General features: G+C 44.9%; 1 protein-coding gene and 2 pseudogenes across 1 annotated transcript; 2 read left to right on the top strand and 1 right to left on the bottom strand.

Annotated features, from left to right (window-relative positions):
• Positions 1-474: 474 nt before the first annotated feature.
• CBX6 (chromobox 6) lies at positions 475-10,596 on the bottom strand. The gene is made up of 5 exons (XM_049884455.1): positions 10,434-10,596; positions 10,214-10,257; positions 9,997-10,062; positions 9,820-9,886; positions 475-3,550 (listed from the first exon to the last, which is right to left on the bottom strand). Exons 1-5 carry the CDS (start codon positions 10,500-10,502, stop codon positions 2,549-2,551), a joined length of 1,248 nt encoding a protein of 415 aa, XP_049740412.1. The 5' UTR covers positions 10,503-10,596; the 3' UTR covers positions 475-2,548.
• A 35,641-nt stretch (positions 10,597-46,237) lies between these two features.
• On the top strand, positions 46,238-56,914 carry LOC126076492 (60S ribosomal protein L7a-like; annotated as a pseudogene).
• Positions 56,915-61,503: 4,589 nt separating this feature from the next.
• Positions 61,504-61,893, top strand: LOC126076493 (diphosphoinositol polyphosphate phosphohydrolase NUDT4B-like; annotated as a pseudogene).
• The last annotated feature ends 10,196 nt before the right edge of the window (positions 61,894-72,089 follow it).

Here is a 72,089-nt window from a genome sequence, read left to right on the forward strand (position 1 = left end):
TCAGGGGTGTCCTGGTCTTTGGGGTGATGCCCCCCATGGGTGGGAGTGGTAGGACCAGATGGCCCAACAGGCTGGAAAACCAATGTAGGGGAGCAAGAAACTGAAGCGTACCTAGCCACCGGCCTTCCTGGAACAAATTACCAACAGTGGGTCCTGGCAATGGCCCCCTGCTGGCCCCCACCCCATCCTGTCCCAAAGCTCAGTTCTCCTCAGCTTCCACTTACCCTTGCAGCTTCTGGCTAGTTCCCTTTGAGCAGGAAGGATGCGGAGTAGAGAAAGTCTGGGCCCAGGACAGCAGGGAGGGCTCCCCCAGCCTTGGGCCAGGGAAGGAGGGTGGCTGGCCATGGGGCTGTCCCCATAGCGCCTCTGGGGGACCCGCCAGCCAAGTCTAGCCCTCTACCCCCTTCCCTCACATTGCCACCTCACCTGTGCAATCACTGCGTTACTATTTTTTCTTTAAATATCTTTCTCCCCACCCCCCACCCCATAGGAATCCCACAATATTTTTTCTATTTCTTTTTTTCTATTTTTTTCTTTTTTTTTGCAAAACTAATTCTTTCACTTTCCTGTCATAAAATCACCTCTGAAAACACAACTTCTTTACAAAAAAAGTCACAAATGACACAGACCCTCAGGAAAACACATTTCTATGGTCTCTGGAAAACACCTGTAATTGGTACCCAGGTGGTCGCTCGCCTGGGGGAGGGGGGATCAGGGGGGAAATCACCTCCAAGGACGGAGAAGAAATACCAGCCCTTATTTGGGGGAAAAGCCAATTGGCACTTGGAGGGCCACAGAGCCAACACAAGGGGCAGGGCAGGGTCCAGGTGTGCTGGTCCCCTCCTGTGAGGGCCCCTGTTCAACAACCTGGGGGTGGGGTTAGGGGTGGGGGTAGGACAGGCTGTGCCGAAGTCCCTGGCAGGGAGACTCAGGAGAGAGTGTTCTCCCACGCTTAGGGACAAAGGGCATCCGTTGGCTGACTGGATTCCCTTTCTGCCTCCTTCCTGCCTTCGGCTACCTGCTACCAAATCGGAAGTACCAACTGTTGCACACACGGGGGAGCTATCTGGAGCCACGACAGGGTCATGACACCCAGGTCAAACTGAGACCCTGGTAGTGGTCAGGCCAGGCTGCCAGGCCCCTGGCCCTGCTCCTGAGACCAAATACCCTCACTCTCCTGGAGCACAGCCCCTCATTGCGGCCCTGCCCCTTTGGCCTGCCTATTCTCCCAACGCCTGGCCTCAAATTGGGGCTTTGGTCTCTGCCACTGGCATAGACGCCTCACTCCCTGGCAGCACACGGAAAACAGAGGCTGCCCAGGGCCTCAGAGGCCTCTGGCTGCTTCGAGCAGGCTGGGCTGCGAGAAAGCCTCAGCGTCAGAAGCAAAACAGAGGGGGTTGAGAGGAGCTGGGGAGACCCCTGGGGAAGGTTGCCAAGCTTCCCCCTTCCTCCCCAAATCCCCAGGAAGAAGGTGAAGCTTGGAGTGGGGGTCCCCCTCTCCACCTCAGTCCGCAACATGCCATGTCTGCAGTGAAGGCCTGACTGGTCAGGCTGACCACCCCTAAGGCAGAAGGCATATGCCCTCATCACACTGGGCTGGGAAGGCAGGCCGGGTGGCTTCTGCCACCATCTCCTAAGACCCGAGCTGACTGCGAGGGAAGGTTCAGGCCTTCAATGACCCTATTCGTTCTCAAGAACTGTAAGGGTGCCATCTGGAAACCTGGGGCCTAACGCCCAATGCACATACGGATACACGCACAAACACGCCAAGGGGTGGCGGACAAACACGCACAACCGCAGCTACCGCAGCAGGCTCTTATAGCACCTTTGGTCGAGAACTGAAGGGGTCTTTAGACGCCGGGAAGCTGTGGCAGGGTGAGCTCCCTGCTACAGCCTCCCGCCTTCAAGATGGGGGTTAGGATGCTGGAGAGTGGGGATCAGGGGGACTGCTTGGGCCTCATCCCAGGGTCAGCAGGGAAGACCCATGCCTCTGACCTCGCTTCTGGTGGGAAGGCAGCGGCCGAGCCTGGCCTCATCCCTGACCTCTGTCCTGGGCCTTGCCCAAAAGATAGGAACACATCTTTGCTCCTCTGCCCGGGCATCTGGAGAGGGAAAGGAACGTGCCCGCCCTAGGTGGGGGCTCTCCAAACGGCCCCCACAGCTGCCAGGTAGCACCGAGGAATCGGGCGCTGTACATCAGAGCAGGAAGCAAGCTGGGGGAACTGAGTGGGATGTGGAGGAGCAGGTGGACCCTAGGTTCTGGGGCTCCCCAGAAACCACCCAGCGGGATCCACTGTGTGTGAGACAGAGAGGGTGCCGGGAAGGAGCACTTCTCAGCGCTCTCAGCCTGTCCTGGCCCTAACCTCTCCCACAACCTCCCCCACCCACTGGGCTTCAGGGCTCCAACTGCCCAGTCCCATCCCAGGGTCAACACTGAGCCATTTGAACAAGCAAAGCACAGGCAGGTGAGGGTGAGGGTGGGGGTGCAACAAGAGGATGACTCTGGGCAGGAGGCCCCCCCCAAAGCCCTCTCCTTGGTGGAGCCCCCTCACTTGCTGGCCCCACTGCCACCACCTCCCCCGGTGGCACCTGCCACCCCAGCCGCCACCTTCTCGAAATCCTCAGGGTTGCAGAATTCCTTGATGGTGACCGTCAGGAGATTGCTGGTGACATCGGTGACAACCACGTTGGAGCAGGGGGACATCTCGGGGCGCCAGTCCCCGGCCTCAGGCTCGGAAGAGGCACCCGCCGGCACGGGGGCTGGGGGGAGCGCCTGGCTGGGGGCAGCAGTGACATCAGGGGGAGCCCGCTTGCTGGTGGCTGCCGACTCTGCTGGGAGGGACAGGTCAAGCACCTCCGACTCACGCCAGTCGGGGGCTGATGGGCTCAGGGTCTCGGGGAGCAGCTTGGGGGGCACGTCATCAGGGTCGGAGGATGACTGCGGTGCTGGTGAGGGGCAGCCGGAGGAGCTGGAGCTGCGGGCATCGTAGGGGGCGGTGGGAGCGGCCAGGAGCAGCCCGGGGCCCTGGGGGACAGCAGTGTCGGCCTTGCTGGCAGGTGGGGGCAACAGGGGGGTGGGTGGGGGCTTGTTGTAGAGCGCAAAGGCCCCGAACTTCATGTGGCGGATCTGGGTGCGCAGGATGCTGTCGCTGAACTTCTTGCTCTTGCCGATGACACGGTTCCGTGAGGGGACTTTGGGGCGGGCGAGGGCCCCGGCCCCCTGCCCCGCAGCCCCTCCGCCTGCGGCCTTGTCGATCACCTTCAGGTTCAGGATGATGCGGTTCCGCTTGGGCTCCCGAGGCTTCACCTTGCGATTGATGATGCGCACCGTCTCGGAGAAGGGTGAGATAGGGGGGCGCAGGCCGGGGCTGCCCCCCTGGGGGTCCGGGCGGGGCAGCGGGCGGCGGGACATGCGGTGGCAGCGGCGGATGTCTTTCTTGAGCCGATGCACGGCTGCGCTGGAGTGCAGCTTGGGGGAGGAAGCACTGGCGCTCGGCTTGACAGAGAAGTGAACATCGCTGATGCGGAGGGCCTCCGCCTGGGCCCGGGCCTGCGGGGAGAGGGAGAGGGAGAGCGAAGGGCTGGGGTGGGAGCCTGTGGGAGTGGGGAGGGGTGGGCGGGGCCTGAACCCGGGCCTGAGAGGAGAGGAGCTGAGGGCGGGGCCTGGACCCGGGCCTGAGAGCAGGGGTGGGCGGGGCCTGGACCCGGGCCTGCGGGGAGAGGGAGCTGAGGGCGGGGCTGGGAGCCCGGAACCGTGCCTGAAAGCGGGCGGGTGGGGGTGGGCGGGGCCCGGACCCGGGCCTGAGAGCAGGGGTGGGCGGGGCCCGGACCCGGGCCTGAGAGCAGGGGTGGGCGGGGCCCGGACCCGGGCCTGCGGGGAGAGGGAGCTGAGGGCGGGGCTGGGAGCCCGGAACCGTGCCTGAAAGCGGGCGGGTGGGGGTGGGCGGGGCCCGGACCCGGGCCTGAGAGGAGAGGGAGCTGAGGGCTGGGCAGGGAGCCTGCGGGGGCTGGGCCTGGCCTGGGAGCGGAGCAAGGGGCGGGGCCTACGGGGTAGGCGTGTTGGCGGGGGCCACGCCTGGGCTGCGGGGAGGGGGGAGCAAGGGGCTGGGCAAGGGGCCTGGGCAGTAAAGCAGGCGGCTGTGTGGGGTCTGAGCAAGGAGGTGGACAGGGCCTTCAGGGAGAGCAGGGGGCTGGGCAGTATTCTGCATGCAGGAGCAAGGTGCTGGACAGGAGGCCTGGGCCGGAGGGGGGGGGGGGTGGGTGAGGGGCCTGGGCCTACCGGGATGGGGAAAAGGAGGGGCTGGGTGAGACCAGGCCTGTGGGGGAGAGTGAGGGGCTGGGCTCAGCAGGGGCCTGGGCCTGTGCGTGGTAAGGAGGGGGCTGGATGGGGGTGCTCAGGACTCCCGCTGGCCTCCTCTGGATGCCTGGTGCCAGCGGTCCACAGGCAGTCTCTCACTACACCACCCTGAGAGCCTCAGGGAAGGAGTGGTGCTCATGCCCCATCTAAAGGTGAGGAGGCTGGGGCTCAACAAGGTGAAGCAACTTGCCAAAGGTCAGAGGGCAAATGAGGACCTCAGTCCAGGCCCAACTCCAAGACCTAACCTTTCCCTACCACCACGACCCCTGCTAGCTTTTCCCAGGATCCCTTCTCTACATGAGCCCCTGGTCAGAAGTGGCATACAACAACAATCAGGACAGGGTTTGTATGCACAGGACAGCAGCCCTTTGCTCAGATGCCCCAGGTGCCCCCTGCTCTGGGAAGCATCCCAGCCGAGCCTGGTACTCCTTGGTGGAAATCTGGCAACAGACAGGAGGGCGGAAGTTCACCCTGCTCCACCCCATGCCTGAGCCCTACTGGGCTTGAGTCCCAATGCCCTGAGCTTTCGCTTGCCTTCAAATGGGCTGCACCTGTGACCTGGGGTACCTCTGGAACAGTGCCTCGCCCCCTCGACTGAGGTGGGGCCCATCTTCTAGGCTCTCAACCACTGCACTTCCCTGCCTGGGTCTGACTCATTTGTCTGCCCCATGCGGCCCAGGGCCTGAACTAATCAGCACAAATGATAGCAAGGCCGGCTATAATCCAAACCAGTCAGAAACGGGTTTAGTGGGGGGATGGCCTAGATGTGGGACCACCGCTCTACTCTTTGAGCCAAGATGGCTTCGGGGCAAATGGCTGAGCAGAGGCTGTGGACAGCCAGGGATATTGTCCCGCGCTCCTGGGCCCAGCTGCACCTCCTTACCTGCCCCCCGACCACCAGGTGTGGGGTCCCTCTAAAGCCCAGAGCTCTACAGCAGCTCACACTCCACTTCACAGCAAGATGTGGGCTGTGGCAGGGCCCTCAGAAACCCATCTCCAGTCCAAACCACTCATTATTAGGTGACACTAAAAAGAGAGAAGAAGCCCTGTGCCATGGCTAAGTGCTTGGCTACTAACAGAAAGGTTGACCCAGTGCCTCTGCGGGAGAAAGATCTGGCGTTATTAATGTCTTTGAGTCGATTTCGACTCATAGAGACCCATGTGACGGGGTAGAACTGACCCATAGAGTTTTCTAGGCTGCAATCTTCACAGGAGCAAATTGCCACGTCTTTCTCCCACGGAGCCACTGGGTGCATTCAAACTGCCAACATTTTAGTTAGCAGCCGAGCACTTAACCATTGCGCCAAGAGAACTCTCTCTAGAAAACCCTATGAGGCAGTTGTACTCTGTCACATGGGGTCGCTACGGGTCAAAAATCAGCTCGACGGCACATAATAGAGGACAAGGGGCTTGCCAAGGACAAGGAAGCCCTCCTCTTCCGCCGCCAGTCTTCTGCCACAAAAGACAGGTTAACGAGTCAGCCAGCTGCTGGGGCTACAACTTCAAACAAATATGGCCTCCACCCCAGGGGCTGTGCTCTGTTACAGGGAAGACAAGTTACACATGGTCAAAACACAGAGTGAGCTGGTGTAATAAAGGAGGATCAGGAGCTGGGGGAGCACAGACGGGGCACCGACCAGGCTTGCAGGAGGTGACATCAAAGCTGGCCCTGAAGCATAAGTAGGAGAGAATCCTGGCCCCCTTATGAGCACTGACTGAGCCCCAGGCACAGATCTCAGGGCGAGGTGGGCTGTGGAAGGGCCCCTGCAAATAGACACAAATGCTGCAGGCAGACAGAACCCCACGGGTCAGGTCTCTGGGTGTGAGCGCTCAGAGGGATCAAGGAACTGAAAGCAATGGCAGGGACAGCCTGAGGGCAGGGACAATGGGGCACCACTGGATCTGTTTTACATGGCTCCTGGAGGAAATGACAGGTGAGGGCAGGGAGACTAGTCAGGCGTCTACTGCAGCCATCCAGGTGGGGAATGGAGAGGAAGCACACTCCCACGGTAAGTCTATGAGCTTCCTGAGTGGGACCTGTGGTTTGTGGTCGCCTAAGTTCCCCTCTCTACATCCCCATCCCAAGCCTAGCAGAGCACTGGACACCTAACCAGCACCCGGGAGGTAGCCTTATACTCCTGTCAAACAAGATTAGACTGTATTTTACTGCAATCCCCAGAAATGGTGTTTGCTGAATACGAGAGGATGGTTTATTTAGAATGTGGCCCTCACCCTCCAGGAAGACGCACATTTTAACATTAGCCAAGGGCCTCCTGGGGCTGAATCAGCGATAAATCCTCTGGCCACTAGGTGGTAGCACACAGGCTCAGGCTGCCCTGTGCCAGTGCTGCCACCTCCACCTGCCCAAGAGGCAGCTGAGCCACCCAGTCCTCATGTCAGCTCCCCAGGGACTGGGCCCCTCACACCCCTTCCCAGACAAAGGCAGGAAAAAGCCCAGGCTTCCTTGGCATGGCAAGCAGAGCCCCCCACTCCCCTGACCCCTTGGGGTGTTTACTCTCTCTGCACACTGCCCGGGCTCCCAGGTTTCTGTAATTAGGGGTTTGCCAGTCTGTGCGGGAGAGTGGCAGAGTGTGGGCAAACATTAGACCTGGGACGAAACCAGCTGTCTGTGCCTCACTTTCCCCATCTGCACTCTCATAACAGTACCTACTGCAGGCGGCTCCTGTGACTACCAAATAATATCTGTCACCTGCAGAGCACAGTGCCTGGCACACAGCAAGTACTCAGTAATTACGAAATAAATCCACAGGTGGTGGGTTTATGAGCAATAATGTTGTTCTAATGTATGGTTTTCAAATTGTCTATGAGGGACGTTTACTTTGATAATTTCTAAATAATATAAGAAACTGGTTTACTTGGCTCCCCAGACCCCTAAGGTTGAGAATTCTTTGAAGGCTGGACCTGGATCTTCTTCATTTCTGGGTCTTATGCATATGACTGTAGTTACTGCCTAAAAAACCCCGGCACTGTTGAGTCAATTACTGCCTAGTGAAGTGAAAATGGTAAGTGCAGCCAACACATTTCTTGAACTCTGGGTGACAGGCAAGGCTCTGAGGGCTTGGCAGGTACTAGAGCCCCTACAGAAGGTTAAGAGGCCTAGACTCTGCCACTGACTAGCTGTGTGACAGTGGGCAAGTTATTTAACACCCCTGGCCTCAGTTTCCCCACCTGAAAAATGAGGGTAGTGGAACATACTTAGTGGGCTCCTGTTCCCCTTGGAACAGCTCCTGCCACAAAGTAAGTGGTCTAATTGTCATCTGTTTACCACACCACACTGCCTCTCAGGTCAAAGAACCCACAGTACACTCGGTTCCAACCAAGCTGATTTCCACGGCCCCTTGTAAATAGCTGTATCACACTCATGCTTCCTGTTTTGAAAGGTCCAGCTGGAGGTCTTCTCCATCCCCTGCCCCACCAACCCCACAGCCCTCATGGTCTCCTGTGCATGTTCACCTTTCCCCCTTAACCTAACGCATACTCCTTGAGGGACAGGATAAAGAAAAGAAGCCAAGATGAAGTCAGGAAGTTGGGCAGTGGGACCACAGGTAAGCCACTTTCCCTCTGTGGGCCTTGATTTCCTCATCTGCCAAAATGGGTTAATAATTCCCACTTCACAGGGCTGTTGAGAGGACTAAAGGAAAGAATCCATGTGGGGGGCTCAGCACTGTGTTAGGCCCATAGTCAACTCAAGAACTAGAAAAAAATCAAAACCCATTATTGTAAAGTCGATTCAGACTCATAGAGGCCCTATAGAACAGAGTAGAACTGCCCCATAGGGTTTCCAAGGCTGTAAATATCTACAGGAGCAGACTGCCACATCTCTCTTCCGTGGAGCGACTTGTGGGTTCGAACTGCTGACCTTTTGGTGAGCAGCTAAGCACTTAACCACTGTGCCACCAGGGCTCCCCAAGACCTACCAAAAAACAAACAAAAAAAACCCATGTTGTGAATCAAAGCTGTCATTACTCGCTTCATCGCTAGAGGGGGCCCCCGGTGCGCTGAGAAGCTGTCACGCAGCTCATTAGCACGCCTGCTGCTCCGCCCATCTCTCCTAAGAAGCATCAAGGGTTAAGGTTGCTCCGTGGAACCCAGAAGATGTGTGTAGGTGGGTGGGGGAGGGCATTTAAATATGGAATCCTGAAAACCAACATTTTCTTCACTTCTCCTTTAAACCCAAAGCAAACCCTTACACATACAGAGTCCTTTCTGGGGCGGCGGGTGGATGCTCAACTCCCCAGGAGCCCTACTGCACCCTTGGTGGGCTTTGAACCTTTTGGGCAAAGTGGAGATTGCCACGTTCTCACAGTCTTCTCTGCAAAGAGGCCTCAAAGTCACAACCTGTTTGGGTGGGAAGGGGTTTGCCCAGACATCCCTAAGCACTAACCAGATTACTGAGGCCACCTGGGGAGTTCCGCCTGCAGCCTTGCCTGCCACGTCGGGTCACGCACCTTCCCTTCCCCAGACGCTGTTCTCCCTCACCAAAATACCCCCAAACCCAAGATGGCATCCCCTGGACCTCGGCTACCTCCCTTGCCATGGCTAATCTGCTTTGCGTTCAATGACCAAGGTTCTACTTTAGAAACAACCAGGGGTGGGGGAAACTGAGGCTCACAGCCGTGAAGCCAGCGGCCCAGTCTGGGTACTAAACTTAAAGTTAATTGATTTAAGGTCAAATTTAAGTTGAAACCCCATGCCAGGAAGAAGGAAGAGATGTGGCACACAAACCCTACTAGTGCTCTAAGAGGTGGAAAAGGGGAGGCATGCAGACCAAACCCTGAGAGGCAGACAGGCAATGGGGGTCGGGGAGGCAGGTGGCCCACAAATGCCTCCCCCTGTGCGGAGGCAAAGCAAGGGAGGCATTTGCCCCCAGGCGCAAGTCCAAGGGACGAGTCTGGCCAGCGAATCACTACCCCCCCTCCCCGGGATCGACAAGGCTGGCGGGTGGCGGGCGCAAACTTACAGACTGTCCCTGGGTGCTGTTACCCTGGCTATGGCTCTGCCCCTGTGTCCTGCCATGACGCCATGAGGGGGACTGCACTTAGCTTCTCCAAGGTTCTAACTCTGGGCAAAGGCGTAACAGCTCAAGGGTGGGGGAGTCGAGCAGAAGGTGGTCCCTCCTGGCCACCCCTCAGGTGGGCAGCCCCCACCTGCCTCATTCACCCCCTTTCCGAGCCCTGCCAGGCGCTGGTTTTCGTCAGCGAGAATTCTTCTCCCCCCGCCCCCCCCAACACCACTCTCAGGCCCCTCTTTCCGAAGCGGGAGCTGGCCAGGGCCTGCTGCCAAGGGCTTGTCGGGGGCTCACAGTCACCCTCCTGCCAGCTGGGGCCCCTCTGGAAAGGACCGCCCGCATGGGCGGCCGCGGATCCGTCCCTCCCTTCCAGGCCCCGTGCTGGGCCGGGGCTGGGGCCCGAGAGGGGGCTGCTGGGGTTGGGCCAGGTTACCTTCAGGAGGAAAGTTTTGGGCTTGGGTCCCCTCTTCTTAGGCCCATACAGCTCACGCTCCCTCTCTCTGCGTCAGAGAAACGCCAGTGGTTAAAAAGCGCCCCTTCCCCGGCCCCTCTCCGCGCCGCCCTCCCGGCCCTCTGCCTCCCCGCGCCCCGGCCAGCGTCCCAAACTCACTTCTGCTCGAAGGCTGCGATGAGCCGCGAGTCCAGGATGTTTTCCTCCGGCTCCCAAGTGCTGTACCTGCCGAGAGACCCGGGAACAAAATAAAAAACGAGAGCCAGACAGGCAAAGGCGCACGCCGAGCGAGCCAACGTGCGCACCAAAAAAATAAAAAAAGGCCGCGGCACCCACAGCCTCCCCCCACCCCGCCCCTGGCCCCCGCGACACTCACTTGATCGCCCACCCCTTCCATTTCACCAGGTACTCGATGCGCCCCTGAAAAACAGAACGAAAAAAGGGGGGAGTGGGGGGCGGGGAGGATGCGGGGACGCGAGGCGGCGGCAGCGCGGGGGTGGCGAGGGAGCCCGGCTAGCGGAACCGTAGCGCCCAGACCGCCGTGTACGCGGGCAAGGGCTGCGGAGAGAGGCGGCCAGCCCGGGGCGACGGCTCACCTTTCGGATCCGCCGCTTGATGATGGATTCGGCCGCGAAGACCCGCTCACCCACTGCAGACAGCTCCATCTTGCTCAGAGGCACCCACAGCCCATAATACTCCCTGCTCCCGCGGCCGGTGCTGCACCGCTCGCGCACGCGCCGCAGCGCACAGGCCCCGGCGGGCGGGCGCGCGGCGGGGCGCGCGCTCGCGCTCCAGCTGCGGACCGTCACGTGACTCTCCCGGCCGGCGCGCCGTTGCCAGGGCCTCCCCCTCCCCCGGGGCGGTTGCTAGGGAAAGTGAGCGCTCGCGGGGCGGGGGCGCGCGCTGGCTCTTAAAGGGGCACCGCCTGGCGGTGAGAGAGGCGCGCGGAGACTGGGGGACGTTCCGCTTGTGCGAAGCCCGCTCAGGCGCAGAGCTGTCTTACACGTTCTCCCCTCCTCGCCATCATCCCGGCCCCCGACAGCGGGCGCCTTCCCCCCGTCCTTTAACCCCGTGCGGGTCTCGCCAGGCCCCAGATGGGGAGGGCGACGGAGCTCTTAATTACGACTCTGCAGCCTCTGCGCATCCTCCCAGCACAAGTTTGCAAACAGTTAAATATGATACAGCAGAAATGCATTTGCTTCTGCCTTGCCAGGCCCTGCGGGGATTTTTAAAAAACACTGACCCCCCCCCCTTTTCATTATCCAATATTTATGCATTCGTGGGAGTGTGGTTTTGTAACTAGTTCAGATAAATTAAAACAAAAAACGCCACAGCAGAACAGGAGGGGTGCAGTGGATGGGGCCGAGGGAGGAAGGCCGAGGTGATCTTGTATAGCTGTCCTCTGACCGGGTCTTGGGCGGCGGCACCTGCCTTCACCCAGGAGGCCCGGTGAAGACCGCAGCGGGGACAATGTGGCAGTAATGGAAAGCAAGGGGGGCCGCACCCTGGATTGGGCCCCCACGCGGGTCATCCTTGGGTCACTCGGCAGAAACCGCCCTGGCGGTCATATCTATGTGTTTTCTGATTCCCAGGCCCCCTGGTCGCGTCACTCTCCTGCCGCCTGCAGCTTCTCCGTTGGTTCCGCCATTGCTCAGGAGGAGACCAGACCCCTGCTTCCATTCTGAGGAGGGGCTGGGAGATCTTGAGCTGTCCTGGAATAGACACAAAGTAGCCCTGCCCCACAAAATGCTGTCTTTCTTTCATTTTGAAATGATTTAAACTTCATTTTTCATTGCACCAGTAGTCTTGTTCTTTGTTAAAAAAAAAAAAAAAGAAGAAAGAAAATACAGATAAGGGGGGAAAACCCAACCGTTTATAATCTCCCTGAGAGAAAACCTTTAACATCCTGACGAATCTTTCCAGCCTCTGATTTAGGCCTGTATAAACACACACACACACACACACATACACACACACATTACATACATGTTCTTTTTTTTAAAAAAAAAAAACAAAATAGGATGGTACTATTCACTCCGTTCTGGAACCCACTTTTCTCTCTTAATGACATAAAGTGGACATCTTTCTGTGTCATTAGATACAGATCTCACGGTCATGTTAGTGACTGTGGTGGAGCCAAGACGGGGGTGGGGAGGAATCAGGGTGTGTTAAGGGTCAGAGTTGTCTCTTGCTGACATTACTCGTTTATTAGAAAAGAGGATTTTTACGTTTCTGTGCTACAACACCAATTCTTGTGGCTTCAAATCAACCCCGTCAAAATTTCAGCTTTTGGTTCCTGCATCCCTGCTGATTTGTCCAATTATTAAAAAATGGGAGAAATCCCTGCCCCCTCCTTAAAATCCCTACACTACCTGAGAAACAGCCATCTGCCCACCACCCCAAGGTGAGCTGGGGCGCACAAGTGGATGATGGAGAGCCGCCTTCCAAGAGATGGATGGGCAGGTGAGCCATACAGGTGTGTGTATGAGTGTGTGTGTGTTCAGCTGCAGGAGACAGGCAGCAGGATAGGCAGGTAAGCATTAATCCCTTTGTTAGTTCCTTCAACAAGCATTTGTGAGCTCTTGTGAAGAGTCAGGCTTTAGGGTAAACTGTCAGGAAACAAAGATGCCCCAGGCTTGAGGTCCTCAGTTATCAGGTGAGCAGACACCTGCCATATGGTGTGCCTAGTGCAAGAATAAAGGTGTATTAGGTTCCTATTGCTGCCGTAATAAATTACCACAAATTTAGTGGCTTAAAATGACATGAATGTATTATCTTACAGTTCTGGAGATCAGAAGTCCAAAATCATTGTCACTGGGCTAAAGTCAAGGTATTGGCAGGACTGTTCCCTTCTGTAGGCTCTCGGGGAGAATTCATTTCTTGCCTCTTCTAGCTTTTAGTGGCTGCTGGCATTCCTTGGCTCACAGCTGCACCACTCTGATGTCTGCTTCCGTTATCACATCAACTTCCTCTGAGTGTCGTCCTGCGTCCTTCTTATAAGGATCCTTGGGTTTACACTGGGTCCACTGGATACTCCAGGATAATCTTCCCATTTCAAGATCCTTAACCTAACTGTGTCTGTACAGTCTCCTTTACTATGTAAAATAACATATTCACAGGTTCCGGGGATTAGGACATGGACATCTTTGAGGGGCCTTTACTCCACTTGGGAGTATAAATAAGGGATTAGCCCACTGCCTGAAGGAGGACACACTGGAAGGGCTACTTAGAGGTGGGGACATCTAATTTGGCATTTGAAAGATGAGTAGGAATTTGCCTGCAAGTGAAGAATGAGAAGAGCATCCCAGGTAGGGGGATCAACTTGAGTGAAAATTTTACAGCATGAGTGTGCCTGCAATTTGGGACTGGTAAACAGTGGAATTATACCACATTTTTTTTCTTGCTTTGACCAATAGAATGAGGTTGTCAAAGCAAGCCTTGAGGTGTGGTAAGAGAATTCAAACAAGGCCCTCAGGATTCCTGCTGCCATCCCCGTCCCCCGTGTACAGGTCTTGTATAATCCCCTCCCTTCGAGTGTGGGTGGAATTTATGAATATGCTGGGATTTTACTCATGGCTAGGTTGCATTGTATGGCAAAAGTAAAAGAATTTTGCCTGGTGGTGCAAATCGTTTGGTCCCAAATACTAGCCTAAAAGTTAGCAGTTTGAACCTATTGAGAAGTGCCATGGAAGAAAGGGCTGGTGATCTGCTTTTGTAAAGATTACTGCCAAGAAAACCCTATGGAGCACTTAAACACACGGGATCACCATGAGTTGGAATAGGCTTGATGGCAACAAGTAGTCAGTAGACTTTGAGCTAATCAAAAGGGAGATTAACCTGGCCTGACCTAATCAAGCGAGCCCACTCTTTAAAAGTGGGTTCAGGCTTTTCCTGAAGGGACAAATTCACAGGGCTTCTAACAAGCTCTTCCCAGTTCAGTCATGACCTATGAAGTGAAACCAGAACAGACCCGAATTTGTAAAAATTATGGGTCAATGCCCTGTTAGAAACTTAATCTCCCTTTTAAAGAAAACAAGGGCAGCGTGCACATCACATAGCAACCAAATTTCTTGACCAGCAGAGTTGTAAACAGCAGTGCCCGGATCAAAGATGGCAGCCAACCACGTCGCTTTGAATGGGTATTGCCCTCCACAGTCATGGCAATAACTCAGCCTCCTGCAATAAGTGCTTGAAATGCTCACTATGCCTCTTCTGAGTCTTCCATTGTAGGGCTTCGACCTGTAATTTTTCCTGTTCTGGTTACCGTTCCTGTACACCAGCATTTTACAAAATCGAGTCTGTTCTGATTTTGCTGCTTTGGCCATGACTCAACTGGGAAGAACCAGTTCTAAGCTCTGGAAATTCAAAGCAGCAGAAAAACTTTTCTGTTGTCCTTGAAGAAGCAAACAGCCGTGTTGTGGAGGAGGCCACATGGCAGGCAACAGTGGGTGCCCTCTAGGCGCTGAGGCCTCAGTCCTACAATCACAAGGACCTGAATTCTGTCAACACCCAGTGAGCTTGGAAGAGGACCCTGGGCTTCTGCTGAGATAGCAGCCTCACTGAAGCCATGGTTTCAGTCTTGTAAGACCCCGAGCCAACTCGTTAAGCTGCTCCTCGACTTCTGACCTACAGAAACTGCAAAATAATAAATGAGTGTTGTTTTAAGCTGCTAAGTATGTGTTACATAGCAATAGAAAACTACCACCACTCGTCTGTTGTTTGTCATTCTTTGGTGGCTTGCATGTTGTTGTGATGCTGAAAGCTATTCAACTGGTATTTCAAATATCAGCAGGGTCACCCATGGTGGACAGGTTTCAGCTGAACTTCCAGACTAAGACAGATTAGGAAGAAGGACCTGTCAGTCTACTTCTAAAAAAAAAAAAAAAGGCTAGTGAAAACCTTATGAATAGCAGCAGGACATTGTTTAATATAGTACCAGAAGACAAGCACTTCAGGTTGGAAGGCACTTAAAATATAACTGGGGAAGAGCTGCCTCCTGAAAGTAGAGTGATCGTAAAGACATGGATGGAGTAAAGCTTTTGGGACCTTCATTTGCTGTTGTGGCACGACTAAAAATGAGAATAAACAGCTGCAAACATCCATTAATGGCTGGAACATGAAATGCACAAAGTATGCATCTAGGAAAATTGGAATTTGTCAAAAATGAAATGGAATGCATAAAGATGTTGATGCTAGACATTAGTGAGCTGAAATGGAGTGGTATTGGCCATTCCGAATCAGACAATTATAGGGTCTACTATTCCAGGAATGACAAATTGAAGAGGAATAGCATTCCATTTGTTATCAAAAAGAACATTTCAAGATCTATCCTGAAGTACAACACTGTCAGTGATAGGATAATATCCATATGCCTACAAGGAAGACCAGTCAATACAACTATTATTAAATTTTACGCACCAACTACTAAAGCCAAAGGTGAAGAAATTAAAGATTTTTACCAGCTTCTGCAGTCTGAAATTGATCAAACATGTGATCAAGATGCATGATAATTACTGGTGATTGGAACGAGAAAGTTGGAAACAAAGAAGAAAGGTTGGTAGATGGACAATATGGCCTTGGTGACAAACAAAAGAAAACAAAACAAAAAAATACTGGAGAGCACATGATAGAATTTTGCAAGACCAATGACTTATTCATTCTAAATACCTTTTTTTCAACAACATAAATATTGACTATACATATGGACCTTGCCGGATGGAATATATAGGAATCAAATTGACTACATCTGTGGAAAGATAAGATGAAGAAGCTCAATATCATCAGTCAAAACAAGGCCAGGGGCCACCTGTGGAACAGACCACTGATTGTTCATATGCAATTTCAAATTGAAGCTGAAGAAAATTAGAACAAGTCCTTAAGAGCTAAAGTACAACTTTGAGTAAATCTCATCTGAATTTAGAGACCATCTCAAGAATAGATTTGAGGCACTGAACACTAATGATCAAAGAGCAGACGAGTTTGGGATGGTATCAAAGACATCATACATAAAGAAAAAAAGGTCATTAAAAAGAAAGAAAAGAGCAAAATAGACGTCAGAAGAGACTTTGAAACTTGCCCTTGAACGTGAGTAGCTAAAGGGAATGGAAGAAATGATGAAGTAAAAGAGCTGAACAGAAGATTTCAAAGGGAGGCTCAAGAAGACAAAGTAAAGTATTATAATGAAATGTGCAAATACACAGAGTTAGAAAACCAAAAGGGAAGAACACGCTTGGAATTTCTCAAGGTGAAAGAACTGAAGAAAAAATTCAAGCTGCAAGTTGTAATATTGAAGGATTCTATGGGGGGAAATATTAAATGACAGAGGAAGCATCAAAAGAAGATGGAAAGTATACACAGAGTTACTGTACCAAAAAGAATTGGTTGATGTTCAACTATCTCAGGAGGCAGCATATGATCAAGAACCAAAGGTATTGAATGAAGAAGTACAAACTGCACTGAAGCTATTGGCAAAAAACAAGGCTCCAGGAATTGATGGAATATCAATTGAGATATTTCAACAAACGGATGCAGCACTGGAGGTGCGCACTCATCTATGTCAAGAAATTTAGAAGCAGCTACCTGGCCAACCAACTGGAAGAGATCTATATTTATGCCTATTCCCAAGAAAGGTGATCCAACAGAATGAGGAAATTATTGAACAATATTATTTACATTACACACAAGTAAAATTTTGCTGCAGATCATTCAAAAACGGTTGCAGCATACATGTACAGGGAACAGCCAGAAATTCAAGCCAGTCTGAGGGATATCGTTGCTGATGTCAGATGGATCCTGGCTGAAGGCCTAGGATACCAGAGATGTTCACCTGTGTTTTATTGACTATGCAAAGGCATTTAACAGTGTGGATCATAACAAATTATGGATAACATTGTGAAGAATGGGAATTCCAGAACACTTAACTGTGCTCATGAGGACCCTGTACATAGACCAAAAGGCAGTTGTTTGGACACAATAAGGGCATACAGAGTGATTTAAAATCAAGAAAGGTATGCTTCAGGGTTGTATCCTTTCACCATACTTACTCAATCTGTATGCTGAGCAAATAATCTGAAAAGCTAGACTATATGAAGAAGAATGTGGCATCAGGATTGGCGGAAGACTTGTTGACAACTTGCGATATGCAGATGACACAACCTTGCTGAAAATGAAGAGGACTTGAAGCACTTACTGATAAAGATCAAGTCCTTCAGAATGAATTACTCTTCAACATAAATAAAACAAAAATCTTCCCAACTGGACCAATAAGATTGAAATTGTCAAGGATTTCATTTTACTTTTTTTTTACCATCAATGCCCATGGAAGCAGCAGTCAAGAAATCACACGACACATTGCATTGGGCAAATCTGCTGCAAAAGACCTCTTTAAAGTGTTGAAAAACAAAGATGTCACCTTGAAGACTAAGGTGCATGTGTCTTGGTCATCTAGTGCTGCTATAACAGAGATACCACATGTGGACGGCTTTAACAAAGAGAAATTTATTTTCTCACAGTCTAGTAGGTTACAAGTCCAAATTCAGGGCATCAGCTCCAGGGGAATGCTTTCTCTGTCCTCTCTGGAAGAAGGTCCTTGTTATCAGTCTTGGTTTAGGAGCTTCTCTGTGCAGGAACCCCAGGTCCAAAGGACACACTCTGCTCCTGGTGCTGTTTTCTTGGTGATATGAGGTCCCTATCTCTGCCGGCTTCCCTTTCCTTTTCTCTTTTGTAAGATAAAAGGTGGTGCAGGCCACACCCCAGGGAAACTCCTTTTACATTGGATCAGGGATGTGACTTGGGTAAGGGTGTATACAATCCTACCGCAATCCTCTTTAACATAAAATTACAATCACAAAATGGAAGACAACCACGCAATACTGGGAATCACGGCCTAACCAAGTTGACACATATTTTGGGGGAGCACAATTTAATCCATGACAGTGCGCCTGAGTTGTGGTATTTTCAGCTGCTTCATATGCATGTGAAAGCTGGACAATGAATAAGGAACACTGAAGAATAGATGCCTTTGAATTATGGTGTTGGTGAAGAATATTGAATATACCACGGACTGCCAAGAGAAGGAACAAATCTGTGTTGGAAGAAGAAAAACCAGAATGCCCCTTAGAAGTAAGTATGGCAAGACTATGTCTCACATACTTCGGCCACGTTATCAGGAGAGATCAGTCCATGGAGAAGGACATCACGCTTGGTAAATTAGAGGGTCAGTGAGAAAGACGAGGACCCTCAACGAGATGGATTGATACAGTGGTTCCAATGATGGTCTCAAGCGTAACAACAATTGCGAGGATGGCGAAGGACCAGGCAGTGTATTGTTCTGTTGTACATGGGTTCACTGTGAGTCGGAGCCAACACGACGGCACCTACAACAACAACAGCATCATAAGAATTTACCATAAATGGGTTCAAAGTTGGGACACAGCTCATGTTTAAAGTTGACGGGGTCTCTGGGACCAGTTGCTCCTCCCACAAGGGCACCAAGACTTAGTGACCTCCATCAGCTAGAGTGTGGTTGGGACTCGTGGACTGTGTCTCTGTGTCCCTGGTCCCAAGGACCTGTGGTTGCTTAGTAAACATCGGCTCAACACTGAAGGAAAGAATGCACTGAAACCTGGACTATGCCCAGGGGTAGGGAGAAAGGCCTTTGCTAAAAAGTACCTGCCTGCACTTGGGAAGGATTGAGGGAGGTGGGGGAGGGATGCTTGTCACGGGCTTAGAATGTCAGCCTGGTGTTGCTGAGACACTTAGACTGTCTCTTGAGGCTTTATACAATGTCAGAATTGGAAAAGAATATCTTAGCTCTTCTCCCATTGAAGATCTTTCCAAGTTCACTTTCCTAGGGTGGATTGTGCCCTTCCTGAGGCCAAAAGGCAGTGCCCTGAGCTTGGAACCACAGCCGCAGGCCTTCATTCTGTTCCCAGGTTGAGGTGCTGGAGGGCTGGACTATGGTTATAGTACAATAGGCTAGCATCATGTGTGCATTTAACTCAACTCAGAATCAAATCATGCACTTGTTTCTATGATTTAAAAAATATAAAATTGTATTCTGCAGATGTATTTATTACTCTGTACTGTTCGTTGTTAGCTGCCGTTGAGTCAGCCCCCGACTCATGGTGACCCCATGCACAATGGCAGTCATACCATTACGATCCATAGGGTTTTCACTGGGCTGATTTTTGTCCTGGTCCATCTTAGTCTGGAAGCTCCGCTGAAACCTGTTCAGCGTCATAGCAACACACAAGCCTCCACTGATAGATGGCTGGTGGCTGCACACGAGGTGCGTTGGCCTGGAATTGAACTTGGGTCTGGTGCATGGAAGGTAAGGAGTCTACCACTGACCAACCACTGCCCCTCCTTTGTACTGTACATTACTGCAACATCACCCCTTGTATGTTTGTCTCAGGTGGTCACGTGCAAGCAACTTGTTAAAGAAGTGCTCACGGGGAGACTGCTAAGGGAGTGGGTGCAGCAAGGCAGGAAAGGGGAGGGAGGCCAAGCAGGGAGCAAGGGTGTTGTCTCAGGGGAAGTCGTGTGTGGGTGCCCCAGCCAGACCCCGCAGGGGAGAGCCCTGGAGTGTAAGTTACTCCTACCCAGGCCCAGGTTAAAGGCTGCAGGTAAGGAGGGTGGATGCTAAGTAGGGAAAGGAGTGTAAATTCCCAGGCACGTCCTGCTTTCTACCTGTATGGGCAACGGGGCTTCAGTGTCCTGGGGGTAGTCTTCTGAAGGACAGCCACAGATGCCGCTGTTGGGAGAGTGCACAGAGTGGGGTGGGAGACGTGAAAAAGGGATCCCAGGGGATCTGGGTGGAGAACAGATATTACTGAAAAAGGCTGAGACACAAATCAATGTATAGGGGTGCTTCATGGGTTCCTCAAACACTTCAAGCTTGTTTGCACCCAGGCCCTTTGCACTTGCATTTCTTTGCCTTCTCCCAGGGACACTCGAGTGTTCTCCAGACGCTTTCTTATGCTTTCCAGCCTCTTCTCAGTCGACACCTCCTCAGAAAGGTTTCCTCAGAAAGGTCACTTTCTATTCCCTTAGCCTTCTTATTTTTCCCTCCCAGCCCTCATCACTACCTGATGTTACATTAACCATTTGTTTAATATTAACCATTTGTTTAACTCCTTCACTAGACTCCAAGCTCTGCAGGTGCAGGAACTTTGCCCCATCCTATCTCTAGCACTAGCACAGGGCTCTGCACATAGTAGGTCCTCAATAAATATTTGTTGAACGCACAAATGAGTCATTGAAGTGATTTTCAAGAGTCATTTTGAGTAAATGCCATGTGTAGGGATTCAGACTCAGGAAACACTCACTGGGAGCCCCTGGGTGGTGCAAATGTGTAACACACTCAGCTACTAACCAAAAGGCTGATGGTTTGAGTCCACCCACAGTCACTGTAGAAGAAAGGCCTGACAATCTGCTTCTGAAAAACCAGCCACTGAAAAGCCTGTGGAGCACAGTTCTACTCTGACACACGTGGGGTCGCCATGAGTAAGAGTCTACTCAACGGCCAGTGGTGCTGGTAAGCGCTCACTGGGTACCTCCTTCCCTCCCCGTGCGGAGCTCCGGAATGCAAAGATGGAGAAGATGGGATTCCTGCCCTTGAGGAACTGAGGTGCATGGAGAGACGAATGTGCGAGCAGATACAATTTGAGCTGGGCATCTTTTAGCTGTCAACCTCACTAAGCCTCAGTTCTCTCCGTCTGTAAAATGGCAGTAAAACCTTACCTTGTAGGGTTATTGTGAGGATGAAAAGATAACATATGTGTGGAACTGGGAACTCTGTCAGGCACACAGTAGGTCTGTGACAGTGGAAGTGTATGTATATGCCTCAGGGTGGCCTCAGATCTAAAGAGAGAGAGATCCACACACACAAAATGTATACATTTACAGATACACTTTTCTGCCACTGAAAGTCCGTTTATTGGATCAGCTTTAGAAATTGAAACTGTGTTGGCCAAAAATAACAACAGAAACAATTTATATAGAATTTGTTATGTTTCAAAGACTCTTCCGAAAGCTTTACATACAATGTTAACTAGCTTAATCCTCAAAAGAATTCTAGAAGGTTATCATTCCTATGTCACTGTTGAGGATGCTGGATTCCTACCCAAATGGGAAAAACACTGAAATGGACAAAACTATGGTCATAATACAGGCTACCATTTAATAACATTTGTTATATTTGATTTGTTTTTCACAGCAAATCTCTATGTGACTACTATTATTATTTCCATTTTACTGATGAGGACACTGAGCCTTCCAAGGATAAAGTCAAGTCAGGTTAGGAACTGGCAGAATCAAGACTGAAAGACGATCTGTTGATTCAAAACCTGGGCTCTCTCTACCTGGCCACACTGCCTTCTGCAAAATTTGTGATTCAAGTTCAATGCCTCTTAGACCCCCTTCATCTCCTCCTGCCGTGAGATATAATCTGACCTATGAAACTATGGAAAAAAAGCTGAAGACATACATTCAGGTGACCATGTGAGAGGCCCAGAGAACAGAAACATGTATATTCCCTTCTGGAATCCTGTGCTGTGAAATTTTGTGCCCCCAAAGGAAAGCCAACTATTTTTAGAAAGAGGGCAGTGGAGTAGTTTGGAATTATGCCTGAATACGGTCATAATTGGGCAAGGGACACGGGAAACTCCAATTTTGGCAGAGGGATCTTTTGGAAATGCAGTTCTGACCAAGTCACTCCTCTGTTTAAAACTCTTCAACATTGGAAAGAGCGAGAACATCAACAGTGAAAAACCCTCTCTTGTTTCTATCTCTAGAAGGAAGCCCAAGCTCTTTCTCATGGCAAAGACGCTCCTCCTGATGGTGTTTTCCACTCCAGAGCCCCCACCATTCTACAACTCACTCCCTTGAACCAGCTGCTGTTTCCTGAATGGTCCCTACTTTTTCACACCTCTGTGCCTTTTGTACACCCGGGAAGCATGCACATATTTTTCAAAGCTTTGCCCTATTTGAATGTTTGCAGAGTTCTGAGAACACAGACAGGTTTTGTTGGGTCACTTGAATCTCCCTCTGTGTTATGGATTGAATTGTGCCCCCTCCCCCCCAAAATTTGTGTCAACTTGGCTAGGCCATGATTCCCAGTATTGTGCGGTTGTCTACCATTTTGTGATCTGATGTGTTATAAATCTTACCTCTAGGTGTTAATGAGGCACGATTAGAGGCAGTTATGTTAATGAGACAGGACTCAGTTTACAGAATTAGGTTATATCTTGAGTCAATCTCTTTTGAGATATAAAAGAGAGAATTTAACAGAGAGGATAGGGATCTCATACCACCAAGAATGAAGAACCAGGAGGGGAGTGCATCCTTTGGACCCAGGGTCCCTGTGCTGAGAAGCTCTTAGACCAGGAGAAGATTGATGACAAGGACCTTCTCCCAGAGCTGACAGAGAAAGAAAGCCTTCCCCTGGAGCTGGCACCCTGAATTTGGACTTCCTAGATTGTGAGAGAATAAATTTCTCTTTGTGAAAGCCATCCACTTGTGGTATTTCTGTTATAGCAGCACTAGATAACTAAGACAGCCTGTAAACCATAAGCTCCTTGAGGGCAGAGACCCTTGTACCCCAGTTCCATGGACAGGGCCTGACACTGGGTCACCAGTCAACTAATATTTATTGGGTGCCAACCATGTGCCTAGCAGTATTATAGGTGCTGGGGATATGGCAGGAAAAGACAGACAGAGCCCGTTGCCCTCAAAAGGTTAATATTCTTGTGGGGCAGAAGACAGAAAGCAAAAAAAGACTGCGAGATGACTCTCAAGTACAATTACCTATTACAAAGAAATTGATGGTAGAAAGTGACGAGTGTGCGAGTGGTATCTTAGTCATCTGGTGCTGCTACAACGGAAATAGCACAAGTGGACGGCTTTAACAAAGAGAAATTTATTTCTTCACAGTAAAGTAAGCTAAAAGTCCAAATTCAGGGCATCAGCTCCAGGGGGAACGCTTTCTCTCTCCCTTGGCCTGCTCATCAATCTTCCCCTGGACTAGGAGCTTCACTGCGCAGGGACCCTGGGTTCGAAGGACACACTCTGCTCCCGGCACTACTTCCTTGGTGGTATGAAGTCCCCCAATTCTCTGCTTGTTTCCCTTTTCTTTTTATCTCTTGAGAGATAAAAGGTGGTGCAGGCCATACCCCAGAGAAACTCACTTTACATTGGATCAGAGATTTGACCTAGGTAAGGGTGTTACAAGCTCACCCTAATCCTCTTTAACATAAAATTACAATCACAAAATGGAGGACAACCACACAATACTGGGAATCATGGCCTAACCAAGCTGACACATATTTTGGGGGGACACAATTCAATCCATAACAAGTGGGGCACTTAACCAGGGTGGTCGGGGCGGGTCTCCTGAGGAGCTTACATCTAAGATGAGACTCTCAGGGGGAAAAGGAAGCAACTGCATAGATCTAGGGAAAAAGCTTTACAGTGCAAGGAGCAGCAAGTGCAAAGACCCTGAGGCAGAGACATGCTTGGCATATCTGAAGGACAGGAGAAGCCAGTGGGGCTAAGGTAGAGTGAACAGGGAGACAGGAAGGGTATGAGGTCCTTGAGGGTGCCAGAGGCCCCACGTGCACGGCCTTGTAGGTATGGAGGAGAGCTTGGGCTTTGTTTTAAGAGCAGTGACATGGCTCCAGAAACAACTCACAAGAGAAGGGGCCTGGCACTGTGAGCCTGATGCAGGAGCAAAGCCTTCGGTTGTTGGAGAGGGTTCCAACAGTTGGCTAACCACAGTTCAAATGTGTCACACCCCAGCCTCCTCCGTGTATATCTAGGGAGGCTTATCCAGTTGCAGTCCAGTTGATCCTGACTCATGATGACCCCATGTGTGTCAGAGTAGAGCTGTGCTCCACAGGATTTTCAACGGCTGATTTTTTGGAAGTAGATTGCTAGGCGTTTCTTCCAAGGTGCCTCTGGGTGAACACAAACCTCCAGCCTTTCAGTTAGCAACCAAGCGTGTTAACCGTTTACACCACTCAGGAACTCTATCCCGGGAGGCAGAAGATTATAAACAAAAATGGAAAGAGCTATTATTACAAACCCCCAGCTTGGGCACCTTCCAACAAAGAGTTGAACAAGGGGAGGGAGTCGTTCCCTGTTGTTCTGCTAAAGGGCCTATGTTAGTTTGGGGAAATGCCAAGTTTCTGTACAAAGACACCCCAAAATACAATGATTTCAAGAAAAGAGTTTGTTTCTCTCTTCCGTTAACAGTCTGGTTTGCCTGGGTTCGTGGCTCCTTGCGAGGTCAGCAGGATTCATAAGGGGTGGTCAAGGTAGCAGTTGAGGGAGCCAACTCCTGGTCATTTCCAGATAAAATCCACGAAGATTCTGGCTCATTCCCGACCTCCTCCCTCTGATGAGCCCTCCCTCTTACAGTGAATGCAAAACAGATGAGCAGACATGCAAAGTTCTGTTTGGTTCTCTTTCATGTCTCAGGCAGAGTGGAGACAGCCCTGTGCAAACTTGTCCTCTTCCTGCTCTTCCTGTTTTGCTGGGAAAGTTTTTTTTCCATTTATCGGTCCTTTGGGGGAATGTTAGTTCTCGAGATCATTTTTCACTTTGAGGAAAGGTTAGGGCAGTCTGGCTGGTGGGTGCGAAGCTGGCACCTGAGAAAGGGTGACCAAAGGGCTCTCTTGGGTTTAATTCTGGAACTCCTGCCAAGCAGTGCAGCCCCTGCCCTGGAGTGGTGGGCAGCAGTGAAGCTGGAGAAGGCTGGCTCTGGCCTTGGTTCCCTGCCCCAGCTCACTGAAGGGACCAGTCCCACTGTGGATCATGTCATCTCACTAGGGGGACCAGTCCCACTATGGGTCATGCCATCTTTGCCTTTTCTGCTTCACCCTCTTCCCTGGGGCTTTGAAGGGACCTCTTAGGGTAAGAAATAGCAAAGACCAAAAGCTTGCTAATATGAAATATCGGTTGCGAGGTCTTAGTTCCTGTTGTGTCGTAGCAGTTCTGTTTTGTTTTGTTTTTCCGGTTAAATAAACGTCTAGGGGTTAAATTAGAAAAATCCTTCTAGTAGATTCATTGAGCTCTGCCTCCCAAACACATGCCCAGCAGAGAAAGCCTGAGAAAATGCCAAGCCCAGCTGAACAGCCCAGATGCGTGGGAGGGAGTCGTCCTGAGGACTTGGGGACACACCTAGGCCTCCCAGATATTTCTAGGGGGGCACTTGACAGGAATGTGGAGCTCTCAAGTGAGCAGTCAGTTACAGCCAGAGGACAAAAGAATGTGTGAGCCGAATTACACCGTCCCCTTTTTAGAACCAGCCACCAACGGTAGCAGTCTCCTCAGGGAGAGGCCGCCCCTGACCTTGCCGGCCAGGCCACCGTAGTTGATCACCATCTTGCGGGGAAAATGAGAGTATTTCTAGTGTCGTGTGTATTACTCTGATTTGTAATTTATCCCCCGTCCCGCCCTCATCGACGGGGCCTTTGTTCGTCTGAGAGGTCTGGCTTCTGCCTCTGCTTTCCCCCTGGCCAGCTCCCGGCTTGCCCTGAAGAGGGGCTGATGAAGAAGCTGCGGAGAGGAGTTGCATCCTGGTATTTTTGAGCCATGGACGGAGCAGGAACCCGGGCCCAGCCCAGCCTCAGGCTGCGGGGACAGGTCTGAGCACCCCTAGAACAACCGTCCAGAGGACTATGTGAGCCACAGCCTCAGCCCCATACAGTCTGGGAACGCTTCTGTCCTCACGGTCCTGTGTAACCTGGAGCTGGTGGCCAGTGTGTAGAGCAGGAAGAGGCATGGCCCATGCCTGTTCCCCTGTCAATCTAAGGAGGCTCGGTGGGCCTATTCTTGGCCCCACAATAACAGAAATAAGAGGTGGCAAGACTGTCTCAGATAACCTCACATCCTTGCACACATGCACACATTAATGTGAGTTTTTTTGATGCCCTCAAAGGTGGTTTTTGGGTGCAGAAAAGATTATACAGGAGTTTGTTTAGGTTTTAAACATTAATATCCGATTCATTAAAGTTATACATACATTAAAAGTCTAATTCATTCTTAAGTTTTTAATTTCAGCTTAAGTAACTTATTATTTTAATTATAAAAACCTTGTTGCTTTCGCATCAATTCTGACTCATAGAGACCCTGTAGGACTCAGTAGAACTACCCCACAGGGTTTTCAAGGAGTGGCTGATGGATTCAAACTGCCAACCTTCTGGTTAGCAGCGGGACTCTTAACCACTGTGCCGCCAGAGCTCCTATTTTAATTATAGGCCTACCAAATTTTAGCAATCACTTTTAAGAAGGCTATGAGGAATTTTGGTCCCATTTACAAACTTATCCTCCTTTAAATATTTTATGTTGCACTATCCATCAGATATATTTGCTTAACTTCTTAAGTGTAATTGGCTGACAAACCTTCTCAAGTACTTAAGCAGTTCTTATAAATCAAACACATTTAGCTTATAAATATGGTGAACTTGAAGTTCAATGAGCTCTTCCTGTACTAATGTATTAAACAGTAAAATCCCAAGTCCAGATCAATTACCCAATTACACATTTAAAATTGGAATCATGAGGCAATCTATTATTCTAATAGACTGAGCTCTCTTAAACATTATAAGAATATAAAGTAGCAAAAATGCCTCAACACAAAAATATATCAATACTTCAATTTTTGCTCTTTTTGCATTTCTGTACTTAATTCAGGAACCCTGGTGGTACAGTGGTTGAAGCACTCAGCTGCTAACTGAAAGGTCAGTAGTTCGAATCCACCAGGCACTTAAAGGGAGAGAGATGTGACAGTCTGCTTTCACAAAGATTTACAGTTTTGAAAACCCTGTGGGGCGATTCTACTCTGTTCTACAGGGTCGCTGTGAGTTGGAATTTACTTGACAGGAACGGGGTGGGTACTTAATTCAAATCTTCCTGAGAGTAAAAAGTACTTACTAAAGAAACAATTAGGTAGTTTTAGGCTGTTTTTGAGGATACCTACTTAGCTGTTGGAGGTTGCCCAGTGATCTAAGAGCTATAGGGTAAGGTTCTTGTCTGTGACCCTAAAGGGTCATTCAGAGGCCTATTTGTAGATGCTTATCTTAAAACCTTCCATGCGGGGTAGTCTCAGAGTCCTTGGACTGACTAGGTCCACATACTTGGGTTTGGGTCATATCATTACCTAATTCTTCTATAAAAAAAAACCAAACCAAACCCACTGCTATTGAGTCGATTCCTACTCATAGTGACCCTATAGCACAGAGTAGAACTGCCCCGTAGAGTTTCCAAGGAGCGCCTGGTGGATTTCAACTGCCGACCTTTTGGTTAGCAGCCATAGCACTTAACCACTAGGCCACCAGGGTTTCCAAATTCTATACGTTCATGGAAGTCTGTAACTCCCACCTTAGTTGCCACATCACTGGTTGGTTTTCGTATTTCTGTGCCTCTTAAGATAGAAAAATCTTTAAAGACTTTTGAACTTCTCAATAATAGTAGCTAATTTTTTAAAAATAATATTTTATTGTGATTTCGGTGAAGGTTTACACAGCAATTTAGGTTCCCATTCAACAATTTCTACACAAATTGTTCAGTGACATTGGTTACATTCTTCACAACGAGTGAACATTCTCATTATTTCCGTTCTGGTTGTTTCATTTCCACTAATCTAGTTTCCCTGCCCCTTACATTCTCATCTTTGTTTTAAAGTAATTGTTGACTGCTTGGTCTCTTATAGGCGACTTTTTAAAGGAGCACAGTACTTAATGGGTAATAGCTAATACTTATTGAAGACCTACTGTATGCTAGGCATAGTTCTACGTGCTTCTTTTTTATTGATTCAAATTGACTCAATTCTTCTAACAATTCTAGAGATAAGTACTATTATGAAGCACAAAGAGATTAAATAACTTGTCCAGGGTCACATGGCCAGTTAAAGGATGATCCAGGATTCAGACCCAGGCAGCCTGGCTGTAGAGCCCACACTCTTACTGGGACCTTGATTCTTTTAGAGATCCCGGTAGGACTGCTTAACTCTCATAAATGTTAAAATAAAATAAGACAAAGCTGTCTCTCAGGGCTTTGTCTGACTACTCAGTCAGGACTTCACACACACGGACACACATATTCATTCACATGGACTTGAAACTGGCTACTCAGAATGCCTAGGGTGGCATATCCATTCTGTGTTAGCCCTAATAAGTTGTCTTTATATTTTGGGAAATGGCCTTGCTTCTCAGTCCGGATACATATGGGACAGTGTTTTAGCAAAACAAACAATGGAGATGTATCAGTAAGCTTTTGCAATGTAACAAAATAACCCAAAACTCAGTGGCTTAAAACAACGTTTATTCCTTTTTATAATAAATGGTATATGACCCTAAATATTTCATTGGCTAAAGCCTGTCACATGGCCAAGTCCAATATAAATGGCGTGAGGAAGTTTACTCTGCCCACAGTGGGAGAGGTATTGAGGTGTTATTGACATGTAATAAACTGTATATATTTAAAGTGTACAATGTGACATATGTATCAACCGATGAAACCATCACCACAATCAAGATAGTGAACATAGGCATCATCCCCAAAAGTTTCCTTATGCCCCCTGGTAATCCATTCCTCCTGCCCGTCCTCACCTCCTCCAATCCCCAGGCAACCACTAACCTATTTTTTGTCACTACAGATTTATATGCATTTTATAGAGCTTTACATAAACCTTATTTTGTTTGCCTTCTTTCACTCAGCATAATTATTTTAAGATTTATTCTTGTCTTTGTTTTATCAATAGTTCATTCCTTTTTACTACTGAGTAGTATTCATTGTATGAATATATCACAATTTGTTTATACATTTACCTACTGATGGATTAAAACAACAGTCATTTATTCTGGCTCATGCTTTTGAGGACCATCTAGGGGTACCTGATCCAGGCTGGACCTAGCTTCAAGCTGTAGGTGGGGTCCAGGTCTGCTCCTCACGGCTGTTTTACTCCTTGAACTATTGTGAATGTTCTTCCCTCGGCAATGACAGAAGCACAAATGGGCAAGTCCCACCTCACAAGCACATTTCAGGACTTTTTTCCAATATGACCACAAATATCTCATTGGCTAAAGCCTGTCACGTGGCCAAGTCCAGTATGAATGGTGTGGGAAGTTTACTCCACCCACAGTGGGACAGGAAGGGGAGTACATATATGCTGAACAATGAACCAAAATAATATCTCAGGGATCTATTGCTCTCCTGTCTCCTGGATACTGCCCCCCCTCCCACACACTGTCCCATTCTCACACTTCTAATTTTTGGTTCCACCACCCATCTGTCAGTTTGTCATACTATGGTGGCTTGTGTGTTGCTATGATGCTGGGAGCTATGCCACTAGTATTTCAAATAGCAGCAGGGTTACCCACAGTGACAGGTATCAGCAGAACTTCCAGACTAAGACAGGCTAGGAAGAGAGGCTTAGTGATCTACTTCCGAAAATTAGCCAATAAAAACCTTACAGATCACAACAGAACATTGTCCAACTTGATTGCTTTGGACATGCTATCAGGAAGGGTCAGTCACTGGAGGACATCATGTCTGGTAAAGCAGAGGGTCAGAGAAGTCAAGGGAGACCCTCGGTGAGATAGATTGGCACAATAGCTGCAACAGTGGACTTAAAAATGCTGGTGGTCGTGAGGATGATACAGGGCCGGGCAAAGTTTTATTCTGTTGTACATGAGTCAGAGTTGAGTTGATGGCATCTGTCTGTCTATCTATCTAATTTACCTGCTTACCCACCTACCTACTTATCATCTACCCATGGAAGCAGCAGTCAAGAAATCAAAGGACGTCTCGCATTAGGCAAATCTGCTGCCAAAGATCTCTTCGAAGTGTTAAAAAGCAAAGATGTAACTTTGAGGACTAAGGTGTGACTGACCCAAGTCATGGTATTTTCCCTCACTTCATATGCATGTGAAAACTGGACAATGAATAAGGAAAACTGAAGAAGAACTGATGCCTTTGAATTATGGTGTGGTCGAAGGATACCGAATATACCATGGACTGCCAGAAGAACCGACAAGTCTGTTTTGGAAGACATACTGTGAAAGTGCTCCTTGGAAGAGAGGATAGTGAGACTTCCTCTCACTTACTCTGGACATGTTATCTGGAGGGAACAGTCCCTGGAGAAGGACATCACGCTTGGTAAGGCAGAGGGTCATCAAAAAAAAGGGAGACCCTCGATGAGATGGATTGACACAGTGACTGCAACAATGGGCTCAAACATAGCAATGATTGTGAGGATGGTGCAGGACTGGATTCTGTTTTGTTCTTTTGTACGTAGGGTTGCTGTGAGTTGGAACTGACTAGACGACATCTAACAATGACAGCAAAAACAACAACTGTCTGTCTATCTATCTAATTTTTGGTTATCTTAACCACTTACCTTTTATGCCCTTTGAAATGTCAACAAATCCTACAAATGGTAGCTGCCAATTCCAGGCCTTTCTGGATGCCTAAAATCCAAACAACAAAATCCAACATCATTTATAACATGGAAGACCAAACAAAGGAACAAGCATCTGTAAACTTCTAGGTGAAAATAATTTTCAACCATTTTACACCCATGCAAAATGTCACTTAGGAGTGATAACAAAATAAAGATAATTTTTTACATCCAAAGGCAAAGAAAGCTTGTTGTTGTCCAAGCATGATGTCCTTCTCCAGAGATTGGTCCCTCCTGGTAACATGTCCAAAGTAAGTGAGACAAAGTCTCGCCATCCTCCCTTCTAAGGAGCATTCGGGCCTTACTTCTTCCAAGACAGATTTGTTCGTTCTTCTGGCAGTCCATGATATATTCAGTATTCTTCACCAACACCATAATTCAAAGGCATCAATTCTTCTTCAGTCCTCCTGATTTATTGTCCAACTTTCACATGCACATGAGGCAATTGAAAATACCATGGCTTGAGTGAGGTACACTGGCTTAGGCTGGGTTCTCTAGAGAAGGAAAACCAGGAAAGCATATGAATATATGTATAGCCCGTAAAACCCATTGCTGTTGAGTCGATTCAGACTCATAGCAATCCTATAGGACAGAGTAGAACTGCTGTATATGGTTTCCAAGGAGCACCTGGTGGATTCGAACTGCCGACCTTTTGGTTAGCAGCCATAGCTCTTAACCATTATGTCACCAGGGTTTCCAAATATATGTAGAGAGATTTATATCAAGGAAATGACTCACACAGTTGTAGAGGCTGGAATGTCCCAAATCCCTGGGTCAGGATAGAGGCTTCTTCTGATTCATGTAGCCACAGGGGCTGGGGAATCCAAGATCAGCAGGTCAGAGAGCAAGGCTCTTGCTCACAGGCTGCAAGATCAGCCGGCAAGACCGCAGGTAAGCTGCTAGCTCAAGTCCCACGAACTGGAGGTCAGATGAACAGAAGACAGCTGCAGGATCCAGCACTGGCAAAAAGCCCCCAAGCCTTGCCAGAATGTCCTCTTATATTTGGTGCAGGCCACATACCCAAGAAAACCCCCTTTCAACTGATTGGCTACTCACAGAAGGTCCCATCATGGGGGCGATCACATATAGAATCTCAACAGGGAAGTGATCACAACATTATACGACTGCCAAAACACTGAGAATCATAGCCCAGCCAAGTTGACACACAATCTTAACCGTAATGTACACCTTAGCCCTCAAAGTGATCTCTTTGCTTTTTAACCTTTTAAAAGAGTTTTTATTTATTTATTTTTTTTGGCAGCAGATTTGGGCAATGCAGTACATGGTTGGATTTCCTGACTGCTGCTCCCGTGAGTATTGATTGTGGCTTCAAGTAAAATGAAATCTTTGACAACTTCAGCCTTTTCTCCGTTTATCAGGATGTTGCTTATTGGTCTAGTTGTGATGATTTTTCTTTTCTTTATGATAAGGTGTAATCCATACTGAAGTCTGCAGTCTTTGCTCTTCATCAATAAGGGCTTCAAGTCCTCTTCACTTTCAACAAGCAAGATTGTGTCTTCTGTATATTACAGGTAGGTAATGAGGTTTTCTCCAATCCTGATGCTGCATCCTTCTTCACGTAGTCCAGCCTCTCAGATTGTTTGCGCAGCATAAGGATTGAATAAGTATGGTGAAAGGATACACCCCTGGCTCACACCCCCTTTTTCCTTTTGAATAACTGCCTCTTTGTCTATGTACAGGTTGCTCATGAGCACAATTAAGTGTTCTGGAATTCCCATTCTTCACAATGTTAACCATAATCTGTTATGATCCACACAGTTGAATGCCTTATCATAGTCAATAAAACACATCTTTCGGGCACTCTCTGCTTTCAGCCATGATCCATCTGACATCAGCGATGCTATCCCTTGCTCCATGTCCTCTTCTGAGTCTGGCTGGAATTTCTGGCAGTTTCCTGTTGATGTACTCCTGCAGCTGCTTTCGAATGATCCTCAGCAAAATCCTACTTGTGTGTGATATTAATATTGTTTGATAATTTCCACATTCTGGTGGATCGACTTTCTTTAGAAAAGACACAAACATGGATCTCTTCCAGTCAGTTGGCCAGGTAGCTGTCTTCCAAATTTTTTGGCATAGATTAGTGAGCGCTTCCAGTGTTGTATCTGTTTGTTGAAACATCACAATTTCTGTCTATTCCTGGAGCCTTGTTTTTTGCCAGTGCCTTCAGTGCAGCTCGGACTTCTTCCTTCACTACCATTGGTTCTTGATCATATGCTACCTCGTCTTAGGCTGAGTTCTCTAGAGGAGCAAAACCAGTGAAGTGTGTGTATGTGTACGTATAAATATATATAAAAAAAAATAGAGAGAGATCTATTTCATGGAAATGATTCACGAATTTGTGGAGGCTGGCAAGTCCCAAATCCATGGGTCAGGCATCAGGTTGGAGGCTTCTCTGGACTCACGTGGTTGCAGGGGTTGATGAACCCAAAATCGGCAGGTCAGGTGGAGGCCTGCAGGCTTGTGTCCCAAGAACCGGCGGTCAAAGAATGACAGTTGGATGCAGAATTGAGCGGGCAGGAACTTTGCCAGAACATCTGTATACCTTAGATGCAGGCCACACCCCCAAGGAAACTCCCTTGACATCAGAGCACAAAACGGAGGATAATTACATAATACCAAGCATCATTGCCTAGCCAAGTTGACACATCCATTAACCATCACATGCCTCCTGAAATGGTTGAATGTCGACCAATTGCTTTTGGTACTGTGACTCTGTGTGTTCCTTCCATCTTCTTTTGATGCTTCCTTCATTGTTTAATTTTTTGCCCATAGAACCCTTTAATATTGCAACTCGAGCCTTGAATTTTTTCTTCAGTTCTTTCAGCTTGAGAAATGCTGAGTGTGTGCTTCCCTTTTGGCTTTCTAATTCCAGGTCTTTGCACATATCATTGTAATACTTTACTTTTTGTCTTCTTGAGCTGCCCTTGGAAAGAAAGCTTACCCCCAGTCAATATTTCAGGATAAAGCTTTTCAAGGATATACTCTAGAAAAATGAAAAGTGGATTCAAAACAAGACATGAATTTAAAAATAAACCAGTAAGATATAGAGTTCAATTCAAATAATTGATGATGTGGCTGGCTATAAATTTTAATAATAGTAGTAGAGTATTTACTGAGTGCTTACTTTAAGCCAGACATTGTTCCAAGTGCTTTCTGTACCTGTATCAACTCATCTAATCCTTACAATAGCCCTATGAGGTAAGTACTATTATTGTCTGAAAATTAAAGGGAGGTTAAGTGAACTGCCTAGGATCACAGAGCTAGTGAATGACAGAGCTGGGACTCAAACCCAGGCTGTCTTAGTCCAGCACCTGGCTTTTAACCATTGCAGTATAATGCAACCGTTAAGAAAAAATTCCTGAAATGGAAGTAGCCTAATAATAATGATAACTTGGGAACTTAAATTCCATCTGATTTTAATGAAACTTGTGTGAAAAGGGGCAAAAAGTATGCTAGAGTTTTATCATTTTTAGAATAGAGAACTTTAGAGATATTGACTAATTCTTTTTAATGTTTTAAACATGTCAACAGCAGATTCTATTTATTCTAAAATGTCAGTGACTTTATTTTTCCTGATTACAAAAACAATATATGCTCACAGTTAAAAAAAAAAAAATTAGAACAATACATAAAATATAAAAAAAGAAAATAAAAATCATCCTAAATGCCAATATAACTTTGGTTCATTTTGGTGAATGGCTTTCTGGATGTCTTTCTACACAAATACCTCTGTGTCTTCCTATGTCAATGAAGGTAGGTCTCCATTATTCCTTTAACAACTGCAGAATCAACTGTATGGACATGCCATTATTCATTTATGCAATCCTAAATTGATGGACCTTGTCTTAGTTTCCTAGAGCTGCTGTAACACAAGCACCACAAGAGGGTGTCTTTGAAAAAAGAAATTTATTTTCTCACAGTTCAGGAGGCTAAAAGCCCAAATTAGGGCCTTGACTATGTTGCTTCTTTCCTTCCCTGGTGTGTCCATGTGTCTCTGAGTCTAATCTGCCTTATTTTAATAACTTAAAAGTGATTAGATTTAGAATCCACCATACTTGGGTGTGGTCTCATTAACATTACAAAGACAACCCTATTTCCAAACAGGATTACCTCCACAGGTATAGGGTTTAGGATTCCAACACATATATTTTGAGGGACACAATTCAATCCATAACAGATCTATAGGCTGTTTCCAGTTTTTGAAACTACAGACCAGCTGTGATGAAGATCTTCAAGGACACATCTTTGTCCACTTGTCCAGTTGTCTTCTCAGAAGGCGTTTTAGTGGGCAGAGTTTAGAGAAAAATCGCGAGCGTTAGTGGAGGATACACTGTTATCTTTGTCCCATCAAGTCCAGCCACATGTTCTTGTTTCTCTGCAAATCCAGGGGCTCCCCAACTTCCCTGAACAGGATTTCATCCTGCTGGGTCCTCAGGAGGGTGTAGCACAGCCTCATACCCAGAATGAAGCCATTCCCACTAGCTGCTGGCTCCTACAACTGGCCAGGGTGGAGCTTTGCCTCTTCTCAGCTGGGGAATTTCCAGACCCTGAAATTGCCCTTTCTGGAGAGAGTAAATACTTTAGCCATAAGAATCTCCTTTGTCTGTCCTCCCTCCCTTCTTTCTGGGCCGGGGTTGCACTTAATGAATTTTGTATTCTGCAGCAGGCTTGAGTATTCCTTTCTGAAGCGAGATGAAGGGGTGAAGGGACTCGGGCCCAGAATTTTACAAACAGAGTTCATGGAGGCTGTGCCAAGACAGAGGCCTGGATTTAATAGTCTAGTAATTCTTACGTTTGTTCAACAAGCCAGGCTAGATGCTGGGGCTATCCAGTGAAATTAGACACTGTCCCTTCCTGTGAGGAGCTAACTGCATAGTAGAGGGCCAGACCTGTCAGCAGATCACTAAGTATCAGGAATGTTCTCAGTAATGTTGAACCTACCCTGGGTTTTGGGGACAATGGAAGGTGGAGCTGGGAATGGAGGAGAGTTATCACAGACTTCAGAGAGTGCCTACCTGGCAAGACTAGTCACAAAGTCTGTTTTTCAATTCCACAGATAAGTCACTCAAGACAATATTTTATAGTGTCTAACATCTACCATTACGGTAAATGGAGGAGAGATTGAGCTTGTCAATGATTTCATTCTACTTGGATCAACAGTCAATGCCCATGGAAGCAGCAGTCAAGAAATCAAACAACATATTGCATTGGACAAATCTGTTGCAAAAACCTCTTTAAAGTTTTATAAAACAAAGATGTCACTTTGGTGACTAATGTGTGTATGACCCAAGTCGTGATCTTTTCAATCACCTTACATGCATGTTAAAGTTGGAAAATTTTCAGAAGAATAACTAATGTGTTTGAACTGTGTTATTGGTGAAGAGTATTGACTATGCCATGGACTGCCAGAAGAATGAAAAAATATGTCCTGGAGAACGTACGGCCGTAATGCTGTGTAGAAGAGTGGATGGTGAGACTTGGGCTTGCTTGCTTTGGACAAACCATCAGGGAAGCCCAATCACTACCATGTTTGAGGAATGAAAGTGAGGGAAACCCTCAATAAGATGGATTGACACAATAGCTGCAAGAATGAATTCAAACATACTAACAATCATGAAGATGACACAGGACCAGGCGATGTTCTGTTCTGTTATACATGAAGTCGCCATGAATCACAGCCGATTTGATGGCAACCAACAACCACCACCATCTATTAGACATTCTTCTGCGTGTTGGAGACTGACTGTTATTATTATAAGAGCTGGAAGTTTTATTATCATTGGAATAAGATGAGGATGAGGAGAACGGCCTCCCTTGGGCATGACCAAAACACTGGCCCATGGGCTAGGTCAAGAGAGGCTTCATGCTTTAGAGAGCCCTGCTCTGATCCTTCTCCAACCATGTGCCTCCTTACAGGGCAAGGAGTCCACAGAGCCAAGGGGATGTGACCACCAGACCTGCATCCTTCCTCTCCCCTCCTTCCAGATCATGCTAAAACAAACAAACAGACAAAAAAAATCTGCTGCCATCGAGTTGATTCTGACTCATAGTGACCCTATAGGACAGAGAAGGACTGCCCCATAGGGTTTCCAAGGAGCTTCTGGTGGATTCGAATTGCCAACCTTTTGGTTTGTAGCTGTAAAAATGGCGTGGAGCCAGTGACTAACCTCCTCTGAATTCACAAGGGGGAAAGAGAATCAAGATCAACAGCACAAGGCTGATTCCCGTGAGGTGGAGTTCAGACTTGCCTCCTGTCTCCGCCATCTATAACAATTCTGACACCAACCATCCCTCCCAAGGCACTCTCTACATCTCTGCTGGGTTTGATAATTCATTGCAATGGCTACACAGAACTCACAGACAATACTCATGATTATGGGGTTTATTAGGGATGAACCAGGTTACAATTCAGCCTCTGGAATACTCAAAGATACAGTTCTCCGAACAAGACAGCCACTTTTCAGTAGTGCTTGCAGGCACACCTCTTTCTGTCCCTAGGCCTCTGCCCTGCTCAGGCAAGTGTTATGAAGCTCTTTTAGCCCCTGCCAGTAAGTCCTCAGTGGCACCCCAGGCACTCAGCTTTCTCACTCCATGGGTCGGTAAGCCCACTTCAAGGTCTCCTGCTGGTCTCTCCTGCCACCACTTCTCACTGTCTTCAGGGTTACAGCTTACACTCTCTCTTGGTCTACTGGTTCCAGGAGTTTCTCAGCACAGGGGTCCTGGGTCCAAAGGATGTGCTCTCAACTCATGGCTGTTCTTCCTTCGTGGTGATGGGATCCTCTCTTTCCTGCCTCTGGGGTGGCTCATTTTAAGACCAGCAGGATGGCAAAGCTGATCAATCCCTTTGGTGGGCCACAATTACCTATCCACACAGTCTCACCCAGTCACCTGGATGGGAGTTATAAGATCATGGTGAGAAAGGCCACACAAAAGCCACCCATTGCACTGCAGCAGCCGAGCTCTTAACCACTAAGCTACCAGATCATTCCAGGACGCTGGAATTTGCTGCCCAAACGGCTTGAGTTTGCTTCAGGGTCTGCACAGGCTTCTTGTCCAGGTCCATTCCTATATTTCTGCTATGGAAACGCTATTTTGAAATCCTGGTTAACAAATAATTTTGACATTGTCATTCTTGTTTAAACAAATCAAGTGAATTAAGGAAATATTTACAGTGATCCTGTTATGTACCAAACCCACTGCCATCGAGTCGATTCCGACTCATAGCGACCCTATAGGACAGAGTAGAACTGCACCATAGAGTTTCCAAGGAGCCCCTGGCAGATTTGAACTGCCAACCTCTTGGTTAGCAGCCACAGCACTTAACCACTATGCCACCAGGGTTTCCCCTGTTAGGTACAGGTCCTGTTAAAAACTCACTTTATCTTAACTTGGCTGTACTTAAAAGTAATTTACAGACATCAGGATATTCCACACCTAAGTATTTCAATGTACATTAAAAATAAACATTTTTTTTACATAGCTAACAACTTAATATCACACCTAACACATTAACAGTTATTCCTTAATATTATTTATCATAACAAATCATGGATAACATTGCGAAGAATGGGAATTCCAAAACACTTAATTGTGCCTGTGAGGAACCTGTACATAGATCAAGAGGCAGTTGTTCAGACAGAACAAGGGGATACCGAGTGGTTTAAAGTCAGGAAAGGTGTGTGTCAGGGTTGTATCCTCTCACCATACCTATTCAATCTGTATGCTGAACAAATAATCCGAGAAGCTGGGCTATATGAAGAAGAACGGGGCATCAGGATTGGAGGAAGACTCATTAACAACCTGCGTTACGCAGATGACACAACCTTGCTTGCTGAAAGTGAAGAGGACTTGAAGCACTTACTGATGATGATCAAAGACCACAGCCTTCAGTATGGATTACGCCTCAACATAAAGAAAACAAAAGTCATCACAACTGGACCAATGAGCAACATCATGATAAATGGAAAAAAGATTGAAGTTGTCAAGGGTTTCATTTTACTTGGATCCACAATCAACACCCATGGAAGCAGCAGTCAGAAAATCAAAAGATGCATTGCATTGGGCAAATCTGTTGCAAAGGACCTCTTTAAAGTGTTGAAGAGTAAAGACGTCGCCTTGAAGACTAAGGTGCACCTGACTGAAGCCATGGTATTTTCAATTGCATCATATGCGTGTGACAGCTGGACAATGCATATGGAAGACCGAAGAGGAATTGACTCCTTTGAACTGCAGTGTTGTTGAAGAATATTAAACATACCATGGACTGCCAAAAGAACGAACAAATCTGTCTTAGAAGAAATACAACCAGAATGCTCCTTGGAAGCAAGAATGGTGAGACTGTGTCTTACATACTTCGGACATGTTGTCAGGAGGGATCAGTCCCTGGAGAAGGACATCATGCTTGGTAAAGTACAGGGTCAGCAGAAAAGAGGAAGACCCTCAACGAGAAGGATTGACATAGTGGCTGTCACATTGGGCTCGAGCATAACAACAATTGTGAGCATGGTGCAGGACTGGGCAGTGTTTCATTCTGTGGTATATAGGGTTCCTGTGAGTCGGAACTGACTCCCTGGCACCTAATAACAACAACAATATTATTTAAGGAGCCCTGGTGGTGCAACTGTTATGTGCTTGGCTGCTAACCAAAAGGTTGGCAGTTTGAACACACCCGTTGCCTCCACAGAAAAAAGACCTGATGATCTGCTCCTGTAAAGATTACAGACAGCCTAGAAAACTCTGTGGGGCAGTTCTACTCGGTCACATGGGGTTGCTATGAGTCGGAATTGACTTGACAGCCCACAACAACAACAATATTGTTTAACATCTAATCCAGAATCAATTATTCCAAAAATATCCTTTACTGCTGTTTTTTTCTAAAGTGGGATCCAGGGTCCAATCTGTTTTTGATTGTAAATCTCTTTTAATACAGAATGTGACTTGAAAGGACTAAGCTACTACCCTGTAGGGTATTATACTTTTTGAATTTGTCTGATTGGTTCTTTGTGGTGAGTTTAGCTGGTCCTTTTGTCTCTTGTCTTTCCTGTGCCCATACACCTTGTTCAGTAATAGGTAGACTAGGCAGGAAAAAAAAGATTAGTGAGGATAGAGAAGATAGGAATTATGGAATTATAAGCTTCACTTAATGGACATCTCTAGAACATTTCACCAAGTGACTAGAGACATCACATTCTTTTCAAGCACACCTGGAACATTCGTGAAAATTGACCATTTACCTTTCAAGAAGCAACCTTCTGTTAATGTCAAAGGGTTGGATTGAACAAATAACATTTTCTCACCAAGATGGAATTCAATAAGAAATCAGTAACAAAACTGTATGGAAAAAAAAAATTCTAGATAATTCATGGGTAAAAAAGAAAGCATCATAAATTTTAGAATATACTTAAAAGTGAATAATGAAAATTCCACATATCAGAATGCATAAAAGCCTGTTATGAGAGAAGAAGACAGGCTGAAAATTAATAAGCCAAACATTCAACACAAGAAGTTAGCAAGAGAACAGCTGAATAAACCCAAGGAAAGGAGGAAAAAAGAAAATGTTAAGAGCAGAAATACACAGAAGACAAACAAAATACATCTGATCAACAAAGTTAAATGCTGGTTTTTGAAAACACAAAAGTGGCAACCTTCTGGCAAGACTGATTAGGAAACAGAGAGATGGAACCCATCAACTACAGTAGGAGTTGAAAGGCAACAGGACTATAGGTGAAGCATAAATTAAAATATAATAATACGATACTCTGAACAACTTTGTGCCAATACAATTTTAAAAGTTAGATCAAATGGATAAATCCCAACATGTACAACTACTAAAATTTGGCTCCAGAGGAAATAAGAAATGTGAACAATGTTGTAACTGTTTAAAAAATTGAATCGATCAAAAGCCTTCTTATCAAAGAAACACCAGAACCAGACTTTTTTTTTTCCTTTCTTAAAGCCAGGGACTTTTACCAAACATTTAAGGAATGAATAATTTCAATGTAACACAAACTCTTCTGAGAGTAGAAATTTTCATGCTTTTTAGGCTTCTCGTTTTGGTTGTAGGTTTGCTTTTCTCTCCTTTTAGAGACACATTCTGCTACGTACTGCCATGGAGTCAATTCCGACTTACAGCCACCCTACAGGACAGAGTAGAACTGTCTCATAGAGTTTTCAAGGAGTGCTTGGCGGATTTGAACTGTCAAACTTTTGGCTAGCAGCCATGGCTCTTGACCACTATGCCACCAGGGTTTCCTTAGAGACACATATTCTCTCTTTAATCATATATGTCTTTATCCATTTGATGTATCAGATTTTGAATCAAAACATCAAAATTTCGGAGTTTAAATCCAAGGTATTTTCCCGAATACAATTATCTAGACCCAATGCCACTTAGAGTCTTTATTCTCTCTTCCTTAAAGGAGTTTTAAAAGACTATTTAAAAGTTTGGAATTCCGTATGATTAGGACACGAAAATATTTAGATTTGGTCTAAAATATTCTAATTCATGTGTCAAAATACATACCTTACTTCCAAATTGTTTGTATTTACATTTTAATCGCAGATAATCCTAATGTAGAACCTCCAACTTATCAAGGAACTTTGGATAAGATCAAATATCTACTTACTCTAATGCTTACAGATTCAAATTTTAAAGAACCAATTCAGAATAGTAATAGACCAAAATATTAAAATAAACTACAACTAAATTAGCAAACAATTAAAACAAAACAAAACAAAAAAACCCAGTGCCGTCGAGTCGATTCTGACTCATAGCGACCCTACAGGACAGAGTAGAACTGCCCCATAGAGTTCCCAAGGAGCACCTGGTAGATTCCAACTGCTGACCCTTTGGTTAGCAGCCGTAGCACTTAACCGCTACACCACGAGGGTTTCCAGCAAATGATTATGGGGAGGAAATATTACACTTTTGGTTACCCCCAAATTTCAAGTGGAAATCTATGTGTTTGTACAATTCTCACCAAGATGAATTTATAAAAGACAGTAGATTTTGTAATTTATCATATTCCTATCGAAATACATTTCAGTTGTAGTCTCATATTTATATAACATTTGAAAGAAAGTTTTACCTATTTTGTTTTAGCTCAGAATCCAGATTTTTGCCTGGACTCAGGCCATACTGTGCCTATGCTGTCAACTTCGCATTCTGCGGTAGATGCACTTAACATCACAGAAACTAAGAAAATTACTAAACTTTAATATTAAAACAAGAGTTAAAAATTTTCCTTCCGTTATACAGCTTTTATCACTGTCATTTAAAAGACATTTAATATAAAATCGCCCAAATTTGGAAAAAAAAGGAGAAAAACAACAAAATCCATACATGATTTTTTTTTTTGTCTTTAAAGAGGGGTTTGGCCTCATCTTTTTGCTTATCATAGAACACAGAATTGTGCTATTAGGTCAGATCTAAAACTAGCACGTATTTCTTCTTTTATTTTAAAGATCTCAGTTTTAGGTACTAGCCTATTGCCTATTTATCACCCCCAAAGGATTACTTGTTTAAAAGTACTGTTAAATTCATAAAAAATTTTAAAGGTTCATATAAGCCCAAGTAAACGAACAATTATGTTTGGCAGAATACATTAAAAAAAAAATAGAATACATTTACTTATGAGATATTCAAACACTCTTCCCCCCATTTTTCATTATTAACCATAGAAACTTCAAATATTTGATGAAATATTTTATGGTTGGATAATATTCCGTTGTATGTATATGCCACGTTTCATTTACCTGTTCATCAGCTGCTAGACATTTGGGTTGTTTCTTCTTTTCAGTTATTATGAATATTCGTGTACACTCTTTGTATGGACATATATTTTTGTTTCTCTTTGGTATATGCCTAGAAGTAGAATTGCTGGGTCGTGTGGTAATTCTCTGTTTAACGTTTTCAGGAACTGCCAAACTGTTCTCTACACCAGCTGCATCATCTTACTTTTTCATCAGCAATAGGCGAGGGTTTCAATTTCTCTGCGACTTGGCCAACACTTGTTATTGTCTGTCTTTGTAATTATTATCATTCCAGTCGGTGTGAAGTGGTATCTGGTCGTGATTTTGATTTGCATTTCCTAATGACAGGAGCCCTGGTGGTGCAATGGTTAAGCACTCGGCTGCTAACTGAAGGATTGGTTGTTCGAACCCACCAGCCACTCCATCGGTTAAAGATGTGGCAGTCTGCTCCTGTAAAGACTACAGCCTTGGAAACCCTAAGGGACAATTCTACTCTGTCCTACAGGGTTGCTATGAGTCAGAATCAACTCAATGGCAGCAGATTAAGTTTGGTTTTGTTGGAGCCCTGGTGGCACAAAGGCTGGTAGCCCAAAGGTTGGCAGTTCAAACCCACCGAGCAGCTGTGCAGGAGAAACACCTGGGGATCTGCTCCCATCAAGATTACAACCTACACAAGGAAAATATTAGCCCAAGAGACAAAAGGGCCACATAAACTCCATCATTCTAAGACCAGAAGAACTAGCTGGTGCCTGGCTACCACCAATGACCGCCCTGACAGAGAACAGAGAGATCCTGATGGAACAGGAGAAAAGTGAAGTGCAGAACTCAAATTCTAGTGAAAAGACCAGGCTTAATGGTCTGACTGAGACTGGAGGAACCCCAGAAGACATTGCCCCTGGACTCTCTGTTAACTCAGAACTAAAACCATTCCAGAAGCCAACTCTTCAGACAAAGAGTAGACTGGACTATAAAACATAAAATAATATTCGTGAAGAGTGTGCTTCTTAGTTCAAGTTGATACATGAGACTAAATGGGCATGGGGCATAAGAGAATAGGAGCTGGTTGAAAGGACATGGGAAGCCCGAAGTAGAAAGGGGTAGTGAGCTGTCATATTATAGGGATTGAAACTAGGGTCACATAATATGTGTATAAATTTTTGTATGAGAAATTAACTTGAGCTGTAAACTTACACCTAAAGGACAATTAAAAAAAAAAAAAAGATTACTGCCTAGAAAACCCTGTGGGGCAGTTCTATGAGTCCCTATGAGTCAAAAATCGACTTTACGGCATCCAACGATAACAATGATTAATGATGCTAAGCATCTTTCATATGTTGTTGTTGTTAGCTGCTGTCGAGTCACTTCTGGCTCATAGCGGCTCTATGTACCACAGAACAAAACGCTGCCCAGTCCTGTGCTATGCTCACAATTGTTGTTATGCTTGAGCCCATTGTTGCAGCCACTGTGTCAGTCCATCTCATTGGGGGTCTTCCTCTTCTCTGCTGACCCTGTACTCTGCCAAGCATGATGTCCTTCTCCAGGGACTGATCCCTCCTGACAATATGTCCGAAGTATGTAAGATGTACTCTCACCATCCTTTTGCTTCTAAGGAGCATTGTAGTTGTACTTCTTCCAAGACAGATTTATTCGTTCTTTTGGCAGTCCATGGCATATTCGATATTCTTCGCCAACACCACAATTCAAAGGTGTCAGTTCTTCTTCAGTCTTCCTTATTCATTGTCCAGCTTTCACATGCATATGATGCAATTGAAAATACCATGGCTTGAGTCAGGCGCACCTTAGTCTTCAAGGTGATATCTTTGCTTTTCAACACTTTGAAGAGGTCCTTTGCAGCAGATTCGCCCAATGCAATGCGTCTTGATTTCTTGACTGCCGCTTCCATGGGTGTTGATTGTGAATCCAAGTAAAATGAAACCCTTGACAACTTCAATCTTTTCTCTGTTTATCATGATGTTCCTTATTGGTCAATATTCAATGGAACTTATTGGTTCATTTTCATATGCTTGTTGACAATTTGCATATATTCTTTGGAGAAATTTTTATCAAAATCCTTCACTCATTTTAAAAACTGGGCTGTTTGTCTCTTTATTATTGAGTTGTAAGAGTTCTTTACATATTCTGGTCTCATGGATTGAGTTATGTCTCCCCAAAAATGTGTGTATGAACTTGGTCAGGCTATGATTCCCTGTATTCTGTGGCTGTCCTCCATTTTGTGATTGTAATTTTATGTTAAAGAGGATTAGGGTGGGATTGTAACACCCTTACCAGGTCACATCCCTGATCTAATGTAAAGGGAGTTTTCCTAGGGTGTGGTCTGCACCACCTTTACCTCTCAAGGGATAAAAGGAAAGAGAAGCTAGCAGAGAAGGGAGACCTCATACCACCAAAAAAGCAGCATCAGGAGCAAAGTGCATCCTTTGGACCCAGAGTTCCTGAACCTGAGAAGGTCCTTGACGAGGGGAAGATTGAGGACAAGGACCTTCCTTCAGAGCCAACAGAGAAAGACTTCCCCTGGGGCTGATGCCGTGAATTTGGACTTCTAGCCTACTGTACCTTAAGGAAATAAATTTCTCTTTGTTAAAGCCATCCACTTGTGATATTTCTGTTACAGCAGCACTAGATGTCTTAGTTAAGACATCTGGACACAAGACTTTTATCATATATATGATTTGCAAATATTTTCTCCCATTCTGTGGGGTGTCTTTTTATTTTCTTGAATATGCCCTTTGAAGCACAAAGCCTTTAAATTTTGAAAGAGTTCAACTTGTCTAGTCTGCTTTGTGGCTTGTACTTTAGGTGTCATATCAAAGAAATCATTGCATAATCCTACCAGTTGCCACTGAGTGGATTCTGACTCATGGCGACTCCATGTGTGTCAGAGTGGAACTTGTCTCCATGAGGTTTTCAAGGCTGTGACCTTTTAGAAGCAGGTCATCAGGCCTTTCTTCCAGGGCACCTCTGGGTGGGTTTGAATTGCCAGCCTTTTTTTCTCTTTTTTTTATTGTGCTTTAAGTGAAAGTTTACAGTTCAAGTTTGATTCTCATACAAAAATTTATACACACATTTTTATGTGATCCTAGTTGCTCTCCCTATAATGTGACAGCACACCCCTCTTTCCACCTGGATTTCCTTTGTCCATCAACCAGCTCCTGTCCCCTTCCGCCTTCTCATTTCCCCTCCAGACAGGAGCCGCCCATTTAGTCTTGTGTTTTTTTTTTTTTTTTTATCTACTTCAGCTAAGAAGCACACGCCTCACGATTACCATTTTATGTCTTATAGCCCAGTCTAATCTCTGCCTGAAGAGTTGGCTTAGGGAATGGTTTTAGTTCTGGGTTAACAGACAGTCCAGGGGCCATGTCTTCTGAAGTTTCTCCGGTCTCAGTCAGACCACTGAGTTTGGTCTTTTTACTAGAATTTGAGTTCTGCACCCCATTTTTCTCCTGCTCTGTCAGGACTCTGTTGTGTTCCCTGTCAGGGCAGTCATTGGTGGTAGCTGGGCATCATCTAGTTCTTCTGGTCTCGGTGAACTGCCAGCCTTTTGGTTAGTAGTCGAGCGTTTAACTGTGTGTGCCACCCCAGGAGCTTGCATAATCCTAGGTCACGAAATACGCACCTCTGTTTTCTTCTAAGAAGATTTTTACAGATTTAGGTCTTACCCTCCTCTCTCTTTACCACCTTCTCACCATCCTTGCTTTATCATTCTTCATTTCATCTTATCTTTACCGTTGTTCATCCCATTTTATCTTTACCCTCGCTCCCCATTCTTTCTGTACAGTACTTCTGTCTATCCTCTCTTTACCTCTTTCTCAAAATCATCTCCTCAGCCTCCTTCACACAATCTCCAAGCTCAACCAAAGAGACTGGCTTGCTGCTTCACACAGTTCCCCCAGCTTTTCACAGTGGTTTGGACAGAAGGAGAGGCAACATTTGAGAAGATAATGGCAGTAAATTTTCAGTACTGATGAAAAGGAGATGAATCTGTAGATTCAAGAAACATAATGGATGCATTCCTCCTCTGGTTAGAAAGTGGAAGAACAAGAAAGACTTTTGTTCCATTAGTAACAACAATAAAAGCCTGAATAGAATAAAAACAGCATTAAAAAAAAAATGGACCTAGGAAAGATCAGCGGGTGTAAGAAAACCTTGATGACCTGTATTACAGACAGCAATGAGACCTTCACAGGTGAGTGGTTAGCTGTAATAGTTTCCATACCTGGAGGCAGGTACCTAGTCTAGATACGGGTGGGTTCTTCACTGATCAAGGGAAATTAGCTGGACTTTGGATGATATTCAGCTCAAAAGATTTTCTAACTTCTTCTCTGACCTAAGAATTATCTAGAAGTGTGTGTCTTAATTTCCAGATTTGGAGATTTTCTAGGTATCTTTTTGTTATTGCTTTCTAATTTAATTCCACTGTAGTCAGAGAACATACTCTGATTTTAACACTTTCAAATTTATTGAAACACATGTTATGTCCCAGCATACGACTAACTTGGTGAATGTTCTGCATATGTAAATTAGGTTTAGTCGGTTATTCCCACTCCCATTGCCAAAGAGTCAATTCTGACTCATAGTGACCCTATAGGACAGAGTAGAACTGCTCATAGGGTTTCCAAGGAGCGGCTGGTGGATTCGCACTGCCAACTTTTTGGTTAGCAGCCAAGCTCTTAACCACTACACCACCAAGGCTCCCGAAGTTGGCTATAGTGCTGTCCAAATCTTCTATATCCTCACTGATTTTTTTTTTGGTCTACTTCTCTCAATTACTGGGAATGAAATGTATGAATTTAATTGTGCATTTTTTCTATTTTCCTTTTAGTTCTATCAACATATGGGAAATGCAACTAAACCAATGCTTACAGGAAAATTTATAAATTTAAATGCTATTATTAGAAAATAAAAAAAGTTTAAAACCAATGATCCAAGATTCCATCTTAAGGGTCTAGTAAACTAAGGCCAAATTATACCCAAAATATAAATAAGGAAGATAAGAGTGGAAATAAATAAATAGAAATTGGACATACAGTAGAGAAAAATCTATAAAGCTAAAAGTTTGTTCTTTAAAATGAGTAATAAAATTTGTGAATCAAAGTATAATATTGAACACAATTGCCTATAATTCAAGGAGTAGTAAATCAGTGGTAAAGTGTCCTAAGGTCCTTGTATTGTTCAGGAGTGGGTAGAATAAGATAGTGCCTAATTTTAGACTTGTTAGTTACATATGCATTGTGGAACCACAATGGTGATCCCTAAAAAGAAAAGACATTGAGTACTATATGAATTCCAAAGAGTACAAGGAACAAGAAATACAAATAGGAACAGGAAAAACAAACAAATGAAAATCCCATCAGTTAAAAAAGGCCAAGAAAGAAAAACAAAGAAGCACAGAAAATACAAAGGATAGTATTGTAGAAATAAGTCCAAATATAACAATAATCACAGAGGTAAATGGATTAAACTCACTTTATAGTTAAAGTACAGGAGTTTTCAAAACGAATTTTAAAAACTCCCCACATCCAGCTGTTTCAGAGGCATATTAAAAATACAAGGACACAGAAAGATTGAAAAGAAAAAGACAGATCAAAATAAAGCTATTTTAATTATATTTATATCAGATAAAGTATTCTTTTATTTGATATGAATATTAAAAAAGACATTAAAAGGATAGATACATACATAACGACAAAATACTTAATTCACCAAGAAAGTATACCAATTCAAAACTTGTAAGCATCTTATAACAAAGTCTTAAAATGCGTAAAGCAAAAGTTAACAGAAAAAAAACAAAAAATCAAGAATTGTCAAATCCATCATCATTGTGGAAGATTCTAACAAAAATTTCCCTATCATTGATATATCAAGCAAAAAATAAATAAGAATGAGAAGGTTTGAACAATATAGTTGACAAGCCTCAATTATAGAATTATCATTTATAGAATATTTTGTACAAGAATTGGAGACTATAAATTCTTTTCAAACTCCTGTGGAACATTTGTGAAAACTGACCATATATTATGTCATGAAGCAAGTATTAAGAAATATCAAAGACTGAAATTATATAGATTACATTCTGTGATTATATCGCATAAGTTAGAGCTCAACAATAAAAAGGTACTAAATTATTAATATATTCATAAATTAAGATGCCCACTTTTATGTAAGCCATTAGTAAGATAAAATTAATAACGAAAAATAATCAAATAATCCAAGAAGCTGGACTATATGAAGAAGAATGGGGCATCAGGATTGGAGGAAGACTCATTAACAACCTCCATTATGCAGATGACAGAACTTTGCTTGCTCAAAGTGAAGAGGACTTGAAGCACTTACTGGTGGAGATCAAAGATCGTAGCCTTCAGTGTGGATTACACCTCAACATAAAGAAAACAAAAATCCTCACAACTGGACCAATAAGCAACATCGCGATGAACAGAGAAAAGATTGAAGTTGTCAAGGATTTCATTTTACTTGGTTCCACAATCAACACCCATGGAAGCAGCAGTCAAGAAATAAAAAGATGCATTGCATCGGGCAAATCTGCTGCAAAAGACCTTTTGCAAGTGTTGAAAAGCAAAGATACCACCTTGAAGACGAAGACAAACCTGACCCAAGCCATGGTGTTTTCAATTGTCTCATATGCATTCGGAAGCTGGACAATTAATAAGGAAGACTGAAGAAGAACTGACGTATTTGAATTGCAGTGTTGTCAAAGAATACTAAATACACCATGGACTGCCAAAAGAGTGAACAAATCTGTCTGGGGAGAAGTACGACCAGAATGCTCCTTAGAAGCAAAGATGGTGAGACTATGTCTTACATGCTTTGGACATGTTATCAGGAGGGACCAGTTCCTGGAGAAGGACATCATGCTTGGTAAAGTAGAGATTTAGTGAAAAAAGGGAGACCTTCAATGAGGTGGATTGACACAGTGATTGCAACAATGGGCTGAAGCATAGCGACAATTGCGAGGAAATCCGGCACTGTTTCATTCTGTTGTACATAGGGTCACTCACTACGAGTTGAAACAGACTTGATGGCACCTAACAACAACAACAACAAAGATAAAATTATAATGGTAATTAGAAAACTGATTAAACCGAATGATAATGATGAAAATATCATATACAAAAGTTTGCAGCATCAAGTTAAAATAGAACTTGGAGAAAAATTTATAGCCTTAGTTTCATATATTAGAAAATAAGAAGGACTAAAAATTAACGAGCTACCCATCCAGCTCAATAAAGCAGAAAAAAAATGTTGTTGTTAGGTGCTGTTGAGTTGATTTTTGACTCATAGCGACCCAATGAGACAAAGTAGAACTGCCTCACAGGTTTTTCTAGGCTGTAATCTTTATGGGAGAAGATCACCAAGACTTTTCTTCTGCAGAGCTGCTGGGTGAGTTCGAACCATTAACCTTTTGGTTAGCAGTTGAGCACTTAACCATTGCACCACCAGGGCTTCTTTTAGGGAGAAAATACCTCAGCAAAACAAACCCAAATAAAGTAGAAGGAGGGAAATAACAAAGGGTAGAAATTAACGAAAGAGAAAACACACAGTAGAGTAGACCAACAAAGACAACAATTAGGCTTTTGAAAATACTTAGGAACTTGATAAATCCCTGCCGGTTGATTAAGGCATAAAAAATATCAATAATGAAAACAGACGACATAACTCTAGATGTTGCAGGTATCAATAAGGTAATAAGAGGGGATTGTGAACAAATTTGTACCTATATATTTGAAATCTTATACTGTACAAATTTCTAAAAAATAAAATTTACTAATATTAACTCAAGAAGATATGGAAAACACAAATAGTCCTACAACCATTAAATACATTGAACGAGTAGTGTGTCAGTCTAGTCAGGAGATGAAAACCATACCAGCTATTTAAGCAGAAACAATTTAACAGAAGTAATTGTTGACTAGGAATAAAGAATTAGACCTCAACATAAAGAAACAAAAATTCTCACAAATGGACCAATAAACAACATCATGATAAACAGAGAAAAGATTGAAGTTGTTAAAGATTTCATTTTACTTGGATCCATAATCAACACCCCCTGAAGCAGCAGTCAAGAAATCGCACAACACATTGCATTGGGCAAATCTGCTGCAAAAGACCTCTTTAAAGTGTTCAAAAGCGAAGATATTACTTTGAGGACTAAGGTGTGCCTGACCCAAGCCATGGTATTTTCAATCGCATCATATGCATGTGAAAGCTGGACTATGAATAAGGAAGTCTGAAGAAGAATTGATGTCTTTGAATTATGGTGTTGGCAAAGGATACTGAATATACTGTGGACTGCTGGAAGAACGAACGAACCTGTTTCAGAAGAAGTGCAGCCAGAATGCTCCTTAGAAGGGAGGATGACGAGACTATGTCTCACATACTTTGGACACGTTATCAGGAGCCGTCAGGCCCTGGAGAAGGACATCATGCTTGGTAAATAGGGGGGGGTCAACGAAAAAGAGGAAGACCCTGAGTGAGATGGATTGACAGAGTGGCTGCAACAATGTGCTCAAACATACCAACAATTATGAGGATATTGGGGATTGGGCAGCGTTTTGTTCTGTTGTACATGAGGTCGCTGGGAGTCAGAACTGACTTGACAATACCTAACAACAACAACAGGAATAAAGGTGTTAGCTAGGTAACCAAAAGGGTAAAAAGATAATTGTAAGTTACGGAGTTAGCAACTTCAGGATGTAGCCACTATTCCTAGGGCTGGGGAAACAAAGGAATAATATTGGAATTACTAAAACTTAGTGACTTTGAGGGGAGCCCCCATAAAAGTGAAACTGTGACCTCTAAGGAGGGGGTACTGGCAGGCTCCTCAGCTTGGAGGAGGGGCCCCATAGGGTTGGAACCCAGACTTCTGAGAAGAGAGCACAGTGCTGGTGTTTCTAGGGTATGAGTGTGAACATGGTGAGCCTGGTTCTGCAAATGTTGGAAAGACTGAAACTGGATTCAGCTGCTGGTTCAGGAATGAACTGCTACTGCCAAGATGAAGAATCTAGGCGACGTTCAGAGGAGTGGCAAGTGGACAGGAAGCCAGGACAATTCAAGAGGAAGGAGATGGAATGTAGCCAATCCTTTCTTCCTCCTCCAGCCTACTATTGTTCCCCTAGCTCCCCCTACTGGCAGAGCCTAGGATGTCATCAGCTGACAAAGCTGAAGTGTCTTGTGGAGTTCCAGCTCCAGTATCACAAAGCAGAGTATAGAAGGGTGGGTTTAGGGCTGAGAGACAACTGTAATAAGTGTGGTAAGTGGCATAGTCCACCCCTTTGGCTTCTCAGAATCCATATTCACTATGATACACACATTTGACTTTCATACAACAAGAAAATAAGTCTACGTTTCCACTAAATAGGGTGCAACTATCTTTCATGCAAATAAAGACATTCTCACTCTTGCTTTTTGCATCCATCTCTGGGCAATATTAATAACTCCTCAAATTTATTCACAGTCCTATCTGAATATTGTTACCTAAATACTAAATTCAAAAGTTAACCTTCAACAAAACTTATATAAACCAGTATGGAGAAGGAAAAAATAATATATATGAGCATACATATAGCAAGCAAGGAAGAAAATATTCACAGGCTTTGTTTCTGTAAGAGATCAGGAGGCCATAGTTGACATTTATAATTCCTTCTCCCACTCCTCATTCTACATATCCTTTGCTCTTAGCTGGTTGGGGTTCTTTACCTGATGTTGTTGTTAGAGGCTGTTGAGTTGGTTCCGACTCATAGCAACCCCACGTATGGAAGAACGAAACCCTGCCCAACACTGTGCCATTGTTGCAGCCACTGTATCAATCCGTCTTGTTGAGGGTCTTCCTCTTTTTCACTGACCCTCTACTTTACCAGCCATGATGCCCTTCTCCAGGGGCTAATCTCACCTGATAACATGTCCTAAGTCCGTGAGATGAAGTCTCACCATCCTCCCTTCTGAGCATTCTGGTTGTGCTTCTTCCAAGACAACTTGTTCATTTTTCTGGCAGTTCTTGGATGCTATATTCAATATTCTTCGCCAACACCATAATTCAAAGGTGTCAGTTCTTCCTTTGTCTTCCTTATTTCTTTACCTGATGGGGTGACGTAAATCTTCATTCCTGAAATGTCTGAAATCTTAGTGGTCCTGGCCTTTTTGGATTGCTGTAGTTTTCTATCGGTTTTTACTGTTGAGCATGGAAATATTAAGAGAAATCCATAAGCAGTCTCTGGGTTTCAAATATAGTTCTCCACTGCAACCTGATTTTCCCTTGACAATCACGCTCCATCACCCCAGGCAGTAGAGTAACCCCTTTTGTTTCCTCTTACTTTAGTGGCATTTACACCTAAATGGCCAGGTGGCAATCCCAACTTCCAAGTCAACGGAACCATAGTTGGGATTGCCACCTGGCCATTTAGGTGTAAATTCTAAGTCAATGGAACAGAAGCAGTCCTCTCTTGGGAACCAAGACTTCTCTTTAACCTGCAGAGCTCGGAGTTACAGGGATGGGAAGTAAAAATTCTGAAAGCCAGTTATTAGGTATAATGGTGAGAAGACCTGCTTCCACTTGCACCCCTTAACCCCTGGCTCCATGTATTTGGGTGATGGGAGAAATACACCATACATTGGGTTCTGATGCAAAGCATAGACTGCATCCTGTAAGACAGAACCATATCTTTTCTAGTTGTCTTTTCTGTCTGGAAGCTTAGAAGATTTTCTCTTTATTCTTAGAGTTTGTGTATTTAGCCAGGTTATGCTCTGCTATGTGGCTCTTCTCATCAATCCAGATGGAACTCAGTGAACCTTTTAGTCAATTGACACATGCATTTTTCCCACTCAGGAAAATTTCCTTCTAGTATTTAATTATGATCTCTTCTCCATCTGTTCCTGTTTTGCCTCCTTCTGGAACAGCTATTATTTTTCCATTAGGTCTTCTGGATCTGTTCAGTCTCAGTCTCTTTTCCCTCATGAATTACACCGGGGTATTTTTTTTTTTTTGTAATCTTTCTCCTCCATGCTTTTGAGATATTTCCTGTATGTCATCTTCGGGGTCACTAATTGGATCTCAACAGTAATCTTTAATTTAATTGCTGAATTTTATTTGAAAATCATGTTTTGCACCCTGAGAAGTTATGCGTGTGTGTAGTGCATATGGATTTTGTATCTCATTTTTTTTTTTTTTACTCAGCAGTTCTATTTCACTAGGTATATTGGTTTTCCATTTTTGTTGTTGTAACAAATTACTGCAAACTTAGTGGCTTAAAACAGCACAGATTTATTCTCTTTGAGTTCTGGTGAAGCAGATTTGAGAGGCTAAGACAGGGGGTGAGACCCGAGGCTTGAGACAGAAGGAAAGAATGACTAGAGGGAGAGAGCTAACAGAATGGCCAAGACTTTGTGTTGTTCAAGGCCTTGAGCGAAGGGTGAGGAGGAATAGGAGGTGTCGATTAAGGAGTTTTGCTTTTTGAAGACAAGACTAGCAGCGCATCGCTATAAAAGCAGAATCTTAAGGAGACAAGCCAGCAGAGAAGGGTCGGCCATATTTTGGGTGTGGCTCTGGGCTTCCCTTGTTAGAGCACTCCTTCTTCATGAACTCGTTGTCATTGACTGACTTGAGCAGGATATTTTTGGTTTTCTAGGATCATTAGGTTCCTGGGTGACACAAACAGTTTACACTCAATTACTAAGCTAAAGGTTGGCAGTTTGAACCCACCCAGCAGCACTGCAGAAAAAAGGCCTGGTGATATACTTGCATAAAGGTTACAACCAAGAAAATCCTATGAAACAGTTCTACTCTGTCATGCATTCACACGTGGGGTCTTGGGTCGCCATGAGTCAGAATCGACTCGGTGGCAACGGGTTTTCTTTGTTTGGTTTAGAATCATTACAACAGACCCACCTTCCAGCCCAGAGAGGAGGATTGTAACAGTTGACAACATGCACTCCGGCGAAGATCCAGTTATTCCAGCAGCAGGAACCAAACCTATGAAAGGCAAAGAGGCTCTGCCCTCAGATTGACCCTTATACAGATGCGATGAGGCCATGGCCTAAAAGGACTCACCTGAGATGCCCACCTGGAGCTGTTCAAGGTGCTGAACCATAGCCACTGGTCTCTATTGCAACGCTCTTCCACTTTCCACTGGGGCAGTGGTGACTCCTGTTCAACTCCTTCTAGGAATTGGGGACCAGCTGAGCAAAGACATGAGAGAGAGAGAGAAGGGAGAAAAACAGACTGAGGCCTTTGGAGTACTCTACTGCTGAGACATTTCCAGGGAGAAGAAAGTGAGACTACTTCTTTGGTAATCATTTACAAAGTTTCACAGTCACCAAAACTTCTGGGAAGTTGGGAAGCACATGAGCCCACCCCACCTCCTTCTGATGGTAAGTTTACAGAAGAAGATGAAGACAAGAGACTGGATTTCTGGAGTTCAGTGCCCGTGTTAGATCCCCTTATCACTTGCCAGTGAATTGTACATGGTACATGTCCAATAACTGCTTGTTGAATTGATCAGACATTGGGTATAAGACAAAGAGTCTGGATTATGAACTAAGAATCCTTGCCTCTAGGGAGAGAAGTGGGGATAATATTTGAGGTCCAACTATGTATCAGATGTTTGTTATTAGATTCTTTAATCCAGTCCTCATGGGAGAGTTTTCACAAATTTCCCAATCAAGATTCAGGCTCATAGAGGTGAGCCTCACATGGCTCCTGTGTGGTGAGTCTAGGGCTCAAACCTAGGCCTCGATGACCCCAAAGGTCATGTGTTCCCACTATCATAGGCTACGTACTTCTTAGTCAAGGAGAGAGACATACATCCCATAAACGGAAAACGGGCTCGCAGTCCAGAAAAGCATCTTGGTTCATGCCTGGAGGTCATGTTAAAAGGTCAGAAAGTTGATTTTGTGACAGAAACTATTGCTGATCAAGACTTGGAGCTACTTTCACTTAAAGCACAATATACATACATATATGTATATATATAAAGAAAAAAGATTTGGGGCCAGGAGGTCCAGGGTTGGCCGATGGCTAGAGGCTGAGCTCCAGCCTTAGAGGACTCAGTCTCAATGCTTCCATCATGTTCCAGTTTGGACAGCATAAGTAACGAGTAACTTCCAACATCAGAAAAAGTTGTTAGGGATGCTAATAAAGACACACCAGAAGTCCATCTGCCCAAGGTGCCAAAAGGAAAGAAGGTTAAGGGAAAGAAGGTGGCCCTGGCCCCTGCTGTTGTCAAGAAGCAGGTGGTAAATCCCCTGTTTGAGAAAAGGCCCAAGAGTTTTGGCATCAGACAGGATATCCAACCCAAAAGGGATCTCCCCCGCTTTGTCAAATGGCCCTGCTACATCTGGCTGCAGCGGCAGAGGGCTATCCTCTATAAGCGGCTGAAAATGTCCCCGTCATTAACCAGTTCACCCAGGCCTTGGACCACCAGACAGCTACTCAACTGCTGAAGCTGGCCCACAAGTACAGACCAGAGACAAAGCAGGAGAAGCAGAGGCTGTTGGCCCAGGCTGAGAAGAAGGCTGCTGGCAAAGGGGACATCCCCACCAAGAGACACCCTGTGCTTTGAGCGGGGTCAACACTGTTACCTCCTTGGTAGAAAACAAGAAGGCCCAGCTGGTGGTAATGTCACATGACGTGGACCCCATCCAGCTGGTTGTCCTCCTGCCGGCCTTGTGTCATAAGATGGGATTCCCTACTGCATCATCAAGGGGAAGGCCAGGCTGAGACAGCTCATCCACAGGAAGACCTGTACCACAATTGCCTTCCCACAGGTGAACTCAAAAGACAAAGGAGCTCTGGCTAAGCTGGTGGAAGTCATCAGGACAAACTACAACTACATATACAACTAGATCCGCTGTCACTGGGGAGACAACATCCTGGGTCCCAAGTCTGTGGCTCGCATTGCCGAGCTGGAAAAGGCAAAGGCCAAAGAACTCGCCACCAACTGGGCTAAGTGTACACAGCTGATTTTTCTGTACATAAAAATAAAACTTATCCTTCAAAAAAAAAAAAAAAAGAAAAGAAAAAAGGCACACCAGATCTAACAGGGAACAAGGTATAGCTCAGGTAATGTGGTAGAAGGATTGATCTTAGCTATGTGCAAGTGGTTGTCTTCAGCTCCCGGGCCGAATCAGCTTGGCAGCTACCGAGGCTTCGATCAGCTCCAGAGGTTCAGGTGTCAGGCCCTGCTCCCAGGCTTTTTCCTGCCTGCTTGGGGCTTTACCTGATCTACTTGGCCTACATGAGCGCTGCCCTTCACCCACTGTTCAGCATAGTCCATGTTGCTCTCCTGAGCTGTCTTCAAAGGGTACACCTAGAGGACGTTAGGATGTCTCCTCAAGGATTTGGTGACACGCTTTGAGGTACTACTGAGTCAGTGCCCTGCTCTGGATTGAATGGCGTCCCTCCCTTCCAAAAGGTATGTTGAAGTTCTAACCCTTCGTACTTGTGAACGTGACTTTGTTTGCAAATAGGGTTTTGAGGTCATACTGGAGTAGGGTAGGCCCTAATCTGATCTGATCCCATGTGATAGCCACCTGACAACTAAGTTATGCTTGGTTGCAAATCCAAGCACACCTGAGGCTACCAGAAAGTGGGAGAGACGAGAAAGGATCTTCTCTTAGAGCTTTCAGAGACAGCATGGTCCTGTCCACATGCTGAATTTGAACAACTAGACTTCAGGACTATGATATAATAAATTTTTGTTCTTATAAGCCACTCAGGGTATTTTGTTATGGTGCCCACATGAAACTAACACAGCCCTTTGCTGTGATCTTCCCTCCTACCCATATTGGTGTCCCCCAGGTTTCCATGCTGATTAGACCAGGAATAGGGATTTAAGCTGGATCAATAAGATTCTCTCTTCCGGAGGTTTAGGCCTGAGGGAGAGATTTTCGTTAGTTAGTTTTGGCTGCTGGACCTGGAAAGTCAGGCAGACTTGGGACTGAGGGTGCTATTTGGGCCAGGCATGATAGACCTTGTGCAAATGGAGAAGAAAAAAAAACTAGACTCACGAGGGAGTGGAATGAATTGTAGAAGGGGAAGTAGAAGCAAGGTAGAGAGAGGTACTGCCTTGGCGATAATGGCCTACAGGGAACACTGATGATGAGGGTGCTTGTGCCGGCCCCACTACTGCCTCAAGGGTCCTGGACCCGCACAGCATAGAGCCCAGAAGGATGGAGGAGCTCACACCTGGAAAGACACCACTGCAGGAAGCCTGGCCTGGTGCTTCCAGCTCCCTCCCTAGCATATACTACAAGGGGAATGGATGAAAAGAGACATGTGGGTCTTATTAAAAACAAACAAACAAAAAGAAACCAAACCCATTGTCAGTGGAGTGATTCCAATTCATGTCAACCCCATGTGTTACAAAATAGAACTACTTCATAGGGTTTTCTTGGCTGTAATTTTTACAGAAGCAGATTGCCAGGCCTTTCTTCTGTGGTGCCAGTGGGTGGGTTCAAACTGCCAACTTTTAGGTTAGTAGTTGAGTGCATTTGCACCTCCAGGGACCTGTGGATCTCATTCCAAAAACCCAAGCCTGCTGCTGTTGAATGGATTCTGACTCATAGCGACCCTGTAGGACAGAGTAGAACTGCCCCATAGGGTTTTCAAGGCTGTAATCTTTATGGCAGCAGACACCCCCATCTTTCCCCTGCAGACTGAGTGGTGGGTTCCAACCGCCGACCTTTCAGTTAGAGCCGAGCGTGTTAACCACTGCACCATCAGGGCTCCAGTGGATCTCATTAGGGGTGTCGCTTTTTAATAACTGTTTGCTACTTATGAGCATATGAATTTGAAAGGAGTATTCGTCAGATATTAGATCCCTGAAGCATCTTGAAGGTGCAATTTCTCAAAGTTACATACCACAGACCACTTAATGGGCATTTGGCACACTCACAGACCACTGCATTCTAGCAAAAGAGTAAAGTGTTTCACCAATGATTTTAAGATAAAACACAGTTTTAAAACATTAATAATTGTTTCCTATCAGATTTACCAATTTTTCCTTTGTTTTGCTCTGGTTTTTTGTAATTAGGGCAGGCGTGGAGCAATCGGTGTGTTCCACTCCCAGCTACATAGTGATTGGTTTAGGAGTGGACATGTGATCTCAGCCGGCCCAATCAGTGTGAATCTCAGGACTTTCTCTGAAATTTCTGGGGGGCTGAGGCTCTCTCTCGGTCTGAACGGTGTGGGTTGAACCTGAAAGCCTAGAACAGCTGTAGCCGTTTTCCTACCACAAGGGACGCTGGTTTGAAAAGAAGCCAACACGAGGAGGAGAACGGAGCCAACACAACTGCAGAGAAATATAGCCAGAGCCCTGATGACATCGCAAACGATTTAATTAGTTCCATTCATTGTTTAATCCACTTGGAACTGGATTTCAGTCATCCCTGACTGCAAGCATATTGACCTGTACACAACCTATTTTGTCTCACAGTATGCTAAAGAAAGATGTGCACTTAACCAAGATTCACTCTCTCTCTATATAATGGTTCTGTTTTGTTTTTTTACTAAGTCCTTCAACACTGAATCAAGGTCCGCATGCATTTTGTTGACCATTAACTCTTTTCTGTGAATAAAGCAGCGTGTGGAGCAACCTCTTACTCACAGAGCAAAGCTCTTCCTTACGGCAACCGGGGCTGCTTCAGACCTGGCACCGATCCCAAAGGGCCGTTTCCACCCCATGACTCACCAAGTAAACAATCTAGAAGTGAAAAGCCTCTTATCACACTTTGGCACAAAAAACAAAATGACAAGCCAGGCAGCATTTTTCTTTCAGGTTTGAACCCCACATGTGCCAAGAAAAAAAAAAAGCTGCTTTATAACCTGGACGTTGGAGGACCTGGCTTGCTCAAAAGCAAAGTACCTGCTAGCATGTGTAGACACTAACAACTGCTCTTTTAATTTTGTGTGCTTTTGATATTGCACGATGTCCAACAATGTTATCTGATAAAGGGGTTTTGTCAATAGTCTTTTCTGGCTCTTTCTCCAGGTATGGTCCTTATCTTTGCAGCTGGCTTACGAGCTTTTGGGCAATTGTATGACTTTTACCTGCATTTGCTAAGAGTCGAGCAACTTAAAATGATGCTTCCGTAGCTTTTGTTTTCTTTGTACCTTTAGTAGCTAGAACAATCAGTCCTACATTAGAAAGCATTATTTGTGATTGTTCTGGAAAAACTGGTTTGGTTGCTTTTTTGGACCAATATAGAAAACATTTTTACAGCTTTGTCAGTTTTTTGTTATAATGGCAACATACTGGGGACTAGGGGCAAGTGGATTGCTGGTCCAATAAGTTAAATTGTCAAATATTCCTCCATGAATTTATACTCACCATTTTCATTCATGGCTACATATGTGAAATCATTACCCAAGAGTTCATTTGCCTGAGAATTTGCAATTTCTTATTCCATAGTCACACTGGAGAACTATTTGTGATGTTTACAGCATTCTTCTGAATACTTATGTTGCCATTTTCCTCATGACATTGCATCTTCTGAGCCATTGATCCTTTTTGTGTGTGTGTGTGAATTAGAGGTCTAATACAGCATAATAATAACCACAAAAATTCAAAAATACCAAACATAAACAACAAGTAAGAGACTCTATGTCAGTCTGATTTTTATTCCTTTATAGGTGAGACATGCTTTGAAGGTTTTTGTCTTTATTCCTGATGTTCTGAAGTGTCACTGTCATTTGTTTGGGGGTGTGTGAGTGTGTGTGTGTTGTGTGGTGGGAGCAGGTGGGGAGAATCAGGCAAGTAAATAGACTTTGGAGACTCGAATGCTTTGGGAAAAAAACCAGGATTGTGAGACCATTAGTGCCTCAAAGCGTTCTGCCTTTTCGTTGGCTAGGAGGCGGCTGGTGGGTAAGGTGTGTAAGCAACTGTCTAGGGAACGTCACGCTCTGCGCCTGTGCTGACTCACGTCTGTACTGAGCCGCGAAACGGATGCAACCTTCTGCCAGGTTGTGACCCTCTGTCCTAGTGGAGATAAGATAGAAAAATAACCTACAAATAATGACAAATGTGGCTGCTTTCCCATGAGCACAACTCTCTCCTTATCTTTGGCTTATCTATTGGCTCGGACCTTCACAAAGATGTTGGCTGAGGATGATGCGATAGCCGTCAGGGCTGCCTGCAAACATCTCCTTTCTCCCTCTTTGGGCCCACAGTAGAGTTACGCTTTCCCAACTTTTGAGATTAGGTGTGAACGTGTGAATTTTTTTTTTTTTTTGACCAATGAAATGTGAGCAAAAGTGGTCCATCACTTCCTGTGCCATGTGGCTGCCACTTGGCTGAGTGATATTCCAGATGGAGGCTGGTTAGCTGCATCCCTGGGTAGTGAGGACTCATGGATAAAGCCCCCTCCCACCCAAGATGGACATTCAGCATAAGCAAGGAAAAACATTTGTTGATTTAAGCCACTGAGGTTTTGAGGGTTGTTTGTTGATGCAGTATAATCTCCAGTTGCTGTGGGTTGACTTGGACTCATGGCGACCCCATGTGTGTTAGAGTAGAACTGTGCTCCACAGGGTTTTCAATGGCTGATTTTTTGTAAGTAGGTCGCCAGGCCTTTCTTCTGAGGTACCTCTGGGTGGATTTGAGCCCCTAGTGCATTGGCTGTTTACACCACCCAGGGACGCCTCCTGCAGCGTAACTTACCCATTTCTGGGCAAACCAGGTGGGCATGCAAATAAAAACACTGACGCCTTTGCTAGATCCCCTTCCTGAATAAAAACTGATTTTCACTCTGGGCAGTGTTGTCTGCTCCCCTGTTCCCCCACTCCTCAAAGCTCTCTTTTACAGAGGACACATGTATTTTCAAGCTTTCACGATTGTAGTTGCCATTCTTTCATTTTTCTGTTTGCCAAATATCAAGCCAAAATTCAGGAATATCATCAGCAGATCACTTTATTGGTATGGATTTTAAACAAACAAAAATAATCCTAACAGTAATTAAAAAAAACAAAAAACTAAGGACAGTATTGAGCATAAGGCCAATGCATAAAACCTTAAATAAGGTTTGTAATTAAGATAAAAACATCTATTCCATTTTCAAAGAAATCCAGAGCGCGGCGCTGCTGCGCAGTCGGCCGAGTGCGCGCGGTATCCGAGCCTGAATCCACGCAACCGTGGCGCGTGGCGCGGGCCTCGCTGGACCCTGGCGGCGGCGCTCCATCCATCCTGTCCCCGCACCGGTGTGCGCTCCAGTGACCCGCTTCGCCGCTCCGGCACCCCCTGCGGGGCCCCGACTCGCTTGCGACCCCCACCGGCGGCAGCCGGAGCCACAGAGGCACCAGCGCCCGCCTCTGTGACGAAGCTCCAGCCGAGCCCAGGGGTCCGGTGCGTCAGAAGCGGCAGGAGAACGGTCGTTGGCATCCTGGCCAGCGATTGTCCGCGGGAGGGAGGATGGAGCAGCAGGAAGAGGCTGGCGGTGCTGCAGTGAGCTGGCGTCAGAGGAAATTTAGGCAGGCGCCTGGGCAGATTTGAGCAGAGCCGAGGCGGAAAGCCCAGAGCCTATGTTTATCCTCTTACAGTCCCTGAAATACTAGAAGCTTGGGAAGATTCTGTGCATATGGGAGGGAGGAGAGAATGGTTCAAGGTAGAGGATGCAGTCAAAGTTCTCCAGTGTCATAAATCTGCGTGTGCGGTGTATGTGGAAAACGAAAGCTGGGTTGTTCCCCAACCAGTGCAAACTCCTTGGCCCCTGGCCTTCCAGATAACGCGTTTACCTGTAGCTGCACAGACCTGTCTGGGTTGCCATCTAGCGTAAGGGAAAGAGAACGCGAGGACCTCTAATTTCGTGTCCAGTCTCATCAGGACCAAGCCAGTGGAGTCGCCTGCGACTCATGGCAGCCCTATGTGTGTCAGTGTAGAACTGTGCTCCACAGGGTTCTCCAGGCTGTGATCTTTCGGAAACGAATCGCCAGGCCTTTCTTCCAAGGAGTCTCAGGGGGGCTCAACTGCCAGCCTTTCACTTTATTTTCCTTGGCAGGCATCCAAATGAAGCTTATGAACTGTTTGCATTTGTCACGTAGGGCTTCAGACAATATGCGCGTTTTTCAGATACTTTGAAATCATCTTTTAAAAAATAGTGTAAAATAGTTTAACAAAACCATGCAGTTTTTTTTTTTGTTTAGGTGCTTTAACCGCGGGCCTTCCCCTTGTGTTCTTCGGTTGTCTTCCCCTCCCCCCCCCCCCCACAGTATTCAGTTTTTTTTTCCTATTGGCGTCAGTCTGTCCTTTTTTTTGTAGTGGTGACTTCTAAATGTCAGACCAACTTGTGGGTATATTGCCTCCTCACCCCAACTTGTTATTCGCTCAAGCATGACAAAGATTGTGAGGATGGTGCAGGACTGGGCAGTGTTTCGTTCTGTTGTACACAGGGTCGCTGTGAGTCAGAATGGACTCGACGGCACCTAACAACAACAACAGCAACGACAACTTGTTTTCTCTTTCATGGCGTTAACATATTCAACAAATCCTTCAGTGGTGGGAATTGTTGAAAATGACCCTTCTTGGCCCTGAAGAAATTTTACATGCATCCCAAAACTTGTTTTATAGGGTCACGATTTTAACTTATAAATTACAGATTTGAGGTAATTTTGTATCATCCAATGATTACTTTGACAAATGATTTAATTTGTTCCTTTCAGGAATTTGTCCATTCATTTGCCTCAATTTTCACAGTTGGTGTCTTGTCACTGGCTATCCTCTACGGCTATTTCTCCTACATGCAACTCAAGAGTAGTTTAACACAGAGTGTAACGCTACACAGTTGGCGATTTTTAGGGAGGTGTTATCGGCAACCACCACCCATATGTCAGTGTTGTACTGTGGTGGCTTGCATATTGCTATGATGTTGGAAGCTAGGCCACTGGTATTTAAAATGCTAGCAGGGTCACTCATGGTAGACAGGTTTCAGTAGAGCTTCCAGACTAAGACAGACTAGGAAGAAAGACCTGGTGATTTAATTCCAAAAATCAGCCAAGGAAAACCCAAGGATCACAACAGCAACTTGTCCAGTATAGTGCTGGAAGATGAGCCCCCTAGGTTGGAAGGCACTAAAAATACACAGTGGCCACAAAAACGGAATCAAGCATACCAATAATCATGAAGATGGTGCAGGCAATGTTTTGTTTTATTGTACGTGGTGTGGCTGTGAGTCAGAGCTGACTCGATGGCAACTCACAACAGCAATTATTAGCGAAATATGAGTCGTAAATACATCTTAGTTGTATTCATGGAATTTGATTTTTCAGGCTCAGCTGCCAACTTCTTTGGTCTATAATCTTTCTTTATGCAGAATACCTTAGCATCATATTTCCCTCAATGTAGGCTTTTAAATATTTATTTTCAGGTTTTCAATTTAGTGACACCTCTTTAATTAAACTTCCCTGTCTACCAGCAATGGAGTAGACAGAGTCTAACCTTCCAAACTGGATTCGCCCAGTCAGTATTGAGCACATGACTAATTTGACTGAGAAGACTTCCTGAGTAAGATAAGTAAATTCTTCTGTTACAGACTCATTATATTGTCAGGGCACCCTAGAATGCTTCATCTTTTGTAAGTTCTTGATAGGTATAATTTATCACATAATTAGCTTTTGGAACACTGTAATGTACCCTGTCAATTCCTGAAGGCTTGTTTCTCGCCAATGCCTTTAGTGCAGCTTGGATTTCTTCCTTCAATACCATCAGTTCTTGATTGTATGCTACCTCCTGAAATGGTTGAATGTCAACTAATTCTTTTTGGTACAGTGACTGTGTATTCCTTCCATCTTCTTTTGATGCTTCCTGTGTCCTTCAATATTTTGCCCATAGAATCCTTCAAAATTGCAACTTGACACTTGAAATTTTTCTCTTCAGTTCTTTCAGCTTGAGAAATACTGAGTGTGTTCTTCCCTTTTGGTTTTCTACCTCCAGGTCTTTGCAGATATCATTATAATACTTTACTTTGTCTTCTCAAACTACCCTTTGAAATCTTCTGTTCAGCTTTTTAACGTCATCATTTTTTCCATTCACTTTAGCTACTTCAAGTACAAGTTTCAGAGTGTTTTCTGACATCCATGTTGGTCTTTTTTTCCTTTCTTGTCTTTTTAATGATCTTTTGCTTTCTTCATGTATAATAATATCCTTGATGTCATCCCACAGCTTGTCTGGTCTTTGGTCGCTAGTGTTCAATGTGTCAAATCTATTCTTGAGATGATCTCCAAATTCAGGTGGGATGTACTCAAGATTGTATTTTGGCTCTCATAGGCTTGTTTTAATATTCTTCAGCTTCCACCTAAACTTGCATGTAAGCAATTGGTGGGTTTGTTCCACAGTCGGTCCCTGGACTTGTTCTGACTGATGATACTGAGCTTTTCTGTTGTCTCTTTCTACAGAGGTAGCCGGTTTGATTCCTGTGCTTTCTGTCCATTAAGGCCAATGCGTATAGTTGCTGTTTGTGTTGTTGAAAAAAGTTATTTGCAACGAGTAAGTCTTTGGTCTTGCAAAATTCTATCATGCACTCTCCAGTGTTGTTTCTATCACCAAGGTCATATTTTCCAACTACAAATCCTTCTTTGTTTCCAACTTTCGAATTCCAATCACCAGTAATTATCAATGCATTTTGTTTGCATGCTTGATCAATTTCAGACTGCAGAAGTTGGAAAAAATCTTCAGTTTCTTTTTCTTTGGCATTAATGATTCTTTTTCTTTCTTTTTTTTTTTAGTAAATTTAAATAATCGTTTCAACTGGTCTTCCTTGTAGGTATATGGATATTATTTTATCACTGACTTTCCTGAAGTTGTACTTCAGGATAAGTCTTGAAATATTCTTTTTGAGGATGAATGTGGTGCTGTTCTTCCTCAGTTTGCTATTCCCTGAATAGTAGACCAACTGAGTACCACAGGGATGTTTCAACATACTGATGCAGCACTGGATGTGTTCACTCCTCTATGCCAAGAAGTTTGGAAGATGGCTACCTGGCCAACCAACTGGAAGAGATCTATATTTGTGCACATCTCAAAGAAATGTGATCCAACAGAATGCAAAAATTATTGAACAATATTATTAATATCACGTAGAAGTAAAAGTTATTCTGAAGATAATTAAAATAATTCAGATAATTGCAGCAAGCCAGATGCAGAAGAGGATGTGGAATAAGTGATATCATTGCTGACGTCAGACGGATACTGGCTGAAAGCAGAGAATACCAGAAGGATGTTTACCTGTGTTTTATTGACTATATAAATGCATTGGACTGTGTAAATCGTGACAAATTGTGGATAACATTGCAAAGAATGGGAATTCCAGAACTCTTAACTGTGCTCATGAGGACCTTGTACATAGACCAAAAGTCAGTGGTTTGAACAGAACAACGGGATACTGTATAGTTTAAAATCAGAAAAGGTGTGCGTCAGGATTGTATCCTTTCACTGTATTTATTCAATCTGTAGGGTGAGCAAATAATCCAAGAAGATGGACTATATGAAGAAGAACTTGGCATCAGGATTAGAGTAAGACTCCTTAACAATTTGTGTGTTATGGACTGAATTATGTCCCCCCAAAATGTGTATCAACTTGGCCAGGCCATGATTCCCAGTACTGTGTGGTAGTCCACCATTTTGTGATCTGATGTGATTATCCTGCTTATTATAAATCTTAATCTCTGCCTGTGGTTAATATGGCAAGATTAGGTTATGTTAAATTCAAGCCTCAAGTTACAATATTGAAGGATTATACAGGGGAAAATATTTAACAATGCAGGAAGCATCAAAAGAAGATAGAAGAAATACACAGAGTCACCATACCAAAAAGAATTGGTCAATGTTCAGCCATTTCAGGAGGCAGCGTATGATCAGGAACCAATGGTACTGAAGGAAGAAGTTCAAGCTCCTCTGAAGGCATTGGCGAAAAACAAGCTCCAGGAATTGATGGGATACCAAGTGAAATGTTTAAACAAATGAATGCAGCGCTGAAAGTCCTCACTCATCTATACCAAGAAATTCAGAAGACAGCTAGCTACCTGGCCAACTGACTGGAAGAGATCCATATTTATTCCTATTCCCAAGAAAGGTGATCCAACAGAATTTGGAAATTATCAAGCAATATCATCAAGCTCACATGCAAGTAAAACTTTGCTGAAGATCATTTAAAAGCCACTGCAGCAGTATATCAACAAGGAACTGCCAGAAATTCAAGCCAGATTCAGCAGAGGATGTGGAACCAGGAATATCATAGCTGATGTCAGATGGATCCTGGCTGAATGCAGAGAATACCAGAAAGATGTTTACCTGTGTTTTATGGACTATGCAGAGACATTCAACTGCACAGATTGTAATAGATAATGGATAACATTGTGAAGAATGAGAATTCCAGAATACTTTATTATCCTCACGAAGAACTTGTACATAGAACAAGATGCAGTCTTTTGTACAGAACGAGAGGATGCTATGTGGTTTAAAGTCAGGAAAGGTGTGCATCAGGGTTGTATCCTTTCACCATACCGGTTCAATCTGTATACTGAGCAAATAATCTAAGAAGCTGGACTATCTGAAGAAGAACGAGGCATTAGGTTTGGAGAAAGAATCCTATTAGCAATCTGCATTATGCAGATGACACAACCTTGCTTGCTGAAAGTGAAGAGGACTTGAAGCACTTATTGATGAAGATCAAAGACCACAGCCTTCAGTATGGATTGCACATCAACGTAAAGAAAACAAAAGTCCTCTCAACTGGACCAATAAGCAGCATCATGATAAACTGAGAAAAGATTGAAGTTGTCAAGGATTTCATTTTACCTGGATCCACAGTCAACAGCCATGGAAGCAGCAGTCAAGAAATCAAAAGATGCATTGCATTGGGTAAATCTGCTGCAAAGGACCTCCTCAAAGTGTTGAAGAGCAAAGATGTCACCCTGAAGACTAAGGTGGGCCTGACTCAAGCCAAGGTATTTTCAATCGCATCATATGCATGTGAAAGCTGGACAATGAATAAGGAAGATCGAAGAAGAATTGACGCCTTTGAATTGTGGTGTTGGTGAAGAATATTTAATATACCATGGACTGGCAAAAGAACGAACAAATCTGTCTTAGAAGAAGTACAACCAGAATGCTCCTTAGAAGCAAGGATGGCGAGACTGTATCTTACATACTTTGGAAATGTTGTCAGGAGGGATCAGTCCTTAAGGGATCGCTCCTTAGAAGGAAGGATGGTGAGACTACGTTTCACATACTTTGAAAGTGTTATCAGGAGGGATCAGTCCCTGGAGAAGGACATCATGCTTGATAAAGTAGAAGGTCAGTGAAAGAGAGGAAGACCCTCAACAAGATGGATTGACACAGTGACTGCAACAATGGGCTCGAGCACAGCAATGATTGTGAGGATGGCTCAGGACTGGGCAGTATTTCATTCTGTTGTAAATAGGGACGCTATGAGTGGAACCGACTGGATGGCACCTAACAACAACAACAAGGTTATGTTAAAGAGGATTAGGGTGGGAATCAACTTACTTAACAACCACTACAAGGATCTTTACAGAAACAAATCACCAGGCCTCTCTTCCGCAGTGCCCCCTGTATGGGTTTGAACTGCCAACTTCTAGGTTAGTAGTCAGGCACAAACCATTTGTGCCACCTGGGGACCTTACTTTTCTGGAGAAACCTGACTAATACTCCATCTAAAATACACAGGTACCTCTTCTGAAACTTCTCTACTTCCCTCAACCAGGTCAGAAATGATATGGGGGGAAATTACCTTTCAATAAGAGGTGGGCTGGAGGAGAATGAAAAGTCATTAAATGTGTAGATTAAGACCAAAAAACCCATTGCCATTGAGTCAATTCTGGTGCATGGCGACCCTATAAGACAGAGCAGAACTGCCCCATAGGGTTTCCAAGGAGCACCTCGTGGATTTGAACTGCCGACCTTTTGGTTAGCAGCAGAACTCTTAACCATTACACCACCAGGGTTTCCCCTGTAAATATGTTGTTGTTGTTGTTGTTAGGTTCTGTCGAGTTGGTTCTGACTCGTAGCGACCTTATGTACCACAGAACAAAACACTGCCTGGTCCTACGCCATCCTCACAATCATTGTTATGCTTGAGCCCATTGTTGCAGCCACTCTGTCAATCCATCTCATTGACGGTCTTCCCTTTTCCGCTGACCCTGTACTTTCCCAAGCATGATGTCCTTCTCCAGGGGCTGATCCCTCCTGACAAGGTGTCCAAAGTATGTAAGATGCAGGCTCTCCATCCTTGCTTCTAAGGAGCATTCTGGTTGTACTTCTTCCAAGACAGACCTGTAAATATAATTACTGATAAATAGTGAGTAAAAAGTAGAACATAAGTATAGTTTAAAAATATAAATACACACAGAATGTCCCTAAGGAGTGGGGTGGAGAGGGCGTGGGGTGGAGAATAATGCAATAGAAGCCTGGTTTGGCTTGGTTTGCTGATACAGTCTGTAATACCCGGAGGAGCTCACGCCTGGCCTGACCTAAAGAAAGTTGCTGATATGCCATTTTCCAAGTCAATAAGCTTCCTGGAGAGGAATACTAAATGTCCTATTTAACTTGCTTGACAAGTAGTTAACTTTTAAAAAATATGATTGCTACTGAAATTTGAGTCTGTTACACTTAAGGAAAATTGGCACCACTGTTTTGAAAATGAGATCTTGTGCCTTAAATGCAGCTATACTAAATATAAACTTTAATTCATACATCAATGCTGTCAAAGGAATGAGTAAGGTAGAATAAAAAAAAAAAAAAGGTAGAAGGCAGCTTTTAACCAAAGACAATTTCATTCTCACTGATGTAGTGTGATCCAATATGGCCACCTAAGAGTCTTCTATTTTTCTTTGTACACAAGTGTTGTGGATTGAATTGTATCCTCCTAAAATGTGTGTCAATTTGGCTAAGTTATGATTCCCAAGGAAACCCTGGTGGTGTAGTGGTCAAGTGCTATGGCTGCTAACCAAAGGGTCAGCCGTTCGAATCTGCCAGGCACTCCTTGGAAACTCTATGGGGCAGTTCCACTCTGTCCTATAGGGTCGCTATGAGTTGGAGTCGACTCCACAGCACTAGGTTTGGTTTTTTTGGTTTATGATTCCCAGTATTGTGTGATTGTCCACCATTTTGTCATCCGATGTGATTTTCTTTAGTGTCTGTAAATCCGACCTCTATGATGTTAATGAGGCAGGATTAGAGGCAGTTATGTTAATGAGGCAGGACTCAATCTATAAGATTAGGTTGTGTTTTGAGTGAATTTATTTTGAGATAAAAGAGAGAAACCAGCAGAGAGATAGGGGGACCACATACCACCAAGAATGAAGCACCTGGAGCACACCCTGGGTCCCTGCATGGAAAAGCTGTTAGACCAGGGGAAGATTGATGACAAGGACCTTCCCCCAGAGCCAACAGAGAGAGGAAGCCTTCCCCTGGAGCTGGCACCCTGCATTTAGACTTCTAGCCTCCTAAACTGTAAGAGAACAAATTTCTCTTTGTTAAAACCATCTACTTGTGGTATTTCTGTTATAGCAGCACTGGATGACTAGGACAACAAGGTTATGTTTTTTTTTAAGCCATCATTTTAAGTCCTACAAACTGACCTTTTCTGTTAATCTCTAGTGAACTTTTTTTCTTTTTCTCAGCAATCTCTTAAATTTATTTAAATTATATACCTACCCAGCAGAGAAACTCGATTGTTTTTGTGTATAAGTCTGCTTCCACCTGAAATGCTGTCACAAGCACTTTCTCATTTAGATTACAAAGTTGACATTTTTGCTGTATTCAGGTGTTCCTCAGTTTGTTTGTTATAAATTTGTTGCAAATATGTAAGTAACAAAACACAACTCAATATGCAATTTGGTGACATTGTATTCACCATGTTTTTCAACCTTCACCACTATGCATTTCCAAAACTTTCCGTGGACTATACAGAAGCTCAGTGTCCCCTAAGCAGTGAGTTCCCCTGTCCCCCTCCCTTCCACCTGCCCCTGAAAAAAAAAAAGCCCCTGGCAACCACTAATAAACTTTACACTATCCACTTGCCTATTCTAGATATATCGTATAAGTGGGATCAAGCAATATTTGTCCTTGTTTTTGTCCCTTTAGCGTTACGGCCCTGTTTCTTTGTATAATGTTCATCTCCAAGATTACGTTAGAGAAGGGGCCTGGCCATCGTGTCACCCAGGCCCCAGAAGGGTGCCTGACCTAAGTAGGTACCTAATACGTACTTGTGGAATGTGATCACTGGCAGTTCGCGGACAACACTGTCACACCCACGTGAGGCTCTGAAATGCCAGCTGGCACAGGCAGGGTGCCTATGCCTGGTGCTGCAGGCAGCCTGCCAACATTTCGGCAGAATCTCTGCCTCAGCCTGGAGCAGGGTGTATCACTGTTTGACTAGGTTATTGCCTTTCGCCCTCATAACCTTCAAGTAAGCACATTAGGCAGTAAAAGTGCAGACAGTGATGACAGGAACCTAGGAGACATAAATGAAATGCAATTTAGATAGACCTGAACACCACTAAGGAGTTCCTGGTTTGTGTAAACGGTTAACGTGCTCACTGCTAACTGAAGATGGGGGTTCAAGTCCACCCAGAGGTACCTTGGAAGAAAGGTCTGGTGATCTCCTTCTGAAAAATCAGCCATTGGAAAGCCTATGGAGCACAGTTCTATTCTGACACCCATGGGGACACCACGAGTTGGAACTGACTCAATGGCGACTGGTTTTGGCCTTGGCGTTGGCTTTGGGCTTCACTAGCACAAGGGAAGGATCAACTTTTTAGTCTCAGGGAGCTGTGTTTCGGTTCCACTTAAGAAGGAAACGGTATTTTGAAACATGTATTTAATCTGAAACTGAATGGCCAAAAATTGTGTCTAAAAGGCAAAATATAAATAGGGACTTTGAGAAATATTTTACTTCTCTAGGAATGGGACGCTCCTGAAAACGTGGACGTCTATAGCTCCTTTCACACATTCTTTTTTCAGCTTGCTCAGTGACTTCTTGGATCCAACTTTATTTTCAGACTTTTCTTCCACTTTGCATTAGATCGTGAACATTTTTCACAACATCAGATATTCATTGAAAGTGTTGCTTTAATGATAAAGTCAAAGTATTTTAAACATTGATAACTTGGGTTGTAATTATAACAGAAACAAGTAGTCCTCAAGGGTCAATAGAATGTTCTCCCAGCTGACTGTCCTCATAGGAAACAGTATCTGTCTAGGGTATCTGCTTTTTTGGTCATTGTTAGGGATTGAATTGTGTCCTCCCAAAATGTGTGTTGTAAATCTTAACCTCTATGTTTGTGATTATAATCTCATTTGGAAATGGGTTGGTTTTGTCATGCTAATGAGACAGGAATAGTGTGGGGTGTATCGTGAGTCCATTTCTTTTGAGATAGGAAAGAAATTAAATATGCAAGGGAGAAGCAGAGATGGGAGAAGAGAGATGCCAAGCCACAGGAAGATCACCCAAGAGCAGAAGCTCAAAGAGACAAGGACCTTCCCCCAGAGCCGACAGATAGAGAAAACCTTCCCCAGAGCCAGCGCCCTGAAAATTCGGACTTCTAACCCCCTAAACTGTGAGAAAATAAATTTCTGTTTGTTAAAGCCACCCACTTGTGGTGTTTCTGTTTAGCAGCACTAGATAACTAAGACAGTCATTAAATATGAAATTAAGGGTATTTTCTGGACATTTTTGTAAATTTTCTTTGTTACAGTTTTGGAAATGGTTTTAAATCTATTTTGACATTGTTTCTGTCACACCTCAATTCACATTCTTAAAGTTTAGAGTTTCACGAAGCTCAGATGCATGCTTCCTGTCTAGCAGTGACTCCAAATCCTGGCGATGGCTGGAGAACTTTTGCCCAGGCAGAGTTAACCCTCCCCCCAAAAAACCAAAATCTGTTGCCATAGAGATGATTCTAACTCATAGGGACCCTATAGGACAGAGTAAAACAGCCAAGGAGTGGCTGGTGGATTTGAACTGCTGACCTTTTGGTTAC

The sequence above is a fragment of the Elephas maximus genome, chromosome 4, assembly GCF_024166365.1.
Source record: "Elephas maximus indicus isolate mEleMax1 chromosome 4, mEleMax1 primary haplotype, whole genome shotgun sequence".
Classification (NCBI taxonomy): Eukaryota; Metazoa; Chordata; class Mammalia; order Proboscidea; family Elephantidae; genus Elephas; species Elephas maximus.

Bases quoted from the DNA above. Each gene is read 5' to 3' on its own strand.
- CBX6 (XM_049884455.1), bottom strand. From the start codon at position 10,502: ATGGAGCTGTCTGCAGTGGGTGAGCGGGTCTTCGCGGCCGAATCCATC. The intron at 10,258-10,433 runs GTGAGCCGTCGC...TCTGTTTTTCAG, and splicing joins TCAAGCGGCGGATCCGAAAG to GGGCGCATCGAGTACCTGGT. The intron at 9,887-9,996 runs GTGAGTTTGGGA...TCTCTGACGCAG, and splicing joins ATCGCAGCCTTCGAGCAGAA to AGAGAGGGAGCGTGAGCTGT.